Source organism: Cnephaeus nilssonii, assembly GCF_951640355.1.
Source record: "Cnephaeus nilssonii genome assembly, chromosome: 18".
Taxonomy (NCBI): Eukaryota; Metazoa; Chordata; class Mammalia; order Chiroptera; family Vespertilionidae; genus Cnephaeus; species Cnephaeus nilssonii.
This window is the reverse complement of record NC_137089.1, coordinates 40,026,220-40,098,308: the sequence shown is the minus strand read 5'-3', so window position 1 is coordinate 40,098,308 and position 72,089 is coordinate 40,026,220. Positions and strand designations below refer to the sequence as shown.

At 43.3% G+C, this 72,089-nt stretch overlaps 1 protein-coding gene across 1 annotated transcript; it reads left to right on the top strand.

Moving 5' to 3' along the window:
• The first annotated feature begins 34,045 nt into the window (after nucleotides 1-34,045).
• Nucleotides 34,046-35,945, top strand: MSC (musculin). The gene is made up of 2 exons (XM_079795919.1): nucleotides 34,046-34,577; nucleotides 35,388-35,945. Exons 1-2 carry the CDS (start codon nucleotides 34,068-34,070, stop codon nucleotides 35,472-35,474), a joined length of 597 nt encoding a protein of 198 aa, XP_079652045.1. The 5' UTR covers nucleotides 34,046-34,067; the 3' UTR covers nucleotides 35,475-35,945.
• The last annotated feature ends 36,144 nt before the right edge of the window (nucleotides 35,946-72,089 follow it).

Genomic DNA, 72,089 nt, shown 5'->3' with positions numbered 1-72,089 from the left:
CAACCCAAACCACTATACTCAATTCATATTTGACAAAGGAGGCATGAACATACAATGGAGTCAAGACAGTCTCTTCAATAAATGGTGTTGGGAAAATTGGACAGATGCATGCAAAAAAATGAAACTAGACAACCAACTTACACAATACACAAAAATAAACTCAAAATGGATAAAGGACTTAAACATAAGACGGGAAACCATAAAAATACTAGAGGAATCCGCAGGCAGCAAAATCTCAGACATATGCCAAAAGAACTTCTTCACCGATACTGCCTCTAGGGCAATGGAAACTAAAGAAAAAATAAACAAATGGGACTACATCAAAATAAAAAGCATTTGCACAGCAAAAGAAACCATCAACAAAACAACAAGAAAGCCTACTGTATGGGAGAACATATTTGCAAATGTTATCACTGATAAAGGTTTAATCTCCAACATTTACAGGGAACTCATACAACTTAATAAAAGTAAGATAAATGATCCAATAAAAACAATGGGCAACAGACCTAAATGGAAACTTTTCGAAAGAAGACAGAAGGAAGTCCAAGAGACATATGAAAACATGCTCAAAGTCACTAATTATCCGAGAGATGCAAATCAAAATGACAATGCGGTACTATTTCACACCTGTCAGAATGGCAATCATCAACAAACGACAAGTGCTGGTGAGGATGCAGAGAAAAAGGAACCCTCGTGCACTGCTGGTGGGAATGCAGACTGGTGCAGCCACTGTGGAGAACAGTATGGAGTTTCCTCAAAAAACTAAAAATGGAACTCTCACTTGTCCCAGTAATCCCATTTCTAGGAATATATCCCTAGAAACTAGAAACACCAATTAGAAAGGACATATGCACCCCTATGTTCATAGCAGCACAATTTACAATGGCTAAGATTTGGAAACATTCTAAGTGCCCGTTAGCAGATGACTGGATCAGAAAACAATGGTACATCTACACAATGGAATACTACGCTGCTATAAAAAAGAAGGAATTCTTACCATTTGCAGCAGCATGGATGGAACTGGAGAGCCTTATGCTAAGTGAAATAAGCCAGTCAATGAAAGAAAAATACCACATGATCTCACTCATTTGTGGATAATAAAGAACATTATAACCTGATGAACAAAAAGATAGATAAAGAGGCAGTAAAGCATCGAACAGACTGTCAAAATACAGTGGGAAGTTTGAGTTGGGGGTGCGGGGGATAAGAGATCAACCGAAGGACTTGTATGCATGCATATAAGCATAACCAATAGATGTAAGACACTGGGGGGTGAGGGCATGTATGGGAGTGGGATGTGGGGGGGTAATGGGAAGATATGTACACAGGTAATACCTTAATCAATAAAAAAAAATTGGGGGAAAAAAAGAGCATTACTCCCTCATTCCTAGACCTTATGTTCTGCTCTACAAAGTGGGATACTGCTACGGGAATTCTGTAAGACAGCTTTCCAGGCAGGGGATAGGCTGGTGATAGAATACATCTCTCTTTTTAAACCGGATTCAGAACCTTTCCCCAAATAGCCCTCCCGTGGAGGCGGTACCCTTTGAAAGCCCTAGTGATGCTTTGGGCCAGGATGCAGCTTTGCAGTCTTCCTTTCTCTGCCTCCCATCCCCAACCAGTTTTATGTGAACATGCTTGGTGTTGGCAAGGGGCCAAAGAATTTGCCATAAATAAATTAGCTGCCTGTCTGTCAGAAGAGAACTTAACTGACTTCCTTGGTCTTGCTAATTTGCCACAGCGTTGGCAATGGCTGAAGGCCTGGGATGGTGCAGACCTCTGAAGGATTGTGTGCACGGAAATTTAGCAATCCTACCCTCCAGACCTTCCACATGCCAGAGAGTGGCATCAGTCAGAGTACAAGTTGCCGTGTCCAAGTCCCAAGTCCCAAGCCCCTAATTTTCCACTAGTGAGTGAGTGACATGTTCACCAGAAATATATCTCAAGGATTTAGAAGAGTGAAAGAAGCAGATTATCCAAATCTCTTCCTATCACTCTTCATTGAATACAGTCGGAAAAATCAAAGAATTCTTTTTGTCTAAGTTTAAATAGAAATAGCATAATGACAACACCAGGAATTATTTGAATTTGTGGTAGCCTTGGGCTCCCAAAACACAAAACATGCATTTCATTTGCTTACTGGTGTTGCTAATATTTCTGTTGACTCAGATTAAAAGCCAAAGTAGATTTTTTTACAACTATAGGTTCATGCTTTTCATAGCTGACTACTGATCTGACAATCAGAGTCCCCAGGAGAATCAATTTAGGAACTGTACTTCAGATGCCACTTCACTTTTTAGTGTATACCTGGTATGTTTAACATACATCTTTTTTTTTTTTCCTAAGAAAAAGCTCATATGTGAAAATGCCCCCAAATGAAACTTTCTGATTTCTTCTGAATTTGTATTTTTACTGACAGACTGAGTAGATTATTCTAATCTGGATGATCTGTGGTGAGCTTTAATATTGGATACCTATTCAATTACTTCTATTAAAGACCTAGAATGTAGTGAAAGAGAAAATGTAAGAACCGGATGGTATCAAATGTGAATAAAGCTGTAGTAGAAGAGAGCACATGCACTGTGGCTGTAGGGGAGGAGCCCAGTGCCGCTGACCACACCCCCTGGGCGCTGTCTGATGGGCTGGTGGTGTGCATGTTCCACAGCCCAGCAACTCCATTCCTGGTGCTGGTGCAACCTTCTTAAAACTGCTCACTGACTGATTATGACCCATGAATAGGTCAAGAAATCAATTTAGAGGAACAAAACCAGGAGTTTTAAAAATAAAGTGAAATGGAGTGGAATGGATCAGAAAACATCAAAAGGCATGCTTTGTGATCCAAGTATTGTTTTGAGAAAATTGTGCAAAACCAATTTATATTATGGTCAGAAAAGCTTGTAAAATATTACTGTACAGAAACTCTTGTATCTTACCTTACATTTGTAATAGAAAAACAGTACTTGTAAATTATTTCACATTCCATATGTTTACATCCACTAAGAGTGGGCCCCGAAATATATGTCCATTACAATTAGAATAAATAAAAATATCAGTGGGACATTATTAGAAATGAACACTATATAGCAGTAAAAATGAGTAACTTCAGCTCAAGTAGCAACATGATTAAGTCTTAAATATTGAGAGAAAAAAGGGGAAATCACAGGGGAACACATACAGTAGATTCCGTTTATCTGTGCTTCAGCAGTATGCAAAATTTAAAAATATCTACTGCATATAATATGCACATATGTGATAAAATCATGATGAAAGGCAGGAGAAAGTTAAACATAAAATTCAGGCTCACAACTACCGCCACGAGGGAGGCAGAGGAAGGGACCCCAGAAGGTACACAGGTAATACCTTAATCAATAAAAAAAAATTGGGGGAAAAAAAGAGCATTACTCCCTCATTCCTAGACCTTATGTTCTGCTCTACAAAGTGGGATACTGCTACGGGAATTCTGAAGAAAAGTGGGGATTGTAAAGATATTGGGAGCATTCTACTTCTAAAACCGGGTGCTGGGAAAACGGCTGTTTATTTTGCTATTCTCTAAAGCGTGCATATCTGTTATTTACACTCTTCTATAGGAGTGTCATATGTCATAATAAGAAAATATGGGTGGGTTGTGATGTTTCCAGAATTCATCATCATGTTTTGTGATTCATGTCACTCATCTCGACAATGTCACAAATTAATTCCTTAATACAAGTTAAAATACAGTTCTCTTTGATCTATTAACTATATTTCAGATGTTGCTTTAACCCCTCTTGTATAATTTATGACTTGATACAGATTTCATTGCTTCTAGAGCTAAGTGAAATATAATATTCAGTGAGGTCATAACATTCCATGTAGTAATCCATTCTCTGGCTTCTCTAGTTATAATAAACACGCTAAACTATGTCTATAATACATGAAGAAGTTCTTTACAAGTTTATTTTATGCTCCTTTCTTTGGTATCGCTGCTTACCACCCATAAGCCAGCAGCGGTGGGTAGGTCTCCCTACCGCTGTGATTCCTGCTAGAATAATCAAATGTCTACTTTAAAATTTGCTATCTCCATCTTGTTTTACAACTGAATAAAACACAGCGTTTTTTAGAAAGAAAACAAAACTTTAAAAAAGCAGCAATTGTCAATAACACTATAAGCACCACCTAGTATTAATATGTCAGACTGCATCCTCTTCCCCAGCCCCTGGCCATTTAGTTCACCACAGTCACCACCACTCTCAGGGAAGATGGGGTTATACTTACACAAAGCTAAGGTAATCCGATTGTGTTAGAGTACAGGATCTACTTTCTACCTATTTAGAATGGGTAAACATATAGGTAGTGGAAATGCAGAAAAGACATTCAATGGTCATTACTGTGGTTTTTATTTGGATAAGCATAAAATCAGCATTCAGCAAATGTTCAATTTGGGTTATAATGAGTCCAAATGTCATTTGATTTTAAGACCAAATTCTGAATCCTCCACAAAGCTTTTTCTCTGCCCATGCCCACCCAGGTAAACATAATTGTTTTCCCTCTGAGCCTACATAACTTTTGTTATACTCAGCACTATTCCACATTGCTAGTAGCTCCATGTGTTAAAGCACTAAGAATACACACCGAAATATATGTTAAATACTCTACAATGAATAATTGGTAACTAAAATCATTTAAAATTTTACAAGCCAATGTTATCAACTAGGGTTCTAGGTATTAAACAACAGACATCTGGAGAAACACAGCAAAGAAGGCCCCCTAGAAGGGTGTTTGGAAAATCAAGTTTTGGAATAGGAAAGAACCATGGGTTCGGAAAAGGCGGAGCCATGGCACGACCAGGCTCAGCACCGACCCCACAACAGAAGAGCCCTGCCTTCCCTGCCACGCCTGCTACTTGGCTATGCACAGGAGGTGGGAAAATAAATGTCTGTGGGAGGAGGGGGCCCCTACTTCAAACACCCTCACAGTAGAAGCGTGCACACACTGAGGGAGGCATAATTCACAGAATGAAGGAAAGAATGGAAGGAGGGAGGGAAGAAAGGAAAAAGCGAGGGAAAGAGGGGAGGAGGAAAACAAAGAGAGATATCAGAATGGCAAAATCAAAAATAATGACAATATCAAATGTTGATTGGGATTCAGAGAAATAGCACAGCCATACATTACTGGTAGGAATGTCAGATGGCACAGCCACTCTGGAAAATTGTTTGGCAGTTTCTTATAAACCTAAATACACAATTATCATATGACCCGGCATTGGCACTCTGGGTATTTATCTCAGAGAAACTGAAATGTTAGGTCACCAAAATATCTGAACACAAATGTTCATAGCAGCTTTATTCATAACTAGAGGCTCGGTGCACGAAATTCGTGCATGGGGGGGAGGGGTCCCCTCAGCCCAGACTGCACCCTCTCCAATCTGGGACCCCCTGGGGGATGTCCTACTGCCGATTCCCGGGATCAGGCCTAAACCGGCAGTCGAACATCCCTCTCACAATCCTGGACCGCTGGCTCCTAATCGCTCACTCTGCCTGTCTGCCTGGTCACCCCTAAGTGCCTCTGCGTGCCAGCCTGATTGCCCCTAACTGCCCCCCCCCCCGCTGCCAGCCAAGTCACCCCCAACTGCCCCCTCTCTGCCAGCCTGGTAGCTCCTAACTGCCCCCTACTGCCAGCCTGGTCACCCCTTACTGCCCCTGCCAGCCTAGTCGCCCCTCACTGCCCCCCTGCCAGCCTGGTCACCCCTTACTGCCCCCCCTGCCGGCGTAGTCGCCCCTCACTGCCCCCCTGCCAGCCTAATCGCCCCCAACTGCCCCCCCTGTCAGCCTGGTCGCCCCCAACTTCACCCCCCCCCCGCCGGCCTGGTTACCCCTAACTGCCCCCCCCCACTGGCCTGGTCGCCCCTAACTGACCCCCTTCTTGCCTGGTTGCCCCCAAGCACCCCTTGCCGGCCTGGTCGCCCCTCACAGCACCCCCTGCCGGCCTGGTTGCCCCATGCAGCCTGCTGTTTAGTCGTTTGGTCATCCCTCACTAATCCCCGTGCCGGCCTGGTCGTAGGCAGCCATCTTGTGAGGGTGTGACGGTCAATTTGCATATTATCTCTTTATTATATAGGATAGCCTCAACCTGGAATCAACTCAATGTCCTTCATCAGGTGAATGGTTATACAAACTGTGGTATACACATGCCATTAAATACTACTCAGCAATAAAAAGGAATGAAATTTTTAAATATGAAATAACTTGGATGAATTCTCAGGGAGTTACACTGAGTTAAAATTGCCAGTGCCAAAAGATTACATAATGTATGATCCCACTTATGCAACACTTTTGAAATGATGAGATTTTAGATAAAAGGTTGCCTAAGGTTAGGGATGCAGTGGGAGATGGGGAGGTAGAAGGACAGATGTGGTTATAAAAGAGCCAGGAGGGGCCCCTGTGGTGTTGGAATAGCTCAGAATTGTTATTGTTGTGGTGCATACACAAGCCTACACAGGTGATACATTTTTATGTAATCTTAATACACACACACAAATGAGTCCAAACAAAGCTGGAAAAACATGAATAAATTGGTGGGTTGTATCAATGTCAATATCCTGGTTTTGATATTATGCTATTGTTTTACCAAATGTTACCTCTGGAGGAAAATGGGCAATGTAAAAAGGGATCTCCCTATTATTTCTTATAACTGCATGTGAATTTAAAATTATCTTAATGGAAATTTCCACTACACACACACACACACACACACACACACACTATTATTAAACATTATTAAACCAGGTGGCAAAAATTCTTCCCCCCCCCCCCCCCAGTTCTAGGATAATAATTCTATACAGTGAGATAAATGGATCACTAATTTTCAGTTACAGGTTTGTGCAGCAGACCATGAAAGTTGGGGGGCCTATAAAAAGCAGGGAAAGGTTCTCAGAGGGTCTGACATCTTAGCTAGACCACAAAACAGAAGTGGAAGCTTACCAAATGTATGGAGAGAAAAAAAAAAGCACCTCGGAATGAAGAAACAGCACTTAGAAAGGCAGGAAGCAGGGAAGAATATGGAATGTTTAGGGAATGGCTATGTGTGTGGCTGAAGCTTCGAGTTGTGCGACCGGGGATAGGCTGGGAGCCAACTGGAAACAGCAGTGTATTCTGCCCTAAAGAGCTGTTATTGGGTCCTGTGGGCAACCTGGACCAACCGAGAATGGACTGGCTGTGTCTACTAAGATGGGTATTATTATCCCCATACATAGAAAAGGAACCTGAGACTTAAAGAGGTAAACTAACCAAAGAATATATAAGTGGTAAGTGAGATTCAAAACGAGACCTGTCTGTACAATGTCCACGCTCTCCCTAGTACACCAGGTAAATCATTTCCAAGTCTCAGTAAATGGCCCATAAAAGCGGTTCACCATCAGTAATAAGTAATTCTATACAACAAATAATTCTCTGTGACTAATGGGGGTTTTATGCCTCTAGCTACTCCCTCCACCCCCAAACACCAACTTATTAGGAAAAAAAGGAAAAAGAACACATAATTGATTATGACTATGGCTGGCATTCTACATGCAGAGAAGATAAATGATTCTCTAAGTTGAAGCTGAATGTTTGATAGTACCTTGTATTGTCATGTCATCCAGTAACATTTACCTCTCAGCTCTCACCTTTCTCCAGTTAAAATCCCCTTATGGTTTAAATATAATCTCCCCACCTACACACCAAATTAAAACACAAAGAGCCAGGAATTCCAAGGAGGAAATCCATAGGGAGTGAGAAAATAATGATGGTCACCTCCCTGGCTTTTATCCTAGCTGAGTTCAAACCTTTCATTTCATATGTTTAGAGCCCAGGGAGTATATCTACTTAATCTCTAAGTACTATATAGTCCAGAAAAAAATTCTAGCAATGATTTTCTTTAACAACTTTCCACTAAAACAAACAGTAAAATCTGTGATTTGTGATTTATCTTTTTTGCCTCTTCTGAACTGCAGATAAATGTTCAAGGTATAATATTCTCCTTGACTTTATATTTAATTATATAGATGCTATATATATAGATATATGTATATATTTATATATATATGCACACACACATGTATATGTAGGCATATATGTATATACTGTCTTAAGCCAATAAGACATAATTTTTTTAATATATAAGAGTCTAAGGGATGATATACTGTCTCTTTGCCTAAACATACTATTTAGCATTTATTTGCTTAAAATTATGTAGCAGTGGAGAATTATAATCCACCCCACCTTCTTTTGACATTGTTTCTGTACATGCTGACCTGACTGATATGTAGCTTGTAGATAAACAGAATGTTTATATAAGAACTAGAGGCCCAATGCACAAAATTCATGCAAGAGTAGGCCTTCCTTCCCCCAGCTGCCTGATCCAGCTTCGCTCTGGCACCTGGGACCTGGGCTTCCCTCAAAGCCCTGGCTTCATCCTCAAGAATGTCCATTCTAATTAGCATATTACACTTTTATTATTATAGATTCTAGTAACTAACTTTAAAAGATACAGACTCTGACCTTCAGTCATCCCAGTTCCCAGAGATTTGCTGACCTTCAACCATAGAACCAGGATGATGTAGAACCAGGATGATGAAGGCCTGGATGACACACACCAGACTATCACTTGATCAGTTTTGAGGTTTTAATAGAATAGACTGTGCTGGCCTGCACGTAGAGAACTTTTCAACCCCCTTCCTTTGATTTCTTTGTTTTGTTTTCCCTCTCCTTCCTTATAATAATCTCTACCTGCACTGAGATGTTGAGATGGGCTTTGTGCCAAGAGTCCCCCATCTGCTTAGGTGGCCAACACTGGAATAAACCTCTTTCCTTCTTCACCAGCGCCTGTCTCATGCGTTTGGCTTTCATAGCAGCAGGCAGTTGAACCTTGGTTTTGGTTCTAATTATATACTAACACGTTTTATTATATTTTGAAATCTATTGGATAATGTGGGAAAGCTGTTATAGAAATGTAGGGAAGAAAATTCATTTTAAGTAATTGTGTTATATATCCTTTCTTTACTGAAACATGTTGCTCAACCCCAGTTGTATTAGAATCATCTGTTCATCTGTCATCTTTTAAAATAAATACTTATATCTGGATATCCCTTCCCGCCTTCCACCCCCACCCCCGAATGATTCTGATTTAATTGTCAGGGGTGAAGATGACAAAATTAAACTGTGTGTAAAGTCCCCTCCATGTGACTCTAATGTGCATGCAGGTTGAAAATCAGTGCATGAGACCAGAAACTCAAAAAAGTGACTCTGTTGACTCCTTTGTCATTTTAAACTATTTTTTGTTTCCCCTCTTCATATTCCTTTTGTTTTTCATTGCAAATTGGACATATTGTACAAGACAACAGATAATGAGATAAATGTTATACTTGGAGATGAGCACAGCTTTCCTTCAGCTGGGCCATTCATGCAGGGAGGGGTTCGTGTCCGTCTGGGCAAGATGGGCTGGCTCTGAAGCTTGCTTCCTGTTTGGCTTTGGGTCTCCCCATTTGGCTTAGGATTGTTCCCTTTGTGCAGGAGACAGAGAATCTGTCTGTCCCTCCAGCTCTCCTAGCTGCACTCCACTTTAATTTTATTTGACACTTGATAGGGTGATGAAGGTGGAGGAGTGGGGGAAGGAGGTGTTGTCTGATGTTCTTATTAAACCTCAGATTCAGGCAGTCCTTGTGAACCTGGGTCTTAGGGCTGTGACAGTCTCAAGTATTCTTGCTCCTTCTCCAGGGGTAACACTACACAGAGTCCCACCCCTCCCCCAGCGGCCTCAATCTACATTTTGTTCCCTTTCCCCTGCATATTAGGGCTTTCGTTCCTCTGAAATGATACAGTCAAGTCTGGCAGTATTTCTGCAGTGAGCCCCGTTTCCTCCCCTGCTCTAGTTTGTATCACAAGTGTTCCTAGCCCTGTCCCCAATCTTCCCTGTGAGTCCCTAGAGTAAAATCCTTCAAGAGGGTGTAACCCCAGATACACATGTCTGAAGCCCTCAAGGACTTCACACTCCCACTCACTCTTTGGGAATTCGTTCAAAATTTCTAGCTGAATCTTCTTTTTTGGCATATATGGAGCTTAAACAGTACCACCTTTCTTTGAAAGCACGTGTCTCTCCCCATAGTTCAGGGTAGTTGTTTGCCCTGCAATCTCAGTTTGCTTGTGGGTTTAAGAAAAGTCATTAATCCCCAGCTTGTCAGCTTTCTCCCTTATTGTTCGGGTAGAAAATTATAGTCTTTTTAGCTCTCTTCATCTCCAAGCTGAAATGAGAAGTTTTTTCCTACAAAGAGGCAATTTGACCCATCCCATATGTCTTTTTTAAAAATATATATTTTTATTGATTTTAGAGAGGAAGGGAGAGGGAGAGAGAGAGAGAGAGATAGAAGCATCAACGAGAGAATCATTGATCTGCTGCCTCCTGCACGCTCCCTACTTGGGATCAAGCCCACAGCCCAGGCCTGTGCCCTTGACTGGAATCAAACCTAGGACCCTTCAGTTTGCAGGCCGACACTCTATCCACTGAGCCAAACCAGCTAGGGCCATCCCACATATTTCTTATAAAAACAGTAAATAAATATATGGAAAAGGGCCTATGAGTACTTAAAAGAAAAAATGAGTGTCCAGTTCCTGCCACATAACTAACTAAGGGTTCGATTTCAAACAAGAACAATGGACAGATAAGACTTATCAGACCTACCACCCAAAAAGCACCAGAGAATACAATTACAAGAAAGTTACCTGAAAGATAAAAAGAAGATATGGGATAAATGCAAAGAATGAGCTTATATTCTATTTTTTAGTTGAAGGTTGTATGGTTTAAAATAAAATAAGTGTCTTACATCTGACCACATAAACATTCAGATCAGTTCAGCAACATTTCATGAGCACCTACTATATGCTAAACTCTGCTCTAGTCATTTCTCCATGTGAGGAATGAATTGGACACAATCTGTGCCCTCAGGGAGTTTTTAGTCCAGCAGAGAAGGCAAATATGAGTTTCATTTGACTCAATCATTTAATTATAAATATCTGAAACTAACATCTGTCCACTTCATTTTTAGAAGAAAACCCAGTAACTATGTACACATATGAAAATAAATTTACAATTAAGTTATTTTATATTATGATATTGTTTTAAGTAAGAAGAAAATGACAACTGATTCCCTCTCAAAATATCACCTGATTGCAACTTCATTAAATAGATAAAATTCTTCTTCAACTAAAGAGATGTTTTATTCTTTAAACAATTAATTGTACCTCAGCTGTTGCAGTAGCATGCTTTAAAGAGCTAAAAACTTGTCATCACCAGGAAAACTACATTAATAATACTTTATTTTTAAACAGACACAACATTTTTATGTATTACTTAACTAGCTCTTTAAGTAATTTACTCCTTTTTTCAATAGGTCATTTATAATTGAAGGGTTTCTAAAGCCGAACAGTTAGATGCAAAAACATGTGCTCAAAGTTGAGACAGAAATGGCAAATGGCTACATTCTTAAGATCATATAATTGAGTGAAATAGGGAATTCAATACCTCAGCAGATGACAAGTTCAAGGATGACCCTGCTTTAACAAAAGCTAAGTTGGAACACATGAAACCATCTGATTTTGAGTTTTCATGTGAATGGTTTTGGAGCACAAGGATTAATGAATGTATGAGAATGTGTCCTTGGATTAGAATGCATTCCTACAGGATGAGAATAAGAAATATGAGAAATATTAAAAAGAAAACAAATACAGCATTGTTAATTTCTTATTATGTGACTAAAAGACTCAAGTCACAAGGATTTGTGTGACTTCATTGGTGGGTTACTTTCCCACAATGCACCTGCATGCAAAAGATAACTGTAAACAGTGTATGATTCTGTTCAGGGTAAGAAATATTCACAAGCTACCATCAAACTTGGCTCAGCCATCTTCATACACTGCTAAGTTTGTCTTCTGGAATTAGTAAGATTAAAAAATCAAATCTGCTTATATTTTGGGCTAAACAGTAGAGTTATCAAAAACAGATATATATCTATACAGATATAAAAAATTGAAAAAAATTTGAGAGCATTTTGGATAGTTAAAAATGTTTGAAATTAAATCAATCATGTAATTTAAAACTCAACTGGTATATGGAAAATCTCCACGTTCAGTTCATGTGAATTATTTCATCAAACATAACAACAGATGATGTGCTAAATAGGTAATATAAGTAATTTAGACCCTGTTATTTTTATGATAAGGGCAAATTAAAGGTCTGCGAGAATTGGGAACTTTTCTATGATTTAGGGTCAATCTGAACAAAAGTGCCAGCTGTTCTATTAGATAATGTCTTGGATAAAGTCACTCTTGAATGAAAATTTTCACACTTTGTAATAGTACTGCAACACTACTGAAAGGAAAAAAAAGAAAGATAATGACAAATATCTGAGAGAGTCCAGAAACAATTTTTTTCCATGACCGAATTTATTTTCTAAGCCAAGAAAGAAGTAATTAGTATTTTGCCAAACTCCATGTTTTTTTGCAACAGTTTAGAAATTAACAACACAATATTAGTACAAAGAAAACATCTATTTAAAGTGCAAAAGCAGTTTAGCTACTATGATATTACCTCCCAGTTTAAGGAGAAATAAAAATGAATTAACAACTACTTTTAACTTTCAGACCTATTTGACAATAACTTGTAAAAATTAGGGAGCTCAGACAATGCACAAATTGGTACTGGAATTGTTTCTTGTTCCTTCATCTACAAGTCATTCTTTCAATTTCTAAACATGTGTCAATTGGTAATAAGAGGAAAAGAAGAATACTCTGTCCATGATAGAAACACAGGTGGGAATGTTAATAAACTTATTCTGACGGCAGCTACTCGTGGTGATCATAAGGTTTCAAAAATATATTTTACTTGTGCAGCCAAAACATGCTTATCAGGTAAAACGGTTAGCCATATAAATGAGAGGTCATTTTTAGATTTTCTTTGTATATTGCATATGTTCTTTTTAGATGGCACAAAATCATGCAATAGTTAACTAATTTCCTTGGTCCAAGTCAGCATGATTGCTGGGAATTGAGAGCAGTGTTGAAGATTTGCTAATAGTAAATCATGTTCTTTATTCCAACTGGGACTTTACAATGATTTGAATTATGCCGGAATTCTGTTCTAGACAACTTCAAATCAAACATGAGCATATTAATTTCTTGCAAGCAAGACATCTCATACCACCATATGATACGCATGGCTGCTATACAGTAATAGGCGAGCAACATTTTTTAAGCAGAGAGCAGTTAGTGTTCTTTTTCAGGGCAGATGTTTTCCAGATTTGCTATTGTCACTCATTAGGAAAGTAAGAAGTCTGTGAGTTATGATAATGTGAGGAACAATATTGTATATGCCATCTCATCCATAAAGCACCACGGGTTTTCTCAGCTAATTTTTCCTTTGCTTGCTTTAATTGGTTCAGTATGACTGTTTTTCTGTTAATGTAGAAATACTTACTCTGCATGATAAAATATACCTGAACAGAGAAAACAGGTAGGCAGTGGGATGTTGACAAAGTGGAAAGGAGTAGGTATTTTAGTTAATGTGACTCATATATTAGAAAATTATTTTAAAGTAATTATGAAGGGAAATTATTTTGTGTCTTTTATGAGACTTGTTTAACACATATATTTAAATTTGGGGAACAATGTGTATATTTTGGAGGAATTCAAAGCACCATACAAATATTATCCAATGAACATCTCCATGTAAGAGAATACAGGCGGTCTTACTGTGTTCATAGTTTACTGGAGTAAACACAGTTCAAATGGCTTGAGAGTAACAATGAAGCACTGAAGGAGGTAGAATAAAACCTGGAATTTTTTTCCTTCCTAGAAATTGTCTGAATTATCAGAAAAAATAATGTCACTTATGGGTGACTGTAATTTTCAACCTTATACCTTCTTAAAGCTATATCCTTACCTAAGTTGATCTTAAAATTTGAAATAAGACATATGAGATATATAATACCTTATTTAAAGTAATCTATTGTTGACTCAATTGACCTTACTGTGAATTTTTTAGATTATTATAATTTATCATCTTTCTTTCATTCCTTCTAAATATTTTATTCAAAATATATTCAATAAAAAACAGAGATTTTTAATAGCTGCTACTAAAATACTTTCTTTTCTTTGAATTTATTGAATCTAGAGAGGTCATTGGTGGTGAGTGAGGTTTCTATTTTCCCACAGCAGTGAGGCATGATAGCTGTGCAGGGCTCCCAGCTGGCCTGCTGCTCAGAACAGAATTTGCACACCCACATTCCAGATTGCCTCACCATTGCAACTTGAAATGACTTAAAGAACTAAAAACACAGATATATTCAGAGACAATTGGCGTAAATAAATGATGACTACTTTACAAAAACTTAAGATGGGAAGCCTTTCAAAGGTAATGTTTTTCTCAAACAACTGAAGAACTATGACAAAACCCATATACTACTTGTGACACTTATGCAAAACACTGAACAAAGCATTAAGTCTTCTGGCACAGGAGACTCATAATTCATTAACAGCCCTGCACGTAACTTTCAACAACAGCACTTAGAAATTTATATACAAATGCAAACCCACAGACTCAACTGTGGGTATAATAATAATGGACCCCAGAGTTTAGTAATTCCAAGTATGAATATTATGCATGTCTCTTCTTCATTCCCATTATGCTAGAACCATGTAATGTGTTTCCATCTCAAGCAGCCAGCACGTATAGTATAGTTAATTTATTATGATTATCCTATATAATAAAAGGCTAATATGCAAATAGACCGAATTGCAGAACAACTGAACAACTGGTCGCTATGACGTGCGCTGACCACCACGGGGAGTGCGTGGAAAATGGCGGGCATCGGCTAAGGCGGGATGGTGGAGGTGAGCGGGGGCACCAGATCAAGGTGGGGCACCAGTCACTGTCATTGGGGAGAGCTTCTGGTGGTTACTGAAAAGTCTTTGCTCCCGTGTACCGTGGTCCCACCTGGCGCTCACACTTGCTGCCAACACCGGAGCCGCTGCTCACACCCACTGCCAGCATCCAGCGCTGGCCCTGATCGCTTGGCACTGTCAGCGGGTGTGAGCAGCAGCTGCTGGCCCCAATTGCTCCTCAGGGCTTCTTCACCTCCCCTGCTCCTGAGGGGTGATTGGGGCAGCTGCCACTGCCTGCACCCACTGCTGGCAGGCCTGGCGTTAGTCCCGATTGCTTGGCACCTTCAGTGCGTGGGAGTGGTGGTGGTAGCGGAGGGGACCAGTGACTTCGGCGGGAGGGGCTGCACGGGGGCAAGGAGGATGGGCTGAGACCCGCCCCTGTACCCACCGAAGCCTCGTGGCCCACAGTTCCTTTCAAGGTGCACAAATTCATGCACTGGGCCCCTAGTGATGATATAAAGGGAGGAGGAAGGTTGTGGCTCAAGACTAAGGGGCTTCACAAATATAGAACAACCTCTTTGCATTGGATGGGGATCCCAGATCTTTTTTTTTTAAATTTCTTTATTGATTAAGGTGTCACATATTTGTCCTCATCCCCCTATTCCCATCCCACACCCCTCCCCACGGATGCCCCAACCCCCTGTTGACCTTAACCATTGGTTAGGCTCGTATGCATGCACACAAGTCCTTTGGTTGATCTCTCCCCGCTCCCCCCACCCCCCCTACCCTCCCTCTGAGGCCCGATAGTCCGATCGATGCCTCCTTGTTTCTGGTTCTGTTCTTGTTCATCAGTCTATGTTGTTCATCATTTCCCCTAGATGAGCGAGATCATGTGTCACTAGAGATATACTTATAAGAACTGAATGTGAGACGAGCAATAATAGTTATGCTGACAGGCAAATGAATCAGTCTGTAGTGAGTTTCTTTCTGGACCAACAGTCTTTTGAGACCCAATATCAATGTCCACCAGTTCCTTATGTGTACATGTCGGCACTGACCCCTCAGCTCTGGATGGTGGACAAATGGTGGTAATGCAGGTCCGACTCCCTCTGGTTTGGTCTCGGCCGGACCCAGGGGCACGGCTTCACCCAGACCCAGGGGGCGCATGGCCTCACCTGGACCCAGGTACGCGCGGCCTCACCCAGACCCGGGACCCAGCCTCACCCGGATCCAGGGGAGGGATCCCAGATCTTATTAATGACATTTCTATACAGATGAACAATGGAGCTCTCAACTGGGTTTTCTAATGCCCTTCAATGAATTGTACTCCGCCCTGATCTGAGTCTAGTCTGTGGCAAGGGCAATGGAGAGCTGAGAAATCCCAGGCTGAAAGAGAACCAAGTCCTGCCAAGGATACTGAATGCATTACCTTGGGAAGCACTATTCTTCTATAAAGTAAATTATTCTGGCCCAAGCAGATTGGTATCATCTGCGACAATCTGCAAGAATGTTAGCTCTAGAACCACGAAGAGGCAGCTATGGTTCAGGAATTTGCTTTTGACCACCCCGAATAACTCCACACAGTGAAAGTGAACAGATGGAGGCAAAATCTCGGCACACTTAATAATCTGTCACAATCTAGAGAGACTCCATTCTTGGCAGAAAGAGAACTGCTATCATCAACAGATAAATCTAAAGAAATTCAAGTACAACTACTATGTACCAGGCATTGTCCTAAGGCATTTCATACACATTATTTCACTTGATTCTCTAAAGTTTAAAAGAGAGATTTTATTATTCGCTATTTTACAAATAAAGGCTAAACAGACACAGCCAGGGGGTGATGAAGCCCTTCTTGGACAGTTTTTTCAACCCTAAAGCTCAAGTTCGTCCCACTGTTGTCTCATCCTGTGTGAGATTAAAGATGGCCACAGATACCATGCTACTCTTCTCATTAAAAGATGGAGTCTAATTGTTTAATTCCTTTTCCCTTTGAATCTGGGTGGGCCTTAGTAACTCGCCTGACCAACAGAATGAGGTAGAAATGACATTCTTGGGTTTCTGAGTCATGAGTACTAGTATAAGCCTTACAGCTGACACTTAAGACCTCTTGGAGTAATCACACATGAAATCCTGAGCCACCACGAGAGAACATGTAAAGAAGTCCCAAGACCAAATGGAAAACGACTCCATTCCAGCCATCCTCACCAAGATGCCAGGGATAGATCATCCTGGACTGTTCAGACCAGGTCAACCATCAGTTCAACATCGCCAAGTGACCAAGTTGATGCCATGTGGGGAAGAAAAATCATTCAGCTGATCCCAGCTAAATTCCTGACAGACAAAATCAGAAGACATGATAAAATGATCACTGCTGTAAGCATAAAGTTTTGGGGTAGTTGATTATACATAATATATAGCTATAAAAAAATTTGTTCTGTGATATCACCACACTATGAACCTAAAGACAGGCTTGGGAAAAAAACACATAGCTTAATATTGTAGAAAAACAGAACATTCTCCTGACCTTAATAAACAGAATACAATCTTTTATTTTATTATTCAGGTTATGATATACATAGGTGACTAAAGAAGATAAAGGAAAAAAGGAAAATATTACTCACTTGTAACATGTTTGAGAGGTACCAAAGAGAAAGAGAAAGTAGATTAGTCAGAATTCTTTTGATGTCAGTATGGAAACCTTACTTAAACTGCTTTAAACAAAAACAAAGTATGAAATGTACTTGGAAATTGTAGTGAGATGCTCAAGAATATGTTTCTCTTCACATTTCAACTTTGTTTTCCTCTGGGCTGGCTTTATTCTCAAGCCAACTCTCTCTTCTTGATGACAAGATGACCAATAGCAGCCCTAGGTTTATACCACACCATCTCAGCTGCAAACTCTCCAGCAGAGGGGATTTTCATTTCCAAGAGGTCCAGGAAAGGTATTTGCCTGGAGGGGTCACATACCCTTCCTTCCCTGAATCAGATTCTGGAGTTGGGAAAAAGAAATATCCTGGCCGGCTATGTCTGAGTCAGCAGACCACCCACTAGCCCCAAGTTCACCATGTGGACTGAAAGCGGTGCTTCCCACCTGGAACCCTGAGCATCATTTCCATCATAAGGACTGGAGGATGAATACTACAGAGAAGAAAATGAGCCTCTGAAGAGCAGTGAGAAGGAAACACCTGCTCCTCTTTATACAATTAAACTCATGCTAATGACTTGATTTTTATCTTGATTATCTAAATCATAGCCATAATTTGCCCAGCCAAAGTGGCTCAATGGTTTAAGCTTTGTCCTATGCACCAAAAGGTTGCCTGTTCAATTCCAATTTAGGGCACATACCTGGGTTTCATGTTGGATCCCTGGTCGGGGCACATATGGGATTTAAGTAGATAGATAGAAGATGATAGATAGATGATAGATAGATATATAGATATATAGATAGATAAATCATAGCTACAATTTAATATGTGAAGAAAATGGCTTTATACAAATTATGATCTTCATCTCCTCCACATCTCCACATTCATTTTGCTTTCCCCACACCCCCAGAATGCCCAATGGTCTTAATGCTGCTCTCTGGCAGCCCAGGACCCCCCACCAAAATCCTACCCCCTGGTGACTGTCCTGTTTTCTGTCTGAGAGCTAGATGACTGACACCGGCTAGTTGAGTCAGTCCCCAACCTGCCCTCAGCCCTTCCTCCTGTAAAATGAGGGGCCTCTTTAAGTGACCTCTGCTGTACCTTATTTCCTCAGACTTTTCACTAAGGCCAACTGTCCATTTGACTATCTTATTGCCATGGCTAGTGAGAAGAGGGGACTCTTGCTCTCCCCCATAAATCCACAGAGGAGGAAACGCCCCATCTCTTTCTCACTCTGAATAGTGAGGAAGCCAACACTCTGGTCTCTTGGTCTCTTCCTCCCACTACTTGCTCCTCCTGCTTGGCAGGAGCCTGCCTTCCCTGTTGGAAGGGACAAGTCACTGTGACATAACATCTGCCTGCGGGTCCTGTGCCCTTCCAGTGAGATCCATGTCCTACTCTGATGTGAGGCACGGCACTGCCGTCCCTGAGTACTAACCTGCTCTTGGAGGGCCTGCTTCCCCCACAAACACAGGGACTTGTATTTGGGCTGGGAGGGAGGGGACCCAGTTAGAGAACCCACACTCTCTAATCCAGATTTCTCAAGCCCTGAGTTTCATTCACCACTTGTCTTCCTAAAAAGATGAAACTTTGAACTCCCTCTTGTCTAATGATTCTTCTCTATAGGTGAGAACCTGGCAGGGTTGGGAGGTAAATTGTATCGCTTGTCTGCCTCTAACAGCCATTTCGAAACAACTTTCACATGAATTCTTATCATTTCATTCTCAAAGCCAGGCAAAGGTTATTAATCGCCATTTACAGCAAAGAAAATGGAGATTTTCAAAAGTTAAGTGATTAGTCCATGGTCTAGTGGTGGAGTAGGACTAATTCTAGGTCATCAGACACTGAAGAGAGAATCTCCAAGTGAGAGGCACACTGACATTCTGCAGCTTCCAGCATAACTCATGCAGCAGTTACTCCCCACCCCTTGCACTCCTTGGCAAGAAACTATTATGTAAACTTAAGAGTTCCAATCTTTATGTCACATACAGAGTACAGGCAAAAATAAAATCATGCAGATTACAAAGTCTCACAATGTCAGGTGCATGATTTAATTCCTAAGCTGCTGTGACACTGTGACCATGCAGATCACAAAACTAACACATTGCAGATGTTGCATCCGTGTAGATCTGAGTGAACATTATGGAGCTATATGCCCTAGTGAATATGTATAACTGTGATGCTTCTTTTGTTTTTAAGGACCTTATTGGATAGGCTATTGGATATCACTAGAGATAATGCAAGCCTTAAAGCCTGTCAAATTGAGGCAGTCTGTGCACCTGCATCCAGCCGTCCACCAGCGCAGCCGTCCTGGCAGCTGTCAGAGTTCCCACCCTCCCCCACATAACTGGGAGGACCAAGCCACATGCACAATATGTCTGCTTATGTGCGAAGAGGAAATAAGGTGATAGATAGCAAATAGGGAAACTTTGGCAATCTCTCTACCTCCAATACTAAACCAGGAGATTCTGAATTCTGCAAAGGGAACTGAATGAAATAGTCTTTATTTTATTTATTTATTTTTTATATATATTTTATTGATTTTTTACAGAGAGGAAGGGAGAGGGATAGAAAGCTAGAAGCATTGATGAGAGAGAAACATCAACCAGCTGCCTCCTGCACACCCCCTACCGGGGTTGTGCCCGCAACCAAGGTACATGCCCTTGACCGGAATCGAACCTGGGACCTTTCAGTCCGCAGGCCGACACTCTATCCACTGAGCCAAACCGGTTTTGGTGAATGAAATAGTCTTTAAATGCTACACTATAAATATTTGATGTAGGTGAAATCTTTCAAGAGGAGCATTTCCCCTTAAACTCGGTATCTCAAATTAGTATCTGAACATGTCTCTGGATGTTGAGCAAAGCCAGTGAAGAGAAAACTAGCTGATGACCATTCTCTAGTACACCCTGTCTCATACTAGGAAGAGGTATGAGCTTAAACAATTATTTTCAGTTAACATTCCTTGGTTTTATAGGGAGCTTTTCTAGTGTGTGTGTGTGTGTGTGTGTGTGTGTGTGAGAGAGAGAGAGAGAGAGAGAGAGAGAAGGAGAATATTTAATATTTTGTGTGACATCTGAATCACTCTGTTCTGTGTTTATGGAAAAATCACAGGGCAGTAAAAATAAAGTCAGTTCCATAGTTCATGGTTCACTTCCATGATATGGAAGGAACAGGAAAATTCTGGGAGAATGATGGCAAAAATTTAATCACAATCCAGTCCATAGAAGATGCTCACTATGTACTTTCTGAAAGAATGAACTTAAGTGAACTGGACTCATCACAGAATTTATTGACTGAATATACTAGTATGCTAAAATGACTATTGCTACGTGGTAGTAGTGGGACAGTGTGCTTGTATGTGAAAGCATTAGGGACAAGAATTAAAGAAAGCAATTACGTATGCTCTGTTTATTTTTATTCACCTGGGAACTGTTTTTACAGAAGTTCTAGAGAATATCAACTTGTCGTCATCATGGATGCAGTAGTTAAGCTCACCCTGCCTGCCTCTAAGTAGCTTTCCCTTTGGATGTGGAAGTAGAGCCTTTCAGACACAGCTGTTCCCAGGCCAGACTTTCTCAAGGGAATGATTCAGGCTCTGCCATGGGAAGTCTAACCGCAGAGAAGCTATAGAGGAAGATTGAGAGGCAAAAGTACAAATGCACAAGAGTGTGGTTTACTTAGGAGGCTGTGATAGACAGAAATGTGAAGATAATCTTGCTGAATCCCAGTAACTAACTGCTCCTCGTTTCCCCTGCTCCGCCCTGATTCTTGTACCAAGAGAAGTTGAAAACTTTAGAAAAGATTGAATACAAATTCATCAACATATGTGAGACATCTTAATATTCCCCTTCCTACGTATGATCAGGAGAATTGGCACTTAGTTTACCGCCCTTCTAATTGGATCTCAAAATATATCTAATATACATCAAGATTCAGTGGGAAAGGGGATGTCAGCAAAAATGGCAGAGTAAGGACCACCACAATTTTTTCCCTCCATAAAAGCAAAAAGAAAGCTCACAAATACAGTCAAAACTAATATTTTCAGAATGTTAAAAATTAACCAAAGGCTCCCAGCAATCTAGATAGTGGTTTTTTAAAAAAACAATTTTTTTTAAAAAAAGCTACATCTTAGTAAGACTAGTGTGTTTTATGTCATTTTTAACTTGCCTGTTCCCATTCCCTTTCTCCAGCTCTCCAGCAGCCTTGAAAATTGACTGCTCACAATCACAGTGAAAACCAGCAGCCTGGAAGCACTAGAGGGAGTAGAATGGTGTGATGCTCTTTTAAAGCTTCATTCCAAAAGAATTGTCATTATTTTGCCTGTCTGTTAGTCCCCTGGAAGACCCCACTTATAAAGATGTCTTTATGTAACCTGACTCAGAGCTCACTCAGTGCAAAAAAAAAAAAAATTCCTTGGGGGCATTTGTCAAAAACAATTATAGGCAATTGTTTAATTTTGAAGTGCCCAAGGTGACAAATTACAGTTGGGAAAAATAGTAGGCTAAGCAAAAATTGAAAGGAAAGACTACAATCTTCCAAATTAATCAACAATCTTCCAAATTAATTAATTAATTCCTATAAAAACTTCAGCTGGTTTTTTTTTTTTTTTTTGATAAACTGACAAACTGATAATAAAACTCATATGGAAATTCAAGGTACACAGAATAGCCAAAATAATCTTGAAAAATATTCTCAATTTCAAAACATACTAGAAAGCAAGAATTCATGGTGTTAGTATAAGAAGAGACATATAGGTCAATAGAATAGAATTAAGAGTACATAAATATAACCTTACATTTATGATCAATTTGTTTTTGTCAAGGGTACCAAGACAATTCAATGGGGTAAGAACAGTCCTTTCAACAACAGTACCAGAGCAGTGGATATCCCACATGCCAAAAAAAAAAAAAAAATTGGATTGGGTCCCTATCTTACATTATACATAAAAATTAACTAAAAATCAACCCTATAGCTAAATAGAAAAGTTAAAACTGTAAAACTCTTAGAAGAAAACATAGGGGTACATTTTTGTAACCATGAATTACACAATGATTTCTTAGACATGATACCCAAACCTTATGCAATCAAAGAAAACAATAATTAGACTGTCAGAATTAAAAACTTTTGTGCTTTTAAGGACACTGTCAAGTAAAAAGACAACCCACAGAGTAGGAGAAAATATTAGCCAATCATACATTTGATTAGGTTCTAGTATCCAAAAAAGAAAAAGACCACTTACAATTCAACAACATAAAGACAAACAATACACCTAAAAAAATGGACAAAGGACTTGAACAGACCTTTCTCCAAAGAAGATGTACACATGGCCAACAAGCACATGAAAAAACACTGAACACTAGTCATTAGGGAAATGCAAAACCATAATGAGACATCACTTCACACCCACTAAAAACAAAGGACAATATAAAGTGTTGGTGAGGATTCAGAGAAATTGAACCTTTCTACATCACTTCTGGAAATATAAATGGTCCAGCCTCTTTGGTAAATAATCTGATATGATTCTCAAAATATTAAATATAGAATTACCATATGACTCAGCATTTCTACTCTTAGATATATACCCAAGAGACTTGAAAATCAATGTTCATAGAAAATCTTGTACACATACACTCAAAGCATCATTATTTATAATAGCCAACAAGTGGAAACAACCCAAATGTCCATCAATTGATGAGTGGATAAACAAAATTTGATATATATGTACAATGGAATATTATTCAGTCATATAAAAATGAAGTACCAATATATGCTAAAACATATATAAACCTTGAAAACCTTATAAAACAGGCACAAAAGGTTTGTGGTTTATTATATAGGATGGATTAAAAATAGAATTAAATGATTCCATTTATGTAATCATGTCCATGATAGACAAAACAGAGACAGAAAGATTCATGGTTTCCAGGAGTTGTGGAGAAGTAGTCCCCAGGAGAGGTGAGAGACTACTAATTGTTATTGGGTTTCATTTGGGGATGATAAAATTGTTTGGGAACTACCTAATAGTATGGTTGCACAACCTTGTGAATATACTAAAACCACTGAATTGCACATTTGTAAAGGGTGAACTTTATGGTATGATAATTATATTTTATTAAAGAGAAGATTCAGTGGTAATATCCATCCAAGCAATGTGAAGAAAAATTTGTAAAGTTTATATTTTTCAAACAGGTAGCATAATGATATTAAAAGAAAATGTGAAAAGTCAATGTGTTGATATTTTATAGTTACTTGGGGCATTTTCCTGTCTGGCTAGACTAATTTTTCCATAAGTTCTAAAATGAGAACAAAAATTCAAGAATTATGAGTTTCACTATCCCCTAATAAATACTCCCAATTTATGCAGAAAATACCTAGCATTATGCATTATCCTGCTTACTAAGTTCTCTGAGATTTAACATTCTTTGTCCAAGAGTATTTTCTACAGAATAGGTCAATAGGCTGAAAACAGAGGGAGTTAAGAGTTTAACTTTGGAAGCAGTCTCCTGGCAGAATTTCCTCTTCTTCTGGGAATCAGTCTTTTTCTATTAAGACCATCAACTGGATTGGATAAGGCTTGCTCACATTATGGAGAATAACCTGTATTATTCAAAGTCTACTGATTTAAATGTTAAGCTCATCTTTAAAAAAAAAATCTTCACAAAAACATCCTATATAATAAAGAGATAATATGCAAATTGACCATCACTCCAACACAAGATGGCCACCCCCATGTGGAAACAAGATGTCCGCCACAAGATGGCCGGCAGGGGAGGGCAGTTGGGGGCAACCAGGCTTGCAAGGGAGGACAGTTGGGGGGGACCCAGGCCTGCAGTGGAGGGCAGTTGGGGGGGACCAGGCCTGCAGGGGAGGGCAGCTGGGGGGGACCAGGCCTACAAGGGAGAGCAGTTGAGGGGGACCAGGCCTGCAGGGGAAGGCAGTTGTGGGGGGACCAGGCCAGCAGGGGAGGGCAGTTGGGGGCGACCAGGCCTGCAGGGGAGGGCCGTTAGGAGGGACCAGGCCTGCAGGGGAGAACCGTTGGGGGTGACCAGGTTGGCAGGGGAGGGCAGTGAGGGGTGACCAGGCTGGCAAGGAAGGGCAGTTAGGGTGACCGGGGCTACAGGGGAGGGCAGTTGGGGGCGACCAGGCCAGCTGGGGAGGGCAGTTAGGGGCAACCAGGCTGGCAATGGAGGGCAGTTAGGGGTGACCGGGCCTGCAGGGGAGGACAGTTAGGGGCAATCGAGCTGGCAGGGGAGCAGTTAGGTGTTGATCAGGCTGGCAGGGGAGTGGTTAGGGGGTGATCAGGCTGCCAGGCAGAAGCGGTTAGGGGCAATCAGGCAGGCAGGCAGGCAGGCGAGCGGTTGGGAGCCAGTAGTCCTGGATTGCGAGAGGGATCCCATATTGGAGAGGTTGCAGGCTGGGCTGAGGGACACCCCCCCCCCCCCCGCCTCCGCATGCACAAATTTCGTGCACCAGGCCTCTAGTCTAGAATAATGTACAGTATGACCAAATATCTGGGTACTGTGGTCTAGCCAAGTTAACACATAGAATTAACCATCATAGGGATGACATGGCAACAAGACTCTTATTTTAGACATCTGAGTTCTCCTTCAGCTAACTATCTGTGTGACTCTTGGGAAACTTCATCTCTCTTAACCTCAACACTTTTATCATAACATTTGGGAATATATTGAAATTTCGTGTGCACAATGAGAAAATAAGGGGAGTGGGGACCAATAGGACCTACTATCTTTTCCCCCATTAAACTATACATCACATGCCAGTGAGTGCCTATGGCAAATACTGAGAAACACCATCTCTTGGACCTTGGCTCATCACTATTCCCTTCGGTTTCTCATATTATAAGGTATAATTCCAAAGACTTCCACTTGTACCAGAGATTAGACTTACCCTTCAACCTGAAACAACCACAAAACACACAAAATATATGAAACTGGTTCTCCTAACATTGGGCATGAGACAGTGAGGGACAGGGACCCTGAAAGATGAGAAACAAACAAGGAAAGCCCTATGAATGCTCCCAGTTACTGCCATGACAGAGGATTCCAGGCTAAGGAGCAGAAAGGGAAGACCCAGGCCAACTTCCTGAGTTGGAGGACTGAGCTGAGAGACTTGAGAGAATGGGGTAGCTAGAATTCACAGAACAGGGGACCAGGGAAAAGAGGGCTGCACACAGAGAGAACTCTGGGGATCTAGAGGGGGTCCCCATGGAGCATTCAGCTGATCAACACAAGCATATGAGGAAACTATCAGAGGTTGAAGAAGACCCACCAACACAGATGAAAGGAAACAGTGCCAGGTACTCATACGGGGACCAAGAATAATACCTGCTTCAGCCTGACCGAAAAATCTCTGATTCACAGGGCAGGGGGTTCAGTGCTCAGAAGGGTCTTGCCTCAGTAGGGGAAAAATTAGCCCTAGAATGAGCACTGTTCTGATCCCTTCTACCAATCTTAAAAGGCTAGACTGAAAAGGATTACACCATTTCTAAGTAACTTACCTGCATCCCAGAACAAAGCACAATATTTATAGGAATGCAAATATATTCAGCACCCAACAGGCAAAATTCCGAACATCTGGCACCCAAAGAAAAGTTACTAGGCATGCAAAGCAGCAGGAAAATGTGACCCATGATTAGGAGAAAAAACAACTGAAACTGACCCAGTCACAGAGCCCAGATGCTGCCTGGACCTGCTTTCCTTTGCTTCCTTAGTGGCTGCATCCACTGAGGAGGCCCTGTTCCAACATCCTAATTTGAACAGTGACCAGGCCAGCCTCCCTCCTCACATGGAACAGTTATGGTCCCCTGCCTTCTCTGCAGAAACTCAATTGCTGGATGCGTCTGCCTGAAGGAGACCCCGAGGACCTGCCAGGAACTTGAGCACCATTCAACATTCAGTTTCTTTCCACTGCTGGTCCACGGAGGTAGTTTTCTTGCTTTTAAACATGCTGTGTATTTTTAGTTTTCCGTTTTTACATCTTAACTCACGGCTCTGTGTTTGAGCCCAGGGGAAGCTTCAGAATGTGACTTATGGTGAGGTATGGTGACCATCTCAACTGGAAGTCCCCACCCATTATTTCCTGAAACTCCTCCCTTGCTTTCAACAACACCACTCCCTCTTGGTTTTCCTCTCACCTCTCTGATAACTGCCTTTCTTCCTCTGAATCCCCCTTCTCTGCCTACCCATTGAATGTGTGGACCTTGAAAGCTCCATTACCCTCTTACTCTACTGAAGGTTTAATCTGAGGCTTTGTAGGTCTGTGATCCCCTGAAACTTTATGAAAATTCTGAATATATTTCAATCAGTAAAAATAGTTAAAAATGGTATTGAATGCTGGATTTCATTTTTATTTAAAAAATCTTACTGCTGGGATGTTTGTAATAAATGTAATTCTTCAGTTATTTAGAATTAGCTCTGGGGTTGTGGAAGGATAGTACTGTATATGATAAGTAGATAGATATATAAGCTACATTTGAAAACAGGAATTATTATTTAGAAGTCCATTCAGCAAATGAGAAATGTAATTGGGTCCCTGAAAATGTTAACAGTAGGATAAAGCATATAGGATTGAACTGCACTGATTAGAATGTGCAAATAATGGGTTGAGTGTCTCCCATTAATTATGGGTGCAGAATGGATTGTGTTAATTTGTTTGTGAATGTTTTCAATCCTCAAATATTCAGGTAGTGGCTTTGATAAGCTGCTGCTGGACACTGGGCTGCCTAGGTGAACAAGACAGGCTCTGCCTTCATTGAGCTCACAGTCTCATTTTTTCATTTCTCCTTATTTATTTTAATTCTGCTCCTCTCTTTCCTAAAGGAAGTTGCCTGAATATGGCAATCCAAGAAGGCATAGAAGAATGACGATGAAACAAGGGATGAGGATACCTGGTCTAGTTCTGCTTGCAACATCATCAAGAAGTTCTCCTTTGAGACAAAAACCTAGAGGAATGCAGCAGAGTAGTTTGTTTTGTTCTTGATTTTTTTTTCTCCTTGCAAGCTATCCCTGCTAATTGGGCAGAGCAGCACAAATAAGCCAAAGGGGGGTAGGGAAATCAAGGAAAAGTGGGCACATTTCCCAAAACACCTGCCTTTTTTGCTGATCATCTATGAGAATTGGAGGTCAGAGGGGCTTGGGGCTAGGGGAACAAAGTTTGTATGTAAATAAATATGCCCCTTTTTTACAGAAGAGTTAGCTAAGGGACTGGTTGACAAAGTGTACAGAATCCCTGCTCTCTGACACCACAAAGTATCTACTACATGAAGACTTCCTTCTGGTGCCACGAGGCAGTTTTCACTTGGTGTTCCATAGTGGATGGGGTGGGGGTGGTGATGGGAGTGGGGGGGGGAGGGCTGCTAAAATGAGAGTGACTCTGAGCAGGTGCACCATTGGGAGAGGGGGTAGGAAAAGAATGAGCCTCTAGGAGAGAGGACCGGGACAATGACAGGATCACTGACCTTGTACCATGTTCTATGGTTCCCATGGGAGCCTGCACAAGGCTCATTGACCATCACGACCACATGGCTACCTGGATGTAGGTTATACTCAGAGAAACAGCTCCAAAGAGGCGAGCAAGTGGTCCTAGGCCACTCGGCTTGTGAATGCAGAGATCTAACACCCACAGCAGACGGGCTCTTTCCATTATGTGCCACAGGGCAGGATGTCATCCTCTCCTAGGATAAAGCACACAGGCTTGGGACCACATCCTGGAGACCCGAGCTGTGTGCTGCATTTCAAGTGATGTATCCGTAATGGAGTTCTGTCGATAAAAATCCACAGTAAATTGAAAATCTCCTGAAACAGAAGTTTCTTAGCTTCTAAGAATAGAAGACTGCCTGGAGGGATTTTTATTAATATTGAGAATAATATTGTTCTCAGACTACAGCCACAGCCCAGATTAGCTCCCCATTCAGGAGTCTCCAAGTCAATGAGGTCCAGAGATTCTGCAAACGAACTCTGCTAACCCAGGATTCAAAGTCATTTGCAGGAGACACACAGTCTTCCAATTGGAAACCGAAGGCTTGTGGACATTATGTCTTGGCATCGGTCGCCTCCCTAGGATCCACAGACATTGCTTTTAAAAAGTCTTTTCCCAAAGCCCTCTGCATTTTTAGTTGTCAAGACAATCAAAGAGGAGTTCTTCCTTCTCTCCTGAGTGGCAGAGAAAATCAGGTCTGAGTCTTATCACTTTCCCTCTCCCCTTTCTTGTTCTTAACCCCAGTTTTTCCACCTTCGGCCCCTGAAACCTGTGCCCGGGCACTGGCCACTGCACACCAAGACCTCCCAGGGCCACAGCAGGCAATGATTTGCCCCAATTCTTCGACAAATAAACCAGCAGCGGAGGACTGGCTGTGTCGTGGGTGGCAGAGGACTTCACGAGTGGAATACAACCGTTCCCACAGGTGCCTGACCTTGAGGGGGGTGTGTGTTCAAGCCCCAGGTGTTCCTTATCTTCCCGGGGTAGGGAAACAGACATTCCTATAAACCAAGGACTTCCCCAAAGATCCCGGACCGAGGCTGACCTGGAGACGGACTGGAGCTTGGCTTAGCCACAGCCAGAGCCTGGGGAAAGGCTGGCTTAGTCTGTGACCCCACGTGACTTTCCTCCATGTGATCTGCCCCAGAGTTTACCTATACACCCACGTGACCTGCACACCACAAGACTGGAGCGTCTGCCTGGCCTGGACATCATACTCTGTACCCAGGTCTGCTCTGAAAAGGTCCTTGAACTGGGCACCAGGGACCTGGCCATGCTCGCAGGTTGGCTCATCCTGCCTGGGGGTCCATGCCACACTCTCCTGGGCTACCAAGGGCCGTGCACAACCAAACCGGAAGTGTTTCTGCACGTGTTGTGGGCTGGGCCGAGGAGAAGAGGCTGGGTGCACGTGGTGAGATGCAGGCGAGATAGCTCAGAAAAGGACAAGCTAGAGGAGACGTGATGTCCTGTGTGCTTCCCGCATTATCCTGCTTTTTCCCACGAGAATGTGCCCTCCGAGTGGGCGGGAGTCAGGCTCACCAACACCTGCCACAGCAAACAGGAGACACTCAAAGCACAGTTGCAGAGTTAATCCCTGAATTATCCAATGGAAATATAATGCGAGCTGCATATGAAATTCTGCATTTGTAGTAGCCACTTTATAAAAAGAAACAGGTGGAATTAGTTTATATTCATATATTTCCTTTAACCCTAGCTATCTGAAATATTATCATTGTTTGGCATATATTTTTTAAATATTAATGAGAGTTTATATTTCTTTTATTCAAATTATTCTCACTCTCTGGTGTATATTTTGCAATACTGTATATGACTAGCCACATTTCAAGTGCTCAGTAGTCTCATGTGGCATCCATATTGGCCAGTGCTGAGGTAGACTCTGTGTTTTTTTTTTAGATGGACAGTCTGGGCAATTTCTTCAGCCAACTGGACAGATCAGAACTTTAGGAGGTTGTGGGGGGACACCCCCATGAAAGTCATGTGGGGAGTACTCCATCCTTCCAAATGCATTCCCACAACCATTTCTTTCTTTTTTTTTTTAAATATATTTTATTGATTTTTTTTTTTTACAGAGAGGAAGGGAGAGGGATAGAGAGTTAGAAACCTCAATGAGAGAGAAACATCTATCAGCTGCCTCCTGCACACCACCTACTGGGGATGTGCCCGCAACCAAGGTACATGCCCTTGACCGGAATCGAACCTGGGACCTTTCAGTCCACAGGCCGACGCTCTATCCACTGAGCCAAACCAGTTTCGGCCACAACCATTTCTTAAACACCTACTTGTTTTACTACATGTTTTCTTGGTGTTCACAGAATATAGGTGCAGCACCTGCTCTCCCCAAGCCCTAAACCCATCCTACCTGCCCAGCTTCAACTTCCTCACCCAGTACTTACTATAGAGCTGGAAGCGGGGAGTGGCGATAAATGTCCTTTTCTGTGGTCCATTCTTATCATACCACCTCATCCTCCCTTTTTAAAAGCCAAAGTCTACATTTTAAAAAAATATTTTAATATATTAAACAACTTTTCTGTGTTACACCTGAGCATGCTGCTTTCACATGCACCTCAACCTCATTTAATCCTTCAGTGTCTCTGATTCAGGAGTTTTATTCTACTTTTCAAATAGGAAAAGTAAGGCTTGGGGAAGTGCTGTGACTTTACGGTGAGAGAACTTGGAGAAAGAAGAAGTTGCTAATGCCGTCCCATACGTTTTCCCTCAGTAAGGACCCTAGTGGGACCTGTGGAAAATGTCAGGCAATGGAACTGTGACTTCAGACCCTAGAAGCCTGCAGTTAAAGTGAATGAAACATCCTGGTGCCATGTAAAACCCGGAACAAGCCCAGGAGTATGAAATCAGGGTCAGCTCCAGGCTCTGACACATTAACCCTGTGATGTTGAGCAAGGCAATTCACAGTAATAAAAATAATTAGCATTTATCGATCTTCTCCCGAGTACCAGGCTCTGGCCCAGGCAATTGCTCATGTGCTTCCTGCTCCTCACAAGAGAGACCATTCATTTTAGAGATTAGGAATCTGGGCCTCAGATAAAGCAAGTTGCCTAAAGTCATACCACCAATAAGCAGTAGAGTCAGGAATAGGAAACATTATTAAATGTACTAATGTTTGTTTTATAATGTAAACTCAACCCTACCCCCTTTTGCATACTTTAAGAAAAATCTTCAAGAGTTTCAGGACCCTCAATGTATACTATAAACAACTGTATATTCATGTTACAAATCTAAAAGGCCGTAAAACATGGGCACATAGGAATTGTTTTGAATGTATTTTTAAATATAAAAATAAAGTATTATTCATTTGTAGTGTGTGATAGCTAGCCAAAACAATTAAAACAACTGAGCTTCCAAAAGAAATAGTTATGCTTGCATTGTTCAGCACATGGAGCTGTTGTAGTCATTGAGAGAGAAAGAAAAGTAAAAGTATTTTGAAGGTGAAAATGTCAGCTATTATTACAGATATATTAAAGCAAACTGCAGTTCTATACTAATATGAAATGTTAGTATAGACACATGTCCCAATCTTCAATAGGAGTCTGCAACTTGGGGGGAAATGAGTAAAATATAACAAGAAAGAAATGGCGGGAAAGGGAAATGAAAGATAAAAGAAAAATAGAGAAATTAACCATCTCTCTCAAAAAAAAAAAAAACTAACAGAGGGAAGGAGGGAAAGAAGGAGGAAGGGAGAGAAGAAAGGGAACAGAAGAGAAGAGAAAAAAAGAAGGAAAAAGAAAAGGAAAGAGCTATGAAAAATATAAGCACAAACTGTTGGGGTCAGGCGGTACTTTAAAGAAAAAGAAACTGGCTATGACCCGCTTAGCGCTGAGGCTGGGTGCAGTTTTTGCGACTGTTTAGAGAAAATCTAGCGCTCTCCCCACCATTAATCTTTCTAAAGAAAGACTTTGTTCTGCACCTGTATAAACAATCCAGATTTTTAAAACCTATATGCCTGCTCCTAATGTGTGAGGCTATGTATTTATACTGATAGCCTCAAGTCATCAATAGACGATGCAAAAAGCTGGCCTGAGGTCTGTCCTTTACATCTTGTTGCTCCCCCTTCTCCCTTTTTGCTTCCCTCCTTCAAGCGCACCAGAGTCAAGTTCAAGTTCAAGCATTCTAGGAAAGATTGCTGTGCTCTGTCAAATACTCCCTGCGTTTTCCCAGCCCAGAGAAAACTGAAAAAGAGTTCTTTTTACTCAACTGATGCCAGAAGGAGCCCCTCCCTCCCCCTAACAAAATGATTAAATAAATATACAGGGAGAAAACCTCTGTAAAGCTGGGGTGGGGGTGGGGTGGGGGTGGGGGTGGAGCAGGACGGGTTGTGTGAAACATCCCCCAGGAGATAGACTTGGCCTGGGAGACTAAGGTGGAATGATGCCTGAGTGATGAAGTCAGCCCAGGCAGCCACCTGTTGTGGCACTTCAGGCTCTGAGCCCGGGGGCATTTGTTCTGCGGGAGGAGCTGGCCTAGTGAGGCTGGACCGCTCTGTCCTGGGCTGACTGCATATCCTTCCTTCTCCTTGCACTTCGCTCAGCTTGGGAGCCCGAGTCCTTAGGGAAAAGACAAGCAACCTCCTAAGATGGGTGTGAAGGCTCAGGGAGTAAGCCTACCCCAACCTGATAAAATTTTAATTATTTCGTTGTTTTGGATTTTATTCTTAATTACTTAGTAGGCAGTCACAAGGCGCCCAGCGCAGGGCCTGGCACACAGCAGGCGCTCACTAGCCCTCCATTGGTGTCCGCCTCCAAAATGAAGTCCACACCCCCAGACCACGCACTGCAAAGTTCCTTCCAGTTAGAAAACCACGAGACAGCAGGCAGTTCGCAGTTTTGTTTTGTTTCCTTTGGGGATGAGGGGCAGGGTGTTTAATTTTTGGTTGGTGTGGGTCAGGGTAATTCTGGGGGCTGTTTTGACGTTTTTTTACTTTGAATGGTTGTGCTGACTCAGCATTCAGCATCCAGGAGCGCACTCTCCCATACACAATCTAAACAGTAATCGCTTCCTAGTCTATAATGTATCTATGCATTGCATTAGTAGCAACAAAAACACGCACGGAACTCTCAGGACTAGAAAGGTGGGGAGACGACTGGAATATGGAGGAGCCAGGGATTCCAACCATGGATTTTGAGGCCATTTCTACTTACCAGCCTGGTGATTGGGGGTCCTTTACTTAATATCTGTCCCCGCAGTTTAACTTCAAGTTCTGCAAAGTGGAGATAATAACATTTAAGTCATACATGTTTGGAAATGAAACGAACCAATGAAGATAAAGGTGCTTGGTAGATCATAAAGCGATGTCAAAGGAAAAGGAGGAGGAAAGGGAGAGGTAGCTTTTGGATTGTTCGGTGTTGTTTTGCTTTTATTCTTCTGTTAGGCAAGGCTTAGATAGACAATCATATGACTGATGAACTTGGAAAACAGTGTTTTGCTGAGAAAGACGGAGCAAAGCAGAGGTCGCGATCCTGGGGTTTCTAAGTGTGTCTCGAAGGTAAATTGTGGTGGGAGTGGGATGCGTAGGATCAAGGTCCCCTCCTTCACTCGCCCAAAACACACACTTATCTCACACTGACCATCTAAGGGACCTCAATCTCGGTTTAGCAGACTTCTCCTCCCCGCCCCTACCAGCAGATCCCTTGCGCTCAGAAAAGCCGTCCCCACCCCTTCCACGCCCCCGCCCCACCTTCCTCTCCCCCCCGCCCCCCTCTCTCATTTTGGCCCAGGGTGGTTTGTTCCGAGCAGTACAGATAAATAGTCCTGTCAAAAGGCGCAGCTCGCGGGTGTGCGGGCCGAGGCAGGGCCCGGCGCCGACTTCTGGGCAGCGCGCTCTCCGGAGTTAGCGACAGAGCTCACTCCCGCGGCTCCGCGCTGCGGGACCCAGGTATCTGGTCCTCCTCGGAGTTCGGCCCGGACCCCGCCTCCGCGAAGGAGCACAAGGCGGAGGCCTGGAGACTGGCCCGGGGGAGGAAGGCGGGCGCGCGTGGGCGTGGGGGGCGCAGCGATGTCCACCGGCTCGGTGAGCGACCCGGAGGACATGGAGTTGCGGGGGCTGCAGCGAGGGTACCCGGTCCCCGCCTCCAAGAGGCCGCCCCTCCGCAGTGCAGAGCGCGGCTACATCTCTCCCAGTGACAACTCGTCGGCGGAGGAGGAAGACCCCGAAGGCGAGGAGGAGCCGTGCGCGCTGGGCGCGGCGGGCAGCGCCGGAGGCTGCAAGAGAAAGCGGCCCCGGGCAGCGGGGGGCGGCGGTGGCAAGAAGCCCCTCCCGCCCAAGGGCTCGGCCGCCGAGTGCAAGCAGTCGCAGCGGAACGCGGCCAACGCCCGAGAGCGCGCCCGGATGCGCGTGCTGAGCAAAGCCTTCTCCAGGCTCAAAACCAGCCTGCCCTGGGTGCCCCCCGACACCAAGCTCTCCAAGCTGGACACGCTCCGCCTGGCTTCCAGCTACATCGCGCACCTGCGGCAGCTGCTGCAAGAGGACCGCTACGAGAACGGCTACGTGCACCCGGTGAACCTGGTAGGGGCTCCGCGCTCGAGGCCAGGGGCGCAGCGCCGCCGGGAGATGCCCGGGGCGCTCCCTGCCAGCTGGGCGGAGTCAGCCCGCTGGGAAGAACCCCAAAGAAGGGTTCTAGTGCGGGTGGTGAGGACGCCAGGTTAGTTTCTCCCCAAAGCACGGGAGGAGCCAGCCATCTTCCTGGAGAAGAACCGCCACCCTCTGGGTTCGCATCACTCTGATCCTTGTACGCGGTGCTTGGCCCAGTGACCACTGGGGGCTGATATCCTACTTACGGGGTGAATCTGGGTTCTTTGCAGAGGAAATGGCAAATCTTCCCTCCTCGCGCAACTTTTTCCAGCTAAGAGTCTGACAGGTTTGATTGAACAGGCCCTACTTTCTGAAAAGAAGGAGGGAAGGCCGAGCTTTATGAAAAAGGCTTTGGATTTTTTAATTCTTAAAGAATAGCAGAGGTTTCCCCCAAAGGGATCTGTCTGGAAAGTCCCTCTCTGACCTGCCAACTCTGGCTTGAGAGCGGAGGGCTGATGGTGTGTGTGTGTGTGTGTGTGTGTTGGGGGAAGGGGATTATATGACAAAATTCCTGATTCCTTCAAGTTTCACTGAATGATGGTGAGGGCATAGTCCAGGACCCCCTTCACATCTTACACAATCAAAATCCGGTAAATTTTAAATTCTAGTTTAGAGAGAGGACAGGCGCATTCCAGAGCGCTGATGAAGTCTCAGCTTCTCAGAACCAGGACCCGCTTAGCTGAGCGGTTTCGGTTTGAGATTGCCGTTTCTCCTCTTATATCTGACGCTCTTTTGATTTTACAGACGTGGCCGTTTGTGGTCTCGGGACGACCCGACTCTGACACCAAAGAAGTTTCAGCTGCCAGCAGACTCTGTGGGACCACCGCTTAGGTCGAACTTGAACGCCATGGATTACTGGTTAAGCGCCTGCGTTTGGGGGCCACGGAGAGAAGGGAGACGACGCGAGAACCCCCAGAGAATGTGGGGAAAGTTCCACTGGATTCTCCTAGACACCCCCCACTCAGAATTTTGAACACAAGTGGCGGGCGTGGGGGGCAGAGCCCTAGGGACGGCGGCGTTGCTGTCATCGCGGGGCGCCTAAGGCAAAGGCTGCAGCGGGGACCTCTCCAGGAAGCGCTTGCTGCGTCTCAGATCCGACCTCCGGCTCCAGCAGTGTAGACCTCACGCTGCCTTCAGAGCCCAGCGCCGAACCCCTGGGGTCAGCTTTCGAGCCGAGCCATATATATATTTATATATATGCATTAGACGTGATGGCACTCTCGGCACAGCCCGGCCTTTCCCGTTAGGCGGGTTAGGACGCTCTCTCCGCGACAATGGGCTTCAAAGACAGGAATCTTCACGTGAGACCCACATGGGGCAGGTTTTTAAATTGCAAAGAGAGGAGAGTGAGTTCCTGGGTGGGCTTAGTATCCCACAGGGCGGCGTCCTCCAGGCGGCCAGGGCGGCGTCCTCCAGGCGGCCGGACCGGTGGGTGCCCTCTCTCTGTCCCAGAAGCGGGAGCAGTCTGAGACCACCTGAGCCTTTTGCCCCCAGTGCTCCCCGCAGTTAGGCCTCCGTGCTGCGGGCAGACCCCTCACTCCTGTGGGCTCCCTACCCTTCCTGACCAGGCTTAGGTCTATCCTGTCCCCTCCTAGGGGTGAGCCACCCCCTCCTGACCTCTCCAGGCTCCGTGTCCTTCAGTCTTTCCTGTACCCCCTCCTCCCACACCTCCTTGCAGAGTCCCCTTCCACTCCTGACTGTCCCTACCTGTCCCCCACCCCCCACCCTGCTCCCCCAGCAAGGGTCGCCCCTCCTGCACCACCACCTCCCTGGCCCACTTTCTTCCTCCCCCCTGGCACTGAGCCTGTTCGGTACCTAATGACCCTGCTCAGAGGGAACAAACCGCTGCTGGAGGCTGCACTACCACAGTTAATTAGCAAATGTAAATACGTTTATTTTTTTATGAATAATAAAACGCATTGTGAAAAGTGAGTGCCCTGGCATCCGAATGTGGTATTTACTGAGTCTGGTCTGGAAGTTAACGTGAAGGTGGCCTCCTGGCTCTGGACAGGGACCCGGTCATTGTCCTCAGAGTGGTGGTGATCACATTGTTCACTGCATTTCCAAATGTAATTCTCATTAATTTCTGATTCTGTTTCTTCTTGAGGCGGGGTTACTCGAAGGCAAGACTTGGAGGCTTATGAGGCCCCAAGAGTCTCCTGGGGCCAAAGTGTGTTGAAAGGTATACACTCTTCAAAATAATATAGTTGCCTGTCTCTTTTACACACACACACACCCCGAATCTTTCTCCAGGCTGAAACACACTCCAATGCTTACAATTGCAAGAAGTTCAAAAAAACCCTCATAGCCCACATACTGGAGTGGGGAGGGTCTTAGTCTAATTGGCAAAGTAAAACTATAATACAAGACTATAATATAATATCAATTTGTATGTCAGTAGAATTTTCTTGTTTTCAAATAATGTTTACATAGTGCTTTTAAGGTACGCCATCTCAATTTCCTTGTTACTTTCTTCCATTTTTCACTGCAATCTGCAGGAGGTAATAACTTAGGAAACCTACCATACAAATTTTTTTTTTAATGCTGGGCTATTTAAAGCTACATTCTCTTTGTAGAAAATTTAGAAAAGTGTGAAGGATAAACCTGCCTAAATAATTGCCCAGTTTGGTGGTAGCCTTTGTTTAATAACATTGCGAGTCCGTTTTCTCGACCAAGGGGAGCCCTACAGTTGGAGGGGAAGAGGTGAGAGCGAGATGGGGAGCATGACTTCCTGTGGTGAACTGAACTAACCCTAAACTCTGGAAAAGGGCTCTCTGACACCAAGTTCTGGGCTTTGTTTATACCCCGGAGGATTGCAGCCCTCCTCCCGCCTGCTCTCATCCTCTAAAGCTGGGCTCAGGGTTTACATTAGCCGGTTTCTGTGGCATCAGGGTCTCTCCGGAAAAAAAACAAAAACAAAGCAAAAAAACAAAAACTCAGGAGTAGCTAATGACAGGAAACCCTAGCTTAGTCAAAGGCACTTTAGCTGGCCTTAAGTTCTGGGTGGCCCACTTCTTGGCGGTGGGGTGTCTGTTGGAGGCAAGCTCTGAGTCAAGGTCTTTTCCAAAGCTTCCAGCAAATGCGGTCCTTTGCAAGGAGGCGGCAGCATAGCAGTAGGTTAAGATGAGCCTAAATGTCTACAGAACCCAGCTTTAAGTCCAAGCTCTGCTCCCCCACAGACTAGTCACCATATGCAACCCCAGGAAGCCTCATTTCCCTCCAGTGCCTAGGAAGACTGTTGTTAGGAAAAAATGTGCCAGCAATACTTAAGCCACCCTTCTAACAGGCAGTAAGCAGCACCCTAAATGCTGACTGCTGAAGGAAAAGGGTGGGGGGCATGTGTTGGCACAGGGGAACTGTCTAAAAGGTAGGACATTGCAGGAATCCAGTCCAAGCCTGAGCCTGGTTTGAGATGCCTGGGTTACAGCTTCACAAGAGAAGCGCCCCACAAAAGCAGAAACAAAGAAAAGACAGGCTACATTTGCAGTGAATACAGATAAGAATAAACAAGGAAATATTAAGGCAAATCCTCATAAATAAGATATTTAAAATATTTGTTTCTATAATTATATTCTCTCAACATACTTTAGGGGTAAACTCTGGGTTTCTACCCCTACTCCGTTCTCCCCTCCCGCCATACACACACACATTAAGGTGGTACTATTCACTGACTTACAGGTACCGTGCTGCAAGCTCATTGCTATTGCTACTTTATCATCCTATAATTTAGTGAGAAGAAAAAACTTTCTCAAGAATTGTTTGCTTCATGATTTTTGTAAAAAGTCGGATGCCAATATGTTATTATGTTATTTAAAAAAAGAAGAAGAAAGAGGCCAATTTCTAGTAAGTCCATTAAATAGTGTAAGTTGCTCAAGCTTCTGGGTAGCAGTTGCTGTTAGGAGAGGCCTTAAGCACCTTGCACCAGTCTTTTTTCTTATTTCTTCTTTTTAAATTATAGTTTAGGCTCAATATTATTTTGTATTAGTTTCAGGTGCACAGGCTAATGGTTAGACAAGCACATAATTTAAAAAGTGTTGCCTGCTATTTTCAGTACTCACCTGGCACCATATACAGTTGTCATAATATCATCTATAATAATAAAAGGGTAATAGGCTAATTAGACCAGACGTCTTCCGGACATCCTTCCTGACAAAGCTGGGGCTGGAGGAAAGCCAGCCCTGGTTCTGAGTGCAGTCAGAGGAGGGAAGCCTGGGTCCCGGGTGCCGGAGGGAAGCTGGTGCCGGCAGCCGGGGGAAGGACTACTCTTGCACGAATTTTTGTGCATTGGGCCTCTAGTTGACTGTATTTCCCATGCTGTACTTTACATCCCTTGACTATTTTGTAACTATCAATCTGTACTTCTTAGTCCCTTCACATTTTTCATCCAATCCTCTTGAGCCAGTCTTTTCTTGATCTACCAAGACTATCTTGGGCTCTGAATGGTAAAAAGGCACCCCAAAACCTTCCTTATTTTTTCTCCCGTCATAATTTTTCTTTAGGAATTTGGGCTGGAGAAATAGGAATTGGGACTGGGGAACAGAAGGGATAAGAGAAAAAGTGACATAAGCCTGAACGTAGGTTTATCTCAATTTGATTATACTTTTGTTAGTGAAAAGTGGAGGGAGGAGGGAGTCTAAGAAATATAATGTAAAAAGTACTGAATAACAAATAAAATGAGTAAATTGAAAAATACTCCTCAGGGGGCTTTTTGAGGGACCAAAGCCTTTTTATTAGTGATACTGACTCAACCAAAAAGAACAAAAATCCCCTTTCACAGGCTCTTCCTAAGATGAATGTTCGAAAAGAAATGCTTCCGGCACTGTAATTTTGAAACATTTAGGCGTTTCTCTTGGGGGTGGAGGTTGAATTGGTTTTGTGCATTTTTGCTCTGAGCTTCAAGTTACAACTTCACTTTAGTGTGATGGCTCCTTCAGGGGACAGTGAGACAATGACCATTACAAGTTACAAAGCAGATTTTTTTTAACAGCCACAGTTCCCATCTCCTCCATCCCCGTAATAAATACATTTGAAAAAAAAAAAAAGACATCGCCTCTCTATAAAAAAGAACTAAGTGGAACACATCATATTTTAATAGACAAAGGTAAATAGTTTGGCTAGTACTCCTGAAAATTTTAAAACAATAACTGAGAAAGTGGTTTTAGTAATGTGTGGAAGGGCAACAAACAGGGAAATTCATAACTGACTTCCCACTGCTAATTCTAGGAAAATCCGCTGGGAGGCATGGGGTGGCTCCCTTTGGAACTGAGCACCTGGCGACTCTCCTTTCCTGGCGCTTCTGTTTACCCACCAAAGGGTGGCCAGCGTGCTTATGTTTTATTCACCACTCACCCTTCATCTCCTTTTCTATTCTGTTCTGCTCTTTGTGTTATTTGTTTTCTCTCTCCCACAACAGTGAAAAATTGGTCCATAGAACCAATTGGAATCCATGACTCTAAGAAGGTCTAGAAAGTGGCCAGAACCTGCAATCTCCGGGTATTGTGTAAGCACAGTTAGCACTAAGGTATTAGTCATCTTGAATGACCTCAGCTCTTGTCTGTCCTACCAGCACCTTATGGTAAAGAGGGTCATGGAGCGATTACGAGCAGGGGCTCTGGGTTTGGTACAAATCTGGTATCTGTGCTGACTACTACTGTGGGCAGTAGAAGTGAGGACGGGCGGAGAGCAAGGCGCCAGAGGCTTTTATCTTTTTCTTTTCTTTCTTTGTTAAAGGAGTTTACATGTTATTTTTGGATTTTTTAAAAACTCATATTATTTTTAAAAGACTGAAAGCTGCCACATCAGTTGTAGCTGGTTCCAGTCTAGTCCCCTATTTCCTAAGTCTGTATCGTCAGGGACTAGCTCTCCCCTATGAGACAAGAACATACATCCTACCTCACAGACTGTTTTGAAAATAGATTAAATGAGATCATTCTGTTAGGCACTTTGGAAATGCTCCATAGATGCTAATTTATAAAAATTGTAGTTTTGATTTTCTTTCCTTTCCTTTGACTGAAGTTCAGAGGTCCTTAATCCTTACCTGTCTACCTGCCCCATCATTCCCCTTTGCCACTTTTATTACCTTACTCTTTTATGCCACATCTAATTTCCCTATATTGATTTTTTTTTAACCAAGGAAAACTTTCATTTAGTTTCCTCTTAAAAAGTGAAGATCATAGCACTCAACATCAAAAACTATCCATGGGATAAAAAGCAAACTTATTTAGGAGTGCAAGACAGACCAATGGATTTTGATGTAACAGTACAAAAAGTTCATTGCTATGATTTGATTCCACAGGGCAGCCAACCTTTCAGAAACTGTACTTGTGGAGTCTTGGTGTAGTGTGGAAGAATATCCACAGTTACTTGAAATGACCATGAAAGTACTTCTTCCCTGTTCAACTTCAATCTGGGTGAGGCTGAATTTTCTTCATTCACTTTCACCAAAATAACAGGTCACAACAGATTAGTGTAGAAAGCCGAAATGAGAATCCAGCTATTTTCTATTTACATTAATATAAGTCTATGCCACTCTTCCCATTCAAATGTTTTGGAAAACATAGTTCTTTTTTATTAAAAATATGCTATTTACATTCACTATAGTTTATTAGTATTTTTAAATGAATTAACAAATGTTTACTCACAGGTTTGATTTTAAATCCAGTAAATCTCACCAGATAAAGCCACAAAAATGGAAGCTTTTCAGGGTCTTAAATAACTTTTAAAAGTGTAAAAAGTCAAGAGACGAGAAAATGTTTGAGAACCTCTGGCTTAGATAACTTCCAGGGCCCTTTTCATGGATACGACTCCATGTTTTCTTACTTTTGTGGCAATCTCAGTGGGCCAGGAGCCTGTAAACATGTCTAGGTTGGATATAGGAGCAAACATGTGATCAGAAAGATTGGCTGGAAAGGTTAGGTGGGGCAGGGCTTCTTTATGCAACATCCTTGTGGTCCAGGCAGGCATTCAGGGGGCCAGTGCCTCAGCTGGTTCCACACAGGATTCTCTCAGAAGAATTTCTGAACCACTTCCTACTCCTGCCCCAGACCCATCTCTACTGCCGCCTCTTTAGGCCCTTTGTAGCCAGGCTGACCTTGGCTTTCAGGTGAAATGTAATGTACTGCCCAAACTCTGGATTGTAAAACCCCTTTTCTTTAACCCCTGTATTAATAGTCTCCCAGGGCTATGTTTAGAATCAAAGCATTATATAGTCCTAGTGAAGAAATTTACTTCAGCAGATGTGGGAATCATTTCCAATGATCCTCAATAAAGCATTTTTTTAAAAATCTGTAGGTCTGCCAAGTAGCAGATGAATATATTTATTAACCATAATGCTGATTAAATTATACAGGGTACATCATTGAAATCGCTAAAAGCCTTAACATGCAATTTGAGTACAAAAGAAACAAAAACATACAAACAACAACAAAACCCAGAGACTCCTCAAATGCTTTGGAAATGAGCATCTTCAAGGGCAAAGAAAGGATCCCATAACATAAGAAATTTGGGTGATGCTTAAGGAAAGTGTTCCAAGAAGAGCTAGGGAGTGGGGAGGGAGTATCATTGTGCAGAGATAACAACAGAAACACCTCAGACTAAATCCAATTAAGGAGCATCCACATTTCAAGGGAGGTGCTCTAAGAAGCAGAGTCAAGGCCTAGGGGGTAAGGGGCTGGGGAACAAGGTGGGAGAACCAAATACACACAGAGAAAGGGAGGAAGCTATAGGGACAAACTGTGGTTGTAATACGTACTCAAATCTCTGCACTGCTAGACATAGGCTGTTTGTTATGTTCTAAACAGAACCTCTCAGGTGTTTCTGCCCAGGCACTGTACCACTGGTTGTTTATATGCACAGAACTCTCTGGGAATCCCCAAACTTTATGTGTTTTAATTATTGGCTTCCCCAAAACTGCAGTGACGAAATAGGCTGAGTTAGCCATTTTCTCTGGCTCAGTTTTCACCTGACCAACGCTGCTTCTTTGGAAACGCTGGCTGGGATGGAACTGTCTCTACCAGACTACAGGATCTAATCACCAAAGCGGGTCCCCACCACCCAGGCCCCGTGTAGCGCTGCTCCATTTGTCTGCTCTAACCAATGGAAGGTGGCAGAAGTGATGGGCAGATCTGGGTCAAAGCCTTAAGGACTAGAAGTTTCTGCTTTTGCTTCTTTGGTAGCTCTGAGTTTCCAGGTGAGAAGTTCAACCATGTTCCTGAAAAGACCACATGGCAAGGATTATAATCATACAAATATGTTTTAACAATCTCTTCTCAGAAAAGTCTCAAGACTATACCCAACAGAGCTGAGGGGCCCAGCTGTCAGTGAGGCCGGAGGCCCCAGCTCCAGACACGTGGTCGAAGTGGAGCCCTTATAGCCAGCCATGGAGGTGTCTTAGTGGAGAGTGAAGAAGCTACCGGGGACAGATGGCAGAGGTGAGCCATCCCCCCTGGGTTCTGTCCCACCTGCAGATCTACAGGGTCCTGAGAGAGAATAATACAGTTGTGTTAAGCTACTAAATTTGGAGTAGTTTGTTACTCAGCAATAGATAACCAAAACAGATTGCCAAGTCAATTTTCACAGCAGCCATTTAGTCAAGAAACCCACGTTGATCATCTGCTAGGAGCCAGGGCATTGCTGAGTAGCACAAAGCTGCCTTGTGTGAACGTGCTTTGAGGAGGAAACCCACAAACTCAGTAATTGCAGTACAGTGTGCCAGGCGCTAGGAGAGAAGGTGGCGCTCTGGGAGGAAAGACGCAAAACCCAGCCTGCGATGGTCATGGAAAACTTGCCAGAGAGCTGACAATGAGGCCAGTATGAGAGGAGGGCTGGCCCAGGGCTTACCGGAGAGAACTGTAAGTAATGGGGGCTTCCAATACTAGCCCGGTGTCGGGTTCGTGTCTAACATGGTGGCTAAGAGCATGGACTCCAACAGCTGAGTTAAAACCACTGAGCATCAGTGTCTTCATTTGTAGAATGAAGGTATGATAGAACCTACCTAGTGGGCTTGTGGTGAAGATTAAAGGTGATGGTGAAAGTCAAACACTCAACACAATGCCTGACATAGTGGTTATCAACAAATGTTAGCCTATTGGTATCTTCATCCTCCTCACACTGAGATGTCCTTGGCATGCTTTGATAAGGTGCTAAGGACATATTCCTGACCAGATCCCCTACTTTTCCTTAAATCTGAAAACTCTGCACCTTTAATGTGATTATTTCAGTGCTCCTCTAAAGGGGCGGCCTGTTTAGAATCCTGAACTCCTCAAGGCATTCATCTGCAGGATGAGCAACATGTCTAGCTCACACTGGGGTGTGAGGCTAGACTGTGAAAGCATATTTGTATTGTCAGGCCAGCGGGAGAGAAACATGTGTAGATTGGTTCTATGGCCGTTGGCCGTTGTGACAACATCAGGCTTAACAAGAGCACCAACTACATGCACAGAGGAAGCACTCTCGCTTTCAACTCCCCTGTGATCTGTCCCAGATCCTCTGCTCCGGAGGGAAATCTCAGATCCTCTGACCACAAGTGTTCAGGATTAGAATTCATAGACTCTGAGTTTCCCCCTGGCACTCAGCCACCCAATCTGAAGGACACGGGCAGATAAGAGCTTGGCACCGTGACAGCTCTGCTCTGCAGCTGCTTTGGAAATGCACCAGCCCGGACTCAGGAGTCGGCCAGGGGTGACCACGGCGTGAGAAGCTGCCTTGTCGGGTGGTCCTGGGCAATCACTGGCTTCTCCAACTTGGATTTCTCACCTAAAGCGAGGGCCCTGGGCTGGATGATGCCTTAAGTCCCTTACAGTTTCTTGTGGGTCTTTCAAAGGGCATCAGAGAAGGGCCCTGTTATGTGTACATGGCAGGGAAGCTGGAAGCCTGAGAGGAGGACAATCAACTCACAGGTAAATGTGTCACCTGAGCTCAGTCCCTCAGGTGTCCTGTGACCTCTTGCACAGAAGAGCTGGCTATTTCCAAGCGATGTTATTGTCGATTATAAATCTCACTACAGACTCTTCATTTCTATTGTGAGTACTCAGTCTTACCAAGGCACAAAAAGGCTTCTTCAGTGTGACTTAGAAATCAAATAAACATAGTAATGGGGGTATTTAAAACGATTTCCTTCCAAAGACAAATTTTCATTCATATTAAAAAATGAGAACACAAAGTTTATCAGCCCCTTTCACAAACATTCTAAAATTATGTTTGACTTGCCCCAGAGAAAAACCTATACTATAAAAGCATCAGATCCAAATAAAAGAACCATCAGGAACAAACACAATGTATAAATAACTACATTGGGTTTTTTTTTTTCCCCAAACTCTTAGAAACCTAGGAAATGTTGAGATTTGGTCTATTGTTTTGAGAATCTAGTGGGTTTCTCCACTGTAGGTAGAATTTTTTCTCATTGCTTGCCTGTGGTGTTTTTCACCTGGCTCCATGATTTCTCAGAAGGTACAGTGGTGCTTTAGAATCCCATCTTTAAGCTTGTTTCATATCTGGCGATGTGATTCACCTGAGCCTGGGCTCTTGGCTCTCTGGCTTGGGGTGTGCAGGATGGCTGAGGAGGTATCAACGGGACAGGCATAGCAAGAGAGACTGAGGTCCTGAGAGCGGTGGTGGGAGCACAAGGGAGGGACTCGAGACACTTTACTGCCAGAATTGAATGGACTGGGTTCTGGACTGGATATGGGTGATAAGAGACATGAGATTAATGATGACTACAAGGTTTCTAACTTGAGCCAGACAGTGAGCAGTAGAGTCTTCATGAGTCATCATTTGTCATTAAAGTTTAAAAGGGCAAGTTTAGAAGAGTACAGATTTTAGAAACATACCGTTCATTTAGGAACTCTGCTGTCCTTTGGTCTAACAAGATTCTTATCAAATTTTGTCTGGTTCTAGGGGTTCAGATTCCAAGGGGGTACACAAACAACCAAAACTTAAAGAGAGACAGGGACTACTTGGCTCAGAGACACAAAGCTTGGAAATAATGTCTTGGCCTCACTTCTGCGAGAACATGCCTTTGTTCTATCACTGGTTTGTAAATGCCTTCAGAGCAGGCATCATGGTTTTTCATTTTGTATCTTTGTGAAATTATAACCCACATCTGTCTGGCACAAGCAGTGCTCAATAAATATTTAATAAATCACTCTGACAGAAAATAGTTCTTGCTACTGTTTGGTTTAAATTCGTTTGTGTTGTGAAATGATGCTGATTTGAGAAAGTCCATTCTTGGGAGCCACCTGATATTCGAAGTCATCACAGACAACTAGGACGCTGGTTTAATGAGTCACTGCTGCTTGACAAATTAAGCTAATTCCTGCTGCACGTACGGCACATCAGCTCTGCACACAGACTGATGGTTCTCGGGATCCCTCAAGACAGAAAGGAAACTTATGTTCAATAAAGGAGAGACAGTTTAAAATTGGAGGAGACACGTTGATACTGTAAACATGCTAAGCCTCGTGCTATATACTTCACACTTATTTTCATTTTAAGTCTCTCATTCGACCACTAGGAGGTCTGTGCTTCTCTTTATTTACAGACAGGAAAACAGCCTCCTGAAACTTCAGGGACTTCCTGGGGATTCCACAGGGAATAAATGGCAGAGTCAGAGTTTAAACCTGGCTCTCTCCAGCTCAGAATCTGAACCCTTAACCAGTCCCACCCCATTATCTCCCCAGGGACATCTCCCAGGTGGAAAGGAAGCTATTGAGAGCATGGTGCCCACAAGGAAGGGCTCCTTAGCCAGGTGTTAACTTGGGACAATAGATGAGCTGCAGTCATCCCTGGTTCTGAGTGCTTAAACGTGGTATGGAAGTGAAGGGAGGAGCCAAGACCTGTCTGCTTAGCTGGCAGTGCCAGCCGAAACCACCCAGAGGAAGGCACTTGCCATTTATAAGCATATCTGTTTCCTTTTGTTTTCTTCTTTATCTCCTAAAGAAGATGACTTGGAAAATGCCCACTACATATGTGCTAAGCTAAAGAGAGGCTAGATCCCTCCTCAGCCAGGATTTCTAGTTCTGTGCTTACTCTTGGGGAGCCCAGCAGTGGAGGCAGGAATTAGCCAATCTGAAGATCAGAGAACTGCTAGAGGGAAAATGAGGTGGAGCAGCCAGGAAAAGCCATGACCAAGAGCCCCTTCTCACCACCCCAACCCTCCCTATCCTCATGGTCTCTCCACCATGGCCAGTTGATGTAGATGTGCTTATGAGATACTTGTTTAAGTGGGGTGAGGAAAAGACAACTTTCCACTAGCAATGGGTGATTCACTATTTCCCATTTCCACAAGGATAGGACAAGGAAAAATATGTTTGAATTGAAACAAGAGAATTAAGGTAGACTTGATGAAGTTATCTGAGAGAGAGCTTTTCTAACCATCTAGGATGAGGGATTAGGAATTTGTGGTATAGATTTTGTAGATTAGAGCCATAACGGTTTGGAGTTAAAACATGCCTGATAAATAATTTACTCTGTGTTCACTGGGATATGCTAAAAATAATCCTATATAATAAAAGCCTAATACGCTAAGTGTCCAGTCGTCCATTCAACCAAAGTGTAATATGCTAATGATATTCTAAGGCAGCTCAACCACTTGATATGATGTACACTGACCACCAGGGGGCAGTTGACCGGTTTACCAGTTGCTATGACATGCATTGACCACCAGGGGGCAGATGCTCCAATCAGTAGGTAGCTTGCTGCTGGGGTCTGGCCAATTGGGACTGAGTGAGATGGGCCGGACATGCCCTGGAACCTTCCCGTGGTCCCTTCCTGGCTGGCCAACCTCCCATGTCCCTCCCTGGCCCCCATCGTGCACCGGTGGGGTCCCTCAGCCTGGCCTGCACCCTCTCGCAATCTGGGATCCCTCAGGGGATGTTGCAGCCTGATCCCACAGGCCAGGCCAAGAAACCCCATTGGTGCACGAATTCGTGCACCGGGCCTCTAGTAAAAAATAAAGACTAATCTAAATGCTTACTGTGCCCTAGCCGGTTTGGCTCAGTGGATAGAGTATTGGCCTGTGGAATGAAAGGTCCCAGGTTTGATTCCGGTCAAGGGCACATGCCCAGGTTTTGGGATCGATCCCCAGTAGGGGGCATGCAGCAAGCAGCTGATCAATGATTCTCTCATCATTGATGTTTCAATCTCTCTCTCCCTCTCCTTCCCTCTCTGAAATCAATAAAAATATATTTTTAAAAAAGTAAGTGCTTACTGTGATTACTAACCATGGGCTGATATGAAACAATAAAAAATATGGTCCCCAAATTGGGTAACTACCTAGGAAAGGTTTATACTATGAGCATGATAAGAAATTATAATTACAATTATAATAATCAAAACCAAAAGGATGCATTCATTTTACAGATAAGGAAAGTAAAGCTGGATTTTGGAAATTAGATTAAGACTTCTCATCTATCTAGAATTAGAGAAAGACTCTGCTTGCAGATTTGGTTTGTATTTCTTTATCATTCAAGATCATTTCTTATCTGCCTTTACTGGTTGGCTTGTCTTCCTCTTCCTCCTTCTTACTCCTCCCATGTATTCTTCCCTCTTCTGCAGAATTAATTCTACCTCTTCTATATTCGTGCAACAACTTACATGTATCTTCATTTTTTTTAAAAAAAGAAAGTTATTAAAAAGTAATAAATACTCAGAAATAGGTGGCTTAACATGAGAAAAATCAATGTAATACACCACATTACATTGGCTCAGTGGTTGAGTATTGACCAAACCAGGAGGTCTCGGCTTGATTCCCAGTCAGAGCATATCCCCTGTTTACTGGCTCCATCCCTGGCTGTGAAGGAGGCAGCTGATCAATTATTCTCTCTCATTATTGATGTTTCTATCTCTCTCTCCCTCTCTTTTCCTCTCTGAAATCAATAAAGACATATTTAAAAAATGAATGAAAGAAAATCCACATGATAAACTCAATTGACCCAGAAAAAACCCTTTTACAAAATCTAATACCCTTTCATGATAAAAAACATTCAGGAAAATAGATTAAGAAGGGAACTTGCTCAACATCCCAAAGGACATTTATGAAGAACCCATGGCTAGCATCAAACTTAATGGTAAAAGACTGAATACTTTCCCCCTAAGATCAGGAACAAGACAAGGATGCTGGCTTTCACCACTGCAATCCAACATTGTACTCAAAGTTCTAGCCAGAGTAATTAGACAAGAAAAATAAATAAAAGGCATCCAAATTAAAAAGAATGAAATATAGGTCCATTTACAGATGGTATGATCCTCTATATCCACAAAAGAGTCCACAGAGCATCCACAAAAAGCTACAAGAGTTAATAAATGAAGTCAGCAAAATTGTAGGTATGAGATCAACCCACAAAAATCAGCTATGTTACATTATGCTAGCAATGAACAATTTGAAAAGAAAACAACTTCATTTACAATAGCATTCTATATATAAAAAACGTAGGAATAAATTAAAACAAGAAGATGAAAGACTGATACACTGACAATTATAAAACACTGTTGAAAGAAAAAAAAGGCTAAATAAATGGAAAGACATCCCAGGTTTGTGGATTGAAACCAATATTGTTAAGATGGCAGTAGTACATAAAGCAGTCTACAGATTGAACAGACTTTGTAAAAATTCCAATGACCTTTATTGCAGAAAGCAAAAAGCATTATTATTACTCACATTAATACTAAATGAATACTAAATTGCAAGGGACCCTAATGAGTCACAACAATCTTGAAAAAGAAGAACAGTTAGAGGACTCACATTTCATAATTTCAAAACTTACTACAAAGCCACATTAACTTAAAAAAAAGGTGGCTGTGACATAACGATAGACATATAGACTAAAATTGAGAATTCAGAAGCAAACCCATACATGTACAGCCAATTGATTTTCGACAAGTGTGACAAGACCATTCAACAGGGAAAATGGTCTCTTCAACAAATGGTATTGGGAGAATTGGCTATCCACTTGTAGAAGAATGAGGTTGGACCCCCACCTCATAACATACATGAAAATGAATTCAAAATGCATCAATTCATTAAATATAAGAACAAAAATCATATAAATAAATCATAGGGGTACATCTTTATGGCACTTTATTTGGCAATGAATATAATGCCAAAAACATGAGCAACAAAAGATGCATTTGACTTCATCAAAATTAAAAATGTTTGCGTATCAAAGCATATTATCAGAAAAGTTGAAAAGATAACTTACAGAATGGGAGAAAATATTAGTAAAATATATATCTGATAAGGGTCTTGCAACAAGAGTGTATACAGCTGTATAACTCAACAACAAAAGAGCAAACAATTCAATTTTTAAATATGGGCAAAGGATGTGAATAAATATTTCTTCAAAGAAAATATACAAGTGTCAATAAGCTCAAGAAAAGATGCTCAAGATCATTAGTCATTTGGGAAATGCAAATCAAAATCATAATTAGGTACCACTTCACACCACTAGGATGTCTATAATAATAATTTAAAAAGTACAACAACAAGTGTTAGTGAGGATGTTGAGAAATTGTAACCCTGCCTCCTCCATTGATCATGGGAATGTAAAATGGTTCAGCTGCTGTGGAAAACAGTTTGTAAGTTTCTCAAAAAATTAAACATACTGCATGAACCAGCACCATTTCTCCACCAGCTTCCCTTTGTACCTGGGACACATCTTTGGGGAGCCAATGGGATTGAAACAGGTATATGTACATACCTTTATAGCAGCACTATTCACAATAGCCCAAAGGTGGAAACAGCTCTAATGTCCTGAATGAACTAATCTATATACAGTAGGTCCTCGGATTACGTCAGAGATCCATTCCTACAGTGCGACGTAACGTGATTTTCACCGTAAGTCAGAACCCACCTACATAAGCACCTACATCACTCACATGGAACACATACACAGCAGTAATGAAGTGAAACAGTAAAAAAAAATTAAAAGAAAGATAACAATTCCTGACCTTTACTAGTGGTAAATAAATAATAAAAAAACACAAAGCACATATGTACATATGTTGAAATGACGGAAATTTTTTTTATATAAATAAATGGGAGATGGCCACGTAACCACAAAGCGACTTACATCGCATCCGACATAACCCAAGGACTGTCTGTATATAAAAGCCTAATATGCAAAGTGTCCCCTCCAGAGTTTGACCGACTGGGAGTTTGATCGCTCTCTATGACGTGCGCTGACCACCAGGGGGCGGCATGGAATGAAGGAAGGCCCCAGCTGGCAGTCATTAGGGACCTACTTGTGCACGAATTTCGTGCACTGGGTCTCTAGTTGTAGTATATATCCATATAAGAAAATATAATTTAGCCATAAAAAGGAATGAAGTACTCATACATGCTACAAATAAGCCTTTAACCTTTTGCACTTGGATGTCGAGTGTGACTCGACACGGTTAGCATCGGTAGCAGCTCGAGAAAAAAGCAAGCGAGTGCAAAGGGTTAAACCATTGTGTTAAGTGAAAGAAGCCATGCACCAATCACATATAGCATGATTCTATCCTATCGAATAAAAGAGTAATATGCAAATTAACTGTCACTCTACGACAAAATGGCGGCACCCATAGCAGACACTGGTGGCGTCTCCCCGGCAATGCGAGCCCAGCATCTGCTCCTTGGCTGCGGAGGGAGGGGAGGAGCCTCTGGCCAGAGGACTGGGCACGGGACGCTGAGCTCACGTTGCCCCTGCTCAGTGTCCGAGCCCCGGTGGCTCCGCGAGGAGGGAGGGGAGGGGCCTGTGGGGACGTGAGCCCGGCGTCCCCGCCCCAGCTGCGCGGAGAGAGGGGAGGACCCAGAAAAATGGATCTTTCCAGTTCCTGATGCTGATGGAGCCCTATGGGTGCCGGGGTCCTCCACCTGCAGCCCCCAGTTGCAGCCCGGCAGCCTCAGTCGCTGACTGGAAGCCCCCTGCCCGCAGTGCGGACGCGGCCAGCATGGCGCCGCAGCGGGGGGGGGGTGTGTGTCTGGCGGGCATGCTACAGACATCAAATCACTGCCACTGTGGCCCCCCATCCACACTTGCAAGTAGTATGATCCAAGGGGGCGACTCCTGAGGCGCGGCTCCCATGGCAGCTGATGCACACCATGCCGGGCGGGGAAGCCGGACCTGAGAGCCCAAGCCCCCGAGTACCCGAGCTGCCGGGCGTCATGGGCCAGGGCCCTGAGGAGGCCCCAGGACAAGCATCTTCCCAGAGGCTGTGCGGAAGGAGGGGAGGAGCCTCTGGCTAGAGGCCGGGGTGAGGGATGCTGGTGTCGTTGCAGGCCAGGCTGAAGGACACTCCCCCCCTCCCCTGCACGAATTTTGTGCACCGGGCCTCTAGTTTATATGAAATGCCCAGAATAGAGAAATCCATTGAAACAAAGTGAATATTAGTTAGTTGCCAGGGGCTGGGGTGAGGAGGAATGAGGAGAAACTGCTTATAATTGGGTAAGGGGTGTTAGCTTAAAATAATGAAAATATTTTGAAACTAGCTAGATAATGATTGTACAACATTCTGGATGTACTAAATGCCACTAAACTGTTCACTTTAAAATTGCTCATGTAATGTCAAGTGAATTTCACCTCAAAAATATTTTTTGAAAAAAAAGTAACATACGTTACGAAGTATAAGAAAATAAGAGACATTTGAAACCCACCTTCAAGGACAGTAAATACATCTGTGAATGGACGTTCCACACTGCACTAATTGCTTATGTAACCACTGTTTCTGCTATTTTGGGAACTCTAGGCAGCGCCAGCCCTCACTACAGCTTTCAGTGGGGGAAATAATCAAAGGTTGCCAAGTTTCTGAGCTCCAAGCAGCCTGTCCCAGTAAAAAAAAAAAAAAAAAAAAGGACGGTATTAGCGCGCCATCTAGCGGTTCATTGGTGAATCGCAGCACATATTAATCCTGCCTTTTCTTTGGGTTGAAGTGGTTTAGGTCATGAAAACAAAGTATGGAGGTTTCGCGCCTTCTTGAAGAGTTCAGATTCTGAAATAACAAAGCACTCCGTCTTCTCCTGCTTCCTCTAGGAAACAGAGCCTGGAGAAAAGCGTGCGTGCTAACACTTCACAGATAACTGCGCTCCAGGAGAGCCAAAGTGGAGGGAAATGGGCAGCGAGGCAGAGAACCAGGGAGAGCAAACGTCGAGTGGCGTCCAGCCCAGCTGGTCAGGGTTTGGGACCCGGGGGCTGTCCTCAGAGAGGCTGCAGCAATCTCCAGGGTCCCGTGGTGCTGGTGGCGGTCCCGTGGAAGGGACAGGGGCAGGGGGCGGGCACTTCCTGCCTCCTCCACACCCTCAGAGTCGCCCCCAAGGGAGCCCTGGGCACCATGCAGAGCCAGGCCCTGCCGTGATGACGTGGGCCCACCACGACGTCCAAATCCCCTTAGGGCCACGTGGTCAGCCCGAAGGCAGCCATGAAGCACAATAAAACTTACTTTTCTGGCGATGGAACCGTTTCGTCAGAAGTCTTCAAGGAAGCAGCTGGCGAAAGAGTTCTTTCTAGAGAAATAGCCAGCTGGAAAGAACCCGAGGCCGATCACCTGGATCTGCACGCAGGCCAACCTCAGGGGCTCGCGCATGCGCACACCGTGCACACGCGCACACACGGACATGCACACAGAGAACCACCATTCCTGCTGTCGTGGGCCTTCCTGGCTCAGCTAGAATGAATGCGGCTGTTGGAAGTTACTCACAACTGCCTTACTAGTAAGTATTAACGAGGCACAAATGTACAGCTAGCTCTGTCGCCTTGTCATTGGGGTCCTATTTACAAGCAGTGCTACAGCTGTGGGCCAAAATTAAATTTACACTGTAACAAAGAATAAAAAGCATTTTATCTGGGCAAAAGCAAACTGCAGCCCAGGAGATACAGATTCCGTTATCAACCTAAGTTGCGCTTCGAGGGAGACAAAGAAACCCAGAACTTCTAAACGCAAAGACCATGAACTGGAATGGGCTATTGAACACGTGGAAGGGGACTTCCAGAAGGATTGGCCCAATTCGAGGACGCAAAGCTTACGTAAGCGTTGGCATGGAAACCGGGGGCGGGGCAAGCCCCCCCCCCCCCCATGTGCGTCTACGGCAAGCACGCAAGCCCAAAAATGTCCCAAGGGCATCCGGGCGCTGACGTAAGTAAGTGTGGCTCCGTAATGACACCCTGACTCCATTATCAGGCCCCCTCATATCAGTAACGCGGTTTTAGATATTTGGGTTCACTTCGTTCTTGAGGATTTAGGGGAAGTGTTTAGTTCAAAGAGGAGCCAGAATTGATTATAGCCTTGGAACCTCCACCTGTCCTGTGTGAGGTTAAGTCGGGGCAGTTATAATAATTATCTCCATTTTATATAAACGTTGCACATTCAGGTCTGGTTTTTAAGAATAGATAAGAAGTGGTAGATTCTCTTGCCCTGTCTTTTGAGAACACCAGCATTTTTCTGCTCCTCATGGGAAACCCGTATCCACACCGATCCCTGGCTGACTTTTGAAACGAGAACACACTCCAGTGCAATACCGAGGTCTCTTCACTTGTCCTATTTTGCAGCCAGATAATATTATGGGTGGAAACAGGAGCACTGAAAAACTTGATGACATATATTTCTGCACTTTGAACTGTTTTAATTAATCTGAGAATAGGTAAAATCTGGGAGGGGGTTTGGGAGGATGGGTGAAAAAGGTGAAGGGATTAAGAAGTACAAATTGTTACAGAATAGTCATGGGGATGTCAAGTACAGCATAGGGAATGTGGTCAATAATATTCTAATAACTAGGCATTGTGCTGGATGGGGGCGGGATTTATTGGGATGATCACGTATGTAAGTTATGTAATGTCTGGTCACTGAGGTGTACAAAGGAAAAAAAAAAGAAAAAAGAGGCAGGGGGAGAAAATAAAATGAACCCACATTAAAATCATTTATATTTCCCCCTTGTGGTCAATAGCAGTATCACAGGAATGCGGGTAAGGCGGTGAGAAAGAAATGCGGTTATTTTGGGAAACTGCTTGTACTATGTCTGTCATTACAACGGCACAGATTTTAATTCTTTCATTGTCCCTTCGTTTCTCCAAACTCTCAGATTCCTTTTCTGTAAAATGGAGTGAATGTAAGAACCTACCTGAGAAAGTGGCTGTGAGCAGATGAAGCATGAAAACTTGGCTCTGTGCCTGGTCCCAGGTGAGCAGACAGGTGATGTCCTCACTGTCAACTGGAATAACTGCAGCTGCAACACTAAACATAAAAGCTTTTAACTGAATTAGTACAAGTCTTATTCTAATTTATTTGATTCTATAAAAATGCACACAACCTATGAATTTTAAAACGTTTTCAAACTATAAGTAACATATCTAAATATTGTTTCCTTCATTGCTAAGTTCTTAGGAAAAAGCCCTTCTACACTAATGTTAGGTTCCTGTCTCTAAATTTTTAAAAATGAATCTTATTTTTTTCTATTATAATCTGGAGCCCTGGCTCCCAGATTTTTGGAGTTCCCAGAATTTTTTTCTTTTAACTCACAAATGGGATTGTCAGATTTTATTTTGCCAAATCAGATACTTTAAGAAGTCAGTTTTCAAGATCATCATGATTTCAAAAAAAGACAGAGCATTTTAACACTCAGAAAAAAAATTGTAGGAAGGATGTTATTTCAAAATGAAGGGCAGCCCTTTCGATTGAAAAGCTTACTTCCTTGTCTTTATTTTCCTCACTCTGATGGCCCTCAGGAACTTTCCTTACGGGTGGTCGGCAGCAGTGGTTGACCATTTAGGAACCACTGAGTGAAAGCAGAGGATACATTTATTGGGTTATTTTCCAGATTAGCCAAAATCAAGGCCATATCGATATGTGACAAGACACAGAACATAAATGTGGGAGTATTCAAACATTTCTCTTTCTAGAAAAGACCCATTTCTCCTTGTGTTTCAGTTTGCACTGCCACAATAACTGGCAGTCCGCAAGGTGCCAGGGGTATATTTTTACCCTAACACTGCCAGGCCAGGTGCTATGCTTCTGTGATCCATACACACTTTGTTTCTCTCCTCCTTCCCTGACTACTTCTTGGTAGTCTCTTGCAGGCTCACCCTCCTCTACCTATTTCTGCCCACTGCTGCCCAGAGCCCACTCTGACTTATATGATGGTCATTTGAAGGCATGAAGGCATCATCACATTCATTTCTAAAGATTTTCTGCAAGCTGAGAATCATGAAGTCCTTCGAATGCTCTTCATCTGTCATTACTCCTAGCTGCCCTCCCTGGATGAGTTCAAGTTTACAGACATTGCTGTCAGCATGGGGCGGGTTCCAGGAATGGCATCAGGTAGCGTAGAGGACCCAGACTGTCCCTTCCTTTGCTCCGTTGATTACATCTTAACGAATGCAGCGCAGGATTGTTTCTGTTGGCAAGCGCATTGCTTGCCATTCTTATTGATTGAGCTGAATTGTCCAACAGCTTACCTATTTAATCGGTGCTTATACAGTTGTCTCTTCTTATTCTGAATCTGTCACTTTGCATGTATGTCCATGTAACATTAACCTAGCAAAATTAAAATTAGCCTGTATTTTTTTAATTGTGGGCCCAGATTAAATTATTGTGGGAGTTGCTAGCCACTGGGTGTGAGATTTTATTAATTTCTCCAATTTGTTTCCCTGTTTGGAGCCTGAAAGAGAATGCACCCACAGAAGACTCAGATAGCTCAAGGGGTCCAGAGATTAATAGAGAATAGAGGAAACCAACTCTCTTTAAATACTGCAAGTGGCCTAATCAAAAGAAAATCCTAGAGAATGAGAATTTCATTGACTTTCTGATAGAATATGGGTATTTTAGCTTCCTGGGACTGTTACAGATTATTACAAACGTAGTGGCTTGAAAACACTGGAATTTGTTTATCTCTCATGGTTCAACAAGCTCGAACCCGAAGTCAGGGTGTCAGCAGGGCTGTGCTTCCTCAGAAGGCTTTAGGGGAGACTCCTTCCTGGCTTCTTCCAGTCTCTGGTGGCTCCTGTGGTTCTTGGCTTATGGCCCTGTCATTCCAGTCTCTGCCTCTGTTTGCACACGGCCTTCTCCCCTTCTGTGTCTTCTCTTTTTTCTCTTGTAAGACACTTGTCATTGGATGGTCCACCTGAATAATCCAGGATGATGTCATCTCGAAATCTTTAGTTACATCTGCAAAGATCCTTCTCCCAAATAAGGTCACATTTACAGGTTATGGAATAGAATGTGGACATATCCTTTGGGGGTCACCATCCCACCTCCTACAGTGGGCCTCAAGGTCCCTGATACCAAGGACTCTGGTTGTTACTCCGTTGGCTTTTTAGTTTTACTTTTTCACCGAACACTCACCGTCCCCCCACAGTTTCTTTTTCTTTTTTTTTGTATCAGCTCACTTGTCTAATCTAGCTGGGGTTGGAGAAGTTGGATTTCTTGGCACAGTCAACACATTTTCTGGGTGGTCTCCTAACAAGCTATTTGAACTGGATCTTGATTTCTGCTCTGTTCTCATTACTGAGCAGCTGTATTGTGACAGGAAGGCTGTGCAGGGCCAATGCTAATGGCCTTACCATTTGAAGTGTCATAGGCTGCATTTGTACAGAGGCCTGAAAAGTGAGTGTTATAGATTCAAGTTTTAACCTGGCCTAAATTGTGAGCTTAGTCTCTGGATGGTGATCCTTTGTCAGTTAGGAGTTTTAACATCTTTTCCCTGTCTGAGATTTGTGCCTTTAGGGATTGATATCTTTTGATAATTGGAGGTTTTTAATTTCAATATGTAAGCAAACTTATAAATCTTTTCCTTGCTGTGCAGCAAAAAAAATTACTGAAACATATAGTAGCAGAATACCACTTAAAGTTTAAATACAGGCTTGGAGATACACTCATATGTAGCAAAGAATAAAGCAATGCACAGAAATAATAAGCACTAAATTCAGGATGGTGGTTATCCCTTGGGGGAAAGAATTGGGTGGGATTCAGGACAAACACAAAGGGCACCAGTTTTATTAATAATATTATTCTTTTTCTAAGCTGAATTGTAGGCACAAAACCAAAGTTGTCTGGGACCCACCCCTTCTCCTCCTGCTGGACTTTTTATACTTAGGGAGAATGCCCTAACCCAGTGGTCGGCAAACTCATTAGTCAACAGAGCCAAATATCAACAGTACAACGATTGAAATTTCTTTTGAGAGCCAAATTTTTTAAACTGAAACTTCTTCTAACGCCACTTCTTCAAAATAGACTCGCCCAGGCGTGGTCTTTTGTAGAAGAGCCACACTCAAGGGGCCAAAGAGCCACATGTGGCTCATGAGCCACAGTTTGCCGACCACAGCCCTAACCTACAGAATCTTTAATGTCACTTTCAAGATTAAAATCATTTTGCCACTAGTCACTCAGAAAGAGCTCTCTGTAAATTCTGATGGAGTGTGAGGACTGCACTGACTTAACCACCATTTACCTCTCCTGTGTTACTGGGGAGGGTTGAGGGTTGGGGTGTAAACAAGAAAGGAAAAAAAAAAAGCTTTGCTCATTTGATATATTTCTTCTAGGAATTTTCCTTCCACAAATATCATGGGCTATATTTGTAGACAAATTGAAGTGATCAGTTGCTAGTGAATTTTATATATATACTAGAGGCCCGGTGCATGAAATTCGTGCACGGGGGTGTGTGTCCCTCAGCCCAGCCTGCACCCTCTCCAATCTGGGACCCCTCGAGGGATGTCCGACTGCCCGTTTAGGCACGATCCTACTGGGATCGTGCCTAAACGGGCAGTCGGACATCCCTCTTACAATCCAGAATAGCTGCCTCCCAACTGCTCGCCTGCCTGCCTTTCTGATTGCCCCTAACCTTTTCAGCCTGCCAGCCTTATCACCCCCTAACCACTCCCCTGCCAGCCTGATTGATGCCTAACTGCTCTCCTGCCAGCCTGTTTGCCCCTAACTGCCCTTCCCTGCAGGTCCGGTTGCCCCCAACTTCCCTCCTCTGCCGGCCTGGTCACCCCTAACTGCCCTCCCCTGCAGGCTTGATCACGCCCAACTGCCCTCCCTTGCAGGCCTGGGTCCCCCCCAACTGCTCTTCCCTGCAGGCCTGGTCGCCCCCAACTTCCCTCCTCTGCCGGCCTGGTCACCCCTAACTGCCCTTCCCTGCAGGCTTGATCACCCCCAACTGCCCTCCCCTGCTGGCCTGACTGCCCACAGCTGCCCTCCCTTGCAGGCCTGGTCCCTCCCATCTGCCCTTCCCTGCTGGCCATCTTGTGGCAGCCATCTTGTGTCCACATGGGGGCAGCCATCTTGTGTGTTGGAGTGATGGTCAATCTGCATATTACTCTTTTATTAGATAGGACTAGGGGCCTAGTGCACGAATTCATGCACCTTGAAAGGAACTGTGGGCCACGAGGCTGCAGTGGGCACAGGGGCGGGTTTCTGCCCAGCCTCTGTGCCTCCGCCCAGCCCCTCCTCCTGTGGCCCCCAGTCCCCTGTCTTCCAGCAGCCCGGCTCCCGCCACTGCCGCTTTCATGCACTGATGGCACTGGCCCCGCTCGTACCCGTTGACGGCATGGAGCGATCGGGGCCACCGTCAGCAGCGGATGTGAGTGGGGCTGACACCGTCAGCAGGTGTGAACAGCAGCTGCTGCCCTGATCACCCTTCAGGAGCAGGGTGAGGTGGAGAAGCCCTGATGGGCAATCGGGGCCAGCAGCTGCCTCTCGTATCCACTGCTGGCAATGGCCCCCCTCATACCCACAGCCAGCGCTGGAGTTGCCACTCGTACCCGCTGCTGGCGCCTGGTGCCAGTCCCAATTACTCGGCACCATCAGTGGGTGTGAGTGGGGCTGGCACTGGCAGCAGGTGCGAGCACCTGGTGGGACCGTGGTGCGGGAGCAAAGAATTTTCAGTAACCACCAGAGGCTTGCCCCTATGACAGTGACCAGTGCCCTGCCTTGTTCTGGCGCCCCCACTCACCTGCTCCACCATCCCACCATGGCTGATGCCCACTATGTTCTGTGCTCTGCCACCTGCTGCCAATGCCTGCCATGTTCTGTGCACACCCCCTGGTGGTCAGCGTATGTCATAGTGGCCTGTTGTTCAGTTGTTTGGTTGTTCTGCTGTTCAGTCTATTTGCATATTAGGGTTTTATATACATACACTACAGGCTCAGTGCATGAAATTTGTGCACGGGGTTGGGGGGAGGGGAGTGTGTGTGTCCCTCAGCCCAGCCTGCACCCTCTCCAATCTGGGACATCCCTCTCACAATCCAGGACTGTTCACCTGCCTGCCTGCCTGATTGCCCCTAACTGCTTCTGCGTGCCCACCTGATCACCCCCTAACCACTCCCCTGCCAGCCTGATCAATGCCTAACTGCTCCCCTGCTGGCCCGATTGCCCCTAACTGCCCTCCCCTGCCGGCCTGGTCACCCCCAACTGCCCTCCCCTGCTGGCCCAGTCACCCCTAACTGCCCTCCCCTGCCGGCCTGGTCACCCCTAACTGCTCTTCCTGCAGGCCTGGTTCCCGGCAACTGCCCTCCTCTGCTGGCCATCTTGTGGTGGCTATCTTGTGTCCACATGGGGGCGGCAATATTTGACCACATGGGGGTGGCCATCTTGTATGTTGGAGTGATGGTCAATTTGCATATTACCTCTTTATTATATAGGATGGATACCAGTAATTTGTCTTCCCCCCCCCCCTTGTTTTTATTCATTCTCAGCAATTACACTATTTGTGATTGAGCCATTCTCATTAGAATGGGCTCTCATCCCATGAAATGCTCACATCTTTTCTCCTGACTCTAATTCCAAGTAGGGCTTGATAGACACTCCTCTCTGAAGACTGAGCAGGGTCAGGCGCCTCCCTAACGGTTGTGTGTGTGTCACAGTGAGTTAAACTCGACAGTTAACTAGAAGTGTATGGAGTACCCGCTGCCTGTGGTGCTTAGCCGAAGATTTGCTCCCTGTGCTCAGGAGCTTTCACTCCAGTTAAGGGAAAAGGAGGCAGGCAGGGTAAGGTACACAGCAATTCCTTTAAAGGGAGATACGCTGAATTTGAGCTCATTCCACTCTTTCTTATTTCCTCCCGCCTATCCTCCTTATCTAAGATTATTCTTCTTCTAGAAGGAAAGTTGGCTAATTCTCAAGCACATTTGGATGCTTGTCCAATGACTAGTAAGTGACCTGCAGTGTTTTCACTTCTAAGTGGGCAGGGATCCAAAGTATAACACTATCTCTAGCAATTACACACAATAGCCTTTTCCCTTCAGGTGTGGCCTGAATTGCTCATGAGGCAAATCAGACTCAGCTTTAACTTGGTCAAGTGGCTTGCTCCATGGGAATAACTACATGGATTTTCCTATTGGTTGTAACTCAAGTGAAAGATCCTCTAAATGAAAAATACGTTATGACCTGACACATCAGTGCAGCTTTGGTGATCTTTGGAGTGGCAAAATGGCTTTGGGAATGGATGGACCATGAGTGGACTTTCTCATTCTGTTGAGCACTTAAAATAGATGTAGTATAGGCTATTGAGAATATACCACAAATATAATTTTGATTACATAATTACCAACATTTTGTTAAATATATATATAATGATTAAAATACTAATAGCAAATCTTGAGTGCTAATATCATAGCAAGGGTATTTCATAGGTATTTTCATTGAATCCTTACAATAACTTTTTCAAGTGGAAATTATTTATCTACATTATTACAGTGAAAAATGACAACATTCAGGGAGGTTAAATGAAGTGCTCAAGGTCACATGACTAATGAGTGACAAGGTTGGGATTTAAACCTAGGGCTACTTTTGCTTTCTTTGACTGTCACACTCTACTGCTTCCTTCAAAACTTTCCTCCCCAACAAAATTTTGTTTTTGTACATAGCCTTTAGTTCAGAGGAATATTAAGGAAGAGAAAATGTTACATTTACTTGTCAAAGAAGTTGTTGGGAAATTTACAGGCAAAGGGGTAAAGGAAGTATATTGTGCATGAGGAAAAGAAGAATTAAAATTAAGTAAGTTGGGCAATATTATCTTCACTCTTTTCTCTCCACTTGTCCCTGCTCCTTGTTGGAGCTTGTTTCCTCTCCTTTATCCATTTGCTCCCTCTTTGCACCTCTGAAGAAATCACCATTAATTTTCCGTAAGACTCAATGCTTGTTAAGTGTCCCTGCCTTGCAACTAATAATTTCTATGAACAGCGGTCACTGGAGACCTGGCATGCTTCAGTTCAAAGGCTACAGCCCAAGTGTTTATGAGCCATTTCCATAAAACAGGAAATGGCTTGTTGTTTTCAGAACAGTTTCCCTTGAATTAATCCCCTTGCCAAAAACCACAGGGCATGTAGCTGTTACCTGGTTTCATAGATGCAGGACTATAGTTTTTGCTCCTGATCCCAAATTTCAATGGGCAGCCAAGGATGTAGCCCAGGAGTGATGTGTTTCATCAGATCACTGAAAGTTGGGCCTTGAAACCTAGTGAGAGGGTAAAAATCACTCCTCCCTTCCTATTTTGCTTGCTGCTCATCTACAAAAGGTTACTTTTCATTCTGATTTTCTGTTTTGTTGAGAATATTAGCTAAAATTTATTGAGTATTTACATTGTACTAAATCCTACGCTTTAGAAGTATGAGTTCTCAGAACTACCCTAGGAGATGGGCACACTTGAAGAGATTGCTCTGTCCCCTTTCCCAAGATGATGCAGTGAGTGTGAGGACCATTGAATGCACTCAAGTGTGTCTGACTCCAGAACCCTCACATCTCACCATTCCAAACTGCTGTCCCTCATGGGATAGACACTGAAAACATTTAGTTATTGTAGTTTTCCTCTTATCTGATTAGTCCAGAGAGTATCGTTTTCAGGGAGTTTGGATTTCACAGCTGCATGGTTGTAAAAGAGAAAGGGCTTAGTGAGAAAGGTGAGAGAAGAATGAGAACATTCGATGCAATTTGGGCAGTTGTACTGGTGATTCTGAGGAAGCGGACCTGAAACAGCTCTGCTAGACCGAAGTACAGGGGGCAGGGAGACATCAGGGAAGTGAATGGGAGATGAGGATATGGGCTGGACCAAGAGCAGTTCACGTTGACTCCTTCTGAGGACCTCCTTTCTCAGCCTTTGAAAGTAGAGCCCTGACTATTTGGTATTTGCTTTAAAACAGTTTTGCATGATTTATTAGTTTCATTTATTCGTTCAACATGCATCTCTACACAACTATTAGATGTAGGATATTATGCTTGACATTAAGAACATCAGAAGGAATGAAATATGTGCTTGCCATCAGGGAGCTCATTGTCCAGTGGGGATGGTAAATGGAATGGTAATGGAACGGGGTGACAAACACATGGTTTTGGGCAGAAAGGAAGCTCCACACACACAAGCTGTACAATCACAGGCAAACCATGGAATTCCTTTAAGCCTCAGTTTCCACATCGTACAATTTCATGTTTAATAGGAGTAGAAATAATGCATGTAAGACATATAGCAGCATTTCCACCATATTATATGTACTAAAAAAATGTTAGCTATTCTTATCATGTAAAGAAATAGTTGTCTTTCATTACAAGAAGTGCTATAATAGAGGTACACACTATGAAAATGAATTCTGTAGTGATCACAAAGATGTTCCAAACTGTCAAAAGATTGTATCCAAAATGTCAATGATTACAAGTTTATCAAACAAGGTGGGGTTGGAGAGGCATAGTAGACAGAAGTAACCACTATGCAAAAGCATAGAGACTGAACAGAGCAATCAGTGTGTTAAGGGATATGCAGGTTGGTTGGTTGGAAGGAGCAGGAAAAGATAAATTTGGAGAGGGAGCTTGAGGCTGGCATCTAGAGTTTTTTGGGACCTTGTAAGAAGACTCATTCCTAGCAAGTCTCTTGAGTTCACTCAATGAATGAAATCATAAAAGTATTGGGCACACCTCAAAAAACCAGTGGGAATAATTTTAGCTTGACAAAGAAGATTTTTAAAACCACAAAGATTGTTATTTTCTGAAAAGAATGCAATCTATGGCAAAAAGCTTTGACTACTTGACAAAGGATGAAATACTTTCCAAAGTAAGGGAAGGAGGAAGGAGAAGGCCAGACACCTATTGTTTAAATATATAGGTTCATTGTCTTCTCTGTATTCTTTTGTTCTCTTTCCCTACTTGATTTCTTACCCCCAATCACAAGAAAAATTTAAACTAAGCAAAATAGGAATGATGTTGATGCATGTTCATGTTTTCCAGAATTTGTCTTTGAAAACATGTGGCGGTGGGCCTGGTACAAGTTGTTCTGGCCAAATACTTTTATTTTTTTTATTTTTTACTAAATCCACAATGATCTTAGCACTTTTAATGTTTCTACTGTAGTGATTACCTATGCCAAATAGTGCCTTGGATCTTAAATGACTTGCGAATGAAATAGCAATCTGGGAGGCCAAAAAGTAGTCCTGTGAGCATAACATAACATTTATTGCCAGCACAAAGTGACCTCCTTCTAAGGGCCAAGAGTCATTTTGGTCCTTTTGGAATGTTGGCGTCAACAAGCACAGGCTGATTGCTCCTGCTTATCAGTGCTGAAATAGTCCTGGCTTAAATGTGAGATGAAATCACTGAAGAAGGAGAGAGAGAGAGAGAGAGAGAGAGAGAGAGAGAGAGAGAGAGAGAGAGAGGGAGGGGACTGGGTTTTTCTTGTTGATTTTTCAGCTTAAGTTGAGGCTTATCCAACTCCTTTTGGCATGAAATACCAGTTGTTTTAGTCTCCATTGACAGTCTTCCCTAAATGCGGGAGAACCGCCTAGGGAATTCCATGCAGAAGGCACCAGTGAAGTTCACAAAGCTTCAGGGTCACACTACCACACCTGAATGCTCATGTCAAGCAGCCGCAGACCTCCTGGTGGAAGGGCAGGCATGCTGCCTGTGCATTTCAAGATGTGCCAGGAGATGTTTTTACTACTCTGCTTGTTATGGACTGAATTGTGTCTCCCCCAAAGCGACAGCATTTGGTGAGAGGGCCTTTATGGGGTAATTAGGGTTAAATGAAGTCATAAGGCTGGAACCTAATCCAATAGGACTGATGTCCTTATCAGAAGAGGTAGAGATGCCAGAACTCTCTGTTTCATGCGCATACGGAGACAAGACCATGTGAGGACACAGCCAGGAAGAGAGGCTTCTACAGAATCCAGCCCTGACTGCACCTTGGTCTTGAACTTCCAGGTTCCAGATCCATGAGAAAATAGTGTGCTGTTTAAGCCACCCAGTCTGTGGTACTTTGTTATGGCAGCCCTAGCAGACAATGCACTCCTCTCAATGTGATTATGATGAAGATAACGATAATAAGGGACATTTCTGTTTGCGGAGCAATCACCATGTCCCTATTTTGTGCTTGGGTGCTTTGCAAATGTCATTCAATCCAGACCAGTCCTGTGATGGGAACTTCTCTCACCAGTTGGCACTTTCTTCTCACAGGAGAGTAAAAGGATTGCTCTGGCCAGTGGCTCTGACCTCCCACTAAATAAGATTTGGCCATTCAAAGAATCATTATTAAGTAAAAAGAGTTCTTTTTAAAGCACACATGAAAATCATATTACTAACTTCATAATCTGAATCGCCACATTCTGCCTTTAAGGTTCAAGGCAATAAGCTTATGGCATAATGAGTATAATGTTGCACTCAGCATCTTACCATATTGTTTTATGAGGCACATCAGCTATAAGAGCTGTGCTGTTGAATAAGACAAGGGCTGTAAAAGCATATTTTCTACAGCAGAGGGCAGTCTATGCCCGTGAAAGAAATACAATCCCCTCACCCCAATTTCAAAAGTATGCTGATTCCCCACTCCTTTCTGATACATTTTTCTGAAACTTTACTACCAAAATGTAAAATTGTGTTGTTAGATGAATCCCAGTGGAAAATAATCTTGAAAAAAATTATGTTAGATAATATATAGCCTGATAAGGAGCTTTAGACCTGGCCCTTCCCTGGAGAATGTTCTCTAGTGTTGGAGAATAAGAAATCCTAATTTATTTTGTCTTTATTTTGTCTTTTTTTTTTTTTAAGCCATAGACTTTTTTAAATTATAGAAAATTTCAAACATGTCAAAAAGCACAGAAGACATTAGGACAGATAAAGGAGTAGCCACCACTCAGTGATATGAAGCAAGTTGTATTGGTTTTTAATTTGCGTTCCCTAAGCACTTGCAAACTTGTCATATTGACCAGCGAAGTCTGAATGGACATGATGAATGAAGGCAATATAGAACAGATGTCAGAAGTTTGGAGCTGTCATCTCATACCTATTTCTTTCTCATTGAAAGATCACGTAAACATTGTGTTACCTACATAACAAAGAATATCGTTGGGTCACATGACGTGGATTTTAACCCTGATTCTGCCCACTCCTTGCTTTATGTAACTTGGGCAAATTATGCAGCCTTCCCATAGTCAGCTTCATCACCCCCCTATATGAAACGTGGAGTGATAAGTGTGCCCACTTTGTAGGGTGATAAGAATTCAAGGTGAATTGCATGCAAAGCATTTAGTGCAGCATCTGGCACATAATAAATGTACAAGGACATTATTAGCACCGTTGCACTTCATTCAACTTCTTCATGTTTGAAATGAGGGATTCAGAAGATATATTTGAGTCCACTATCAATTGAAAATGCCAAACTGTATGTGTGTTTTATTGCTAATGCCCTGATTATGCCAGAGTTATTGGAGCAGAGAGAATCCTATAATCTTGGTGTCAGCCACCTAAGAGACATTGATAGTTCATGATATAAATATGCATTATCTGGTTGGGTGGTAAAATACCTCCACAGCAAAAAGCTGGTGACTCTCACTCTATCATGCTCTTTCATGTATTTCTCTCCTCGGTTCTTTTAAGGGTGAGGGCTATATTGTGTTTCTGTGTTCCACTCAGTTCAGTTAGAATCATTTATTGGATGACTAAAATGCACAAGGCACTTGATAGCCACTGTGTGGAAAGATAAGACACATATTCTCTCCATCATGAGACTATAACCTAGTAGAGGATAAAGTATGGTTACAAATATCCAAAATGTAAGAAAGAACATGATGGATGCTGTAAGTAACATTTATTCTGAGGAGGGAAGAGAAAGATATGGAGACTATACAAATGAGCCTTCAAAGTAGGTAGAATTTGAATAAGATGAGATGGGGTGAACATGGGCATACAGACAGGTACATTCTAGACACAGACGGGTTCAGAAACTGGCAAGGCCATATTTGTGATCTGGACTGGCTAAAGTGGAAATTTCAGGATTGGGTGCAGCAGGAGATAGGACCAAGAAGATAAATTAGAGCCAAACTGTGCAAAGTTAAGGACTCTACTAGACTTCATGAGGAATGATGAGATCAGAACACTGTTTGACGGAGTGCAGGGGATGAATGGAGGTAGAGAGGAAATAGGAATGGGAGACTGGCAGGAAGTGACTTCAGTGGTCTACTCAGAGGGGTTATAGACTGAGTTATGACCCCAGTGGTAGGAAGAAGATATGGATGTAAAAGAAATTATGGGATGAATCATTAATTAATTAATTGTACTTTTATTAATTGTACCTGCCTCATATGGGAATTCACAGAGAAATAAGAGAACCCCTAATCAGCTGTGTGTTGGGGGCAGATAATTTAGTCACTTATATTTTCATGGTGGTAGCGAAGGGTTGGCTAGTGAGGAAAGGAGAGACTGGAGGACAATAAAGCCATTAACAGAGGTAGTCAATAACGTAGAAGAGGATGGTTTAGGGGAGAATGCCATCATTTTGGAGTGGAAGTCAGCATCTACATCTGGGCAGGTGAATAAATCCATGCATGAGAATGAAAGGATGCATTGATGCAGGCAGTGATGGGTGGAGGAATGGGAGTGCTGCCACGCTTCATGGCCTGGGCACCTCACTATTCTATCACAAAGTCTTGCATTATGATTAAATCTCTCTGAGCAAAGCTGTCTCTCAATATTTAAAATATTTTTATAATCAAGGGCAAAGCATGAAGAAAAGCAAAGTTGGGAGCTTAGTTTTTAATTCTGGAGACCTATATGGCAAAGTTCAGAATGACAGGATTGGCAGCCAAAAATCTGCAAACGGAAACACTCTGTTTTTATAACATCTTTTAATATTTTTGAACTTTTAAATCAAAATTCAGTTGCTCTGGACTTTTTTCTTATCCAGTGTTTTCACTTTTTTTTTACTTCTGATGTTATGCCAATTCTCTGTACGTGTGTGTGTTGTGTGTGTTGTGTGTGTGTGTGTGTGTGTGTGTGTGTGTGTGTGTGTGTGTATGTATAGCCGGAGGATGGGGGCGGAGAGAAAGAGAGACTGACTTCATGTTGGACTACTTTATGTAACTGCTTGATTTTTTTGTTAGAGTAAGTTTCTCTCTATAAAATCCCATTAGTTTTATTATGCCACTCTCTAATTTTCATTATCATGAAGCTTGAAGCTTCTGACCCATCCTGCCAACTTGCCTTTGTCTGAGTCAAATCTGAGGATTTGAGGATTAACAGGATCGAATGATGTCTGCAGATACAGGATCTGTTCCCTTTGGGGAGCCCAAGATTCCAGGACCTGACAGGTTGCCCAGTGGTACCTTCTGACCTCTCAGTCAAAGAGCAAGCCTGAACGTTCTCCTCGGTCTTTGAACCTCATGTCCTGCTCTCACAGTGGACTTCAAGGCCTTGCCCATGGAACAGCTGAGGTGGTGCTGTCGCTGTGTGCCATCGGTGGAACCAGGCTCAGTGCACTGACCAACCTGAGGGGAAGTCACTTTGGCTGGGAAGCTCGGGAGAATGGCAAAATATTTGGGATCATCTAAATTATGTTGAGATGGCCTCACCTAAAGAATATGATGTTTTCCAACATAGTTTGGTCTTAAATATAAAACTAGTAGAGTCATCTCACCTAAATATTTATCCCAGGTAGAAGCTGAAGATGAGTTGAGTCTCTGCACTGGATGATGGATGACTGTGGGATGACTGTGAATTGTTCAACTCAGATCAGGATTCTTTGGCCACCTTCATAGCAGATGGCTTGTCCTAGGACAGTGGTTGGGAAACTCATTAGTCAACAGAGCCAAATATCAACAGTACAACGATTGAAATTTCTTTTGAGAGCCAATTTTTTTAAACTTAAACTTCTTCTAACACCACTTCTTCAAAATAGACTCACCCAGGCCTTGGTATTTTGTGGAAGAGCCACAGTCAAGGGGCCAAAGAGCTGCATGTGGCTCGTGAGCCGCAGTTTGCCGACCACGGTCCTAGGAGGAAAGGAGGTGGGGCAAGAGGCCTCTGTGGACCCTTGCTCTCATGGTTGTGCCGTTATTATCCTGCCTGTACCTGGTTCTGGACAGGGTCTGTAAGACCAAATTCCAGAGCATTGAGGATATTACCTTCTCTTTATATGGCATTGTGTCTGCAGAGTTGAGGGTGGGGGACCTATAGCTACACAGTCTGTACCATATGGCAATTGGTGTTTCTTGAATCTTAGTTCTGCCATATTTTGTTAGACACAAATTTCTGACCTGTCATTAAACATACAAGGAATTCCCAGGACTCTCCAGGTGGCAGAAAGAGATGGCACATTCCAGGAAATGAAGACCATTTCTTTTAAAGAGGGGCAGCCTGGTCTGAAATTAGAAAAGTCTCCGGCACACAGTAGGTTTGTGAGGAAGTGACACCTAGTTTCTAGCCCAGTCTGCCACCAAATCGTCAGTGCAGCATAGAGTATTAGTAAGTCATGTGACCGCTCTGGGCTTCCATCTTTTCATTCATAAAATGAGATGGTTAAAATTAGAAGAGTTTTAAAAAATGTACTTCACAGGCAGCCTACACCATAAGTTCCACTAGGCTTGTTATAATGCAGATTCTAAGCCTTTACTCTGATAGGCCAGACATCATATCTAGACATGGGCTGGGAGAACCGCATTTTTACTAGCTCTCCAGGCACTTCTTGACACACACAACACATCAGGAATCATCAGACAAGATGCTCACAAGCTCCCTGTGTCACTATAATTATTGGGCAGAATTCACCAGAGACAAAAGGAACCCAGGATAGTCTTTGTTTCCTCGCTCTGTTTGGGCACCATTTCTCCAGAAATCCCTGGCTCGCTTTTTCCTCTACCTCCCCTACCACCACTGCCTACCTTTACACCTCCTGGGTCTAAGGCTCAGCCTGTCTGAGCTTGTTGCCCTCTTTTCCTGCCCTCACTAAGCCTAATTAGCCATGCTTGCAATTACATCCTCACCCTCTCTGTATCTGCCACTGTGTGCAGGGCCAGTCAACCTGCTGAAAGCATTTTAGAGACCAAGTGTTGCACTGATAGGAGATGGCCATCTAGTGAGCTTCCAGGCCAGGGAGAGGGAGCAAGCTGAGAGTGCTCTTCTAGCCAGAGTTCTAAGCTGTTGCCATCAAAATGTCAGTGTTCTAGAGACAATGACCAACCCAGGGAAATGATCCCTCTGGGGGATTTCAGACCCAGTTAGAGGTGGGATGGCAGTCTCCTGGCAGATGAGTGGGGTGACTACTTCTTGGAAGACCCTTTGAAGTTTTTTGGATCTCATCAGTAGGCAGATGCTCTGACATAAGGTCAGTTCTCCTTATAAAAATACACAGAGCTACCCTGGCCATTTTTGCTCAGTGGTTAGAGCGTCAGCCTGCGGACCAGAGGGTCCCGGGTTTGATTCTGGTCAATGTCATGTGCTTTGGTTGCAGGCTCCTCCCCGGCCCAGGCCCTGGTCAGGGCTCGTGCAGGAGGCAATCAATTGACGTGTTTTCTCTCACATCAATGTTTCTCTCTTTTCCCTCTCTCTTCTACTCTCCCTGAAAATCAATGGAAAAATATCCTCTGGTGAGGATTAAAAAACAAAACAAAAAACAAAGCAAAACAAAACAAAACACAGAGCTTCACCTACATGCTTTATAGAGAGGAGATTCAGGCATAATATCTCAAATCCTGTTGAAGAAACTCAAAATACCTAGAGGCTAGTCCAGATTTTCAACAACCCTTAACCATAAGGCTTTCCAGCATCCTAACAAAACGTAGTTTCCAAGTATGCAATTCTCACCTATTGCCTAATGTTCTTCAGGGTCTTTGAGATGGCAGCATCATGCACTGTTTCTCCTTTCAGAAAGACAAGGGACTCGATCACAACAGTGAGATGTTCACTCTGGATGCTCTCAATCCAGTTGCCAGTGGCATTCAAGAGAACTTAGAGGATCTCGGTGAGTAGCTACGGTCTGCAGATTATTTTCTTTTTAGTTAAGGCAAAAACATGAAGATACAATTTTCTTAGGTAAGGTATGGACCAAGCCAGTTTGATGAGTGGTGTGGGTGAGCTTGGAACCCACCAGTCCCACCCCTATTGAGAAGTGCAAGTAAGACAGCCCCAGCCCAGAGCGTCTCTGAGCAACACACACACATGAGCAGGTATCACAGGTCTCTGTTAGTTTCACCAAATACATATATATTGCATCAGTAATAGCAACAGCGCTAACATAATAGTACTATTAATAACTAACATTTGTTGAGTGCTTACTGTGAACCAGAACCTGAATCAAGCTTTTAATATGTTGAACCTCATTTATTTTCATTTAATAGTGGATACTATTATTATTTCCATTGGTACAAATGGAGAATTTGAAATTTAGAGAAGTGAAATAACATCCCAAATCACCCCAAGTATTGAGTGCTGGAGGCAGAACCCAAGCCCAGCGTCCGTTCTCTTAAAAGAGTAGCAAATACAGGCAATAAATACATGAAAAAGAACCCAGGTCCTGCTATGCAGAAGGAACTATTGGGAACATCATGTTGTGTAGCTTTTCCAGATTTCCCCTATGAATATTATATATAAAAGACATATATATTTATATACATATTTATTACCTGTGTTTTTCTTCATTTCACAATATATAGCCCAGAAATATTTCTGTGTAATCGGAGTTGTAGTGACAGGCCGTATAACAGTCTGGTCACGCCAGGTCCCCAAAGTGCTTATCCAGCATGATGCCCACAAGCGCAGAGGCGATGGTTTTATAAAACGAAAAGCTGGGCACCCAACTTGATATCAAGACCACAAAGTCCACCGGCTTTGAAACCTATTCCAGCACATTCTCACATTCCTATATTTTACAGACAAGGGTAATGATCCCAGGAATTACCGCCCTCCAGCTTTAGGGGAGTGAAAAATGAAGGGTTGTTTTGCAAGTAATGTGATGCCAGACAGCTGGCTCAACAGTCAACAGTGCCAGGCCTCTCCGAAGGCCATTGCTGGCCCGCACCTCCTTCTCACCACCGCATGTCACGGTGCGCCCAAACCAGGGAAATCTGTCCTTCTACAGGATATATAACTGCACGGGGAGAGCAGGTTTTGCTGGCTTGTGGTTTCCTAGGCCCTTAGAATGTTGAATACAGCCTGTGCACTGGCAGTTGAGGAACACGGGAGAAACCACGAGGTTGGAATTGATTAGTTCCTGTTGGTCCCCCTCTTCCGCCAATATCA

What these genes read in the sequence shown, in the direction of transcription:
- MSC (XM_079795919.1), top strand. Translation starts at nt 34,068, where the DNA reads ATGTCCACCGGCTCGGTGAGCGACCCGGAGGACATGGAGTTGCGGGGG. An exon ending in ACGTGCACCCGGTGAACCTG is followed by an intron (nt 34,578 to 35,387) that starts GTAGGGGCTCCG and finishes TTGATTTTACAG; the next exon opens with ACGTGGCCGTTTGTGGTCTC.